This window comes from Vombatus ursinus, unplaced genomic scaffold, assembly GCF_900497805.2.
Source record: "Vombatus ursinus unplaced genomic scaffold, bare-nosed wombat genome assembly UNPS02014793.1, whole genome shotgun sequence".
NCBI classification, from domain to species: domain Eukaryota; kingdom Metazoa; phylum Chordata; class Mammalia; order Diprotodontia; family Vombatidae; genus Vombatus; species Vombatus ursinus.
The window spans coordinates 11,453,600-11,523,736 of NW_020954571.1; the positions used below are offsets into that span (position 1 = coordinate 11,453,600).

General features: G+C 46.3%; 3 protein-coding genes and 1 non-coding gene across 10 annotated transcripts in view; 1 reads left to right on the forward strand and 3 right to left on the reverse strand.

Moving 5' to 3' along the window:
* Positions 1 to 12,413: 12,413 nt before the first annotated feature.
* URM1 (ubiquitin related modifier 1) lies at positions 12,414 to 33,573 on the reverse strand. Its single transcript, XM_027869670.1, has 5 exons — positions 33,478 to 33,573; positions 25,209 to 25,279; positions 16,600 to 16,681; positions 14,603 to 14,651; positions 12,414 to 13,951 (listed from the first exon to the last, which is right to left on the reverse strand). Exons 1-5 carry the CDS (start codon positions 33,510 to 33,512, stop codon positions 13,883 to 13,885), a joined length of 306 nt encoding a protein of 101 aa, XP_027725471.1. The 5' UTR covers positions 33,513 to 33,573; the 3' UTR covers positions 12,414 to 13,882.
* A 4,389-nt stretch (positions 33,574 to 37,962) lies between these two features.
* SLC27A4 (solute carrier family 27 member 4) lies at positions 37,963 to 54,971 on the reverse strand. Of its 6 annotated transcripts, none has more exons than XM_027869581.1 (14): positions 54,891 to 54,971; positions 53,340 to 53,479; positions 52,314 to 52,480; positions 49,929 to 50,323; positions 49,070 to 49,228; positions 47,482 to 47,551; positions 47,293 to 47,384; positions 46,949 to 47,058; positions 45,674 to 45,883; positions 45,257 to 45,383; positions 43,326 to 43,463; positions 42,000 to 42,164; positions 39,659 to 39,805; positions 37,963 to 39,156 (listed from the first exon to the last, which is right to left on the reverse strand). In XM_027869581.1, the coding sequence occupies exons 3-14, from the start codon at positions 52,472 to 52,474 to the stop codon at positions 38,999 to 39,001; spliced, it is 1,932 nt and encodes a 643-aa protein (XP_027725382.1). In that variant the 5' UTR covers positions 52,475 to 52,480; positions 53,340 to 53,479; positions 54,891 to 54,971; the 3' UTR covers positions 37,963 to 38,998. The 6 variants fall into 6 exon arrangements, with proteins under 6 accessions (XP_027725382.1, XP_027725385.1, XP_027725383.1 ...); XM_027869584.1 differs by lacking the exon at positions 54,891 to 54,971 and adding an exon at positions 54,641 to 54,685; XM_027869582.1 differs by lacking the exon at positions 54,891 to 54,971 and adding an exon at positions 53,700 to 54,317.
* A 524-nt stretch (positions 54,972 to 55,495) lies between these two features.
* TRNAR-UCU lies at positions 55,496 to 55,588 on the forward strand. Its single transcript has 2 exons — positions 55,496 to 55,532; positions 55,553 to 55,588. It is a non-coding gene; the product is annotated as a tRNA-Arg (tRNA).
* Positions 55,589 to 65,721: 10,133 nt separating this feature from the next.
* COQ4 (coenzyme Q4) overlaps positions 65,722 to 70,137 on the reverse strand; it is a 10,060-nt gene continuing 5,644 nt past the window's right edge. For both annotated transcript variants that reach the window (XM_027869401.1, XM_027869402.1), the window contains exons 3-6: positions 69,454 to 69,556; positions 67,491 to 67,620; positions 66,636 to 66,729; positions 65,722 to 66,434 (exon numbers count right to left, since the gene is read on the reverse strand). In XM_027869401.1, coding sequence (XP_027725202.1) covers positions 66,248 to 66,434; positions 66,636 to 66,729; positions 67,491 to 67,620; positions 69,454 to 69,556 — 514 coding nt within the window. In that variant the 3' untranslated portion in view covers positions 65,722 to 66,247. The remainder of the gene's footprint in view (positions 66,435 to 66,635; positions 66,730 to 67,490; positions 67,621 to 69,453; positions 69,557 to 70,137) is intronic.

Genomic DNA, 70,137 nt, shown 5'->3' on the forward strand with positions numbered 1-70,137 from the left:
CCTCCAGGACGAATGCCCCATGGTTGCTGGGCGAATGGCAGGTCAGGGCCTGGGAAAACTCCAATGGAAGTAGATAAGACTAAGAAGGCCTGAAGGCCTCCAAGAAATAGGGTACTGCCCAAGGTGGTGTCCCCCAAGGAAAGGAGGAGACAGGGAAGTCTAAGCTCTGGGTCCTGTTCACCATCACCACATAGCTAGAGCACCCTGCTTGTTTTGGAGCTATACTCAGAACTACCCCTAGAACTGTGGCACCCCCCTTTCTTCCCGTCAGGCTCCTTTGGGGGGGATGGGTAAGGACCAGGCCTGTGATCCCAGCATTGGGTGGGATCACAGGGTCTAGGAACGACCCCACAGGATGCAGTGATCCATGTTCTTTCCCCAGTTAGCTGCCCTCCCCCTCCCCCTACCATGGGTCAGTCTCCCAGTCCCAACCTAGACAGCTGGAACTGGGCAACACAAAGGGCCTGAGGGCAGGACAATAACCTTCTGTCCATTCCCAGATGCTGGCCTGCAGGCCTGGTCCAAGCTGGGGGCCAGAGCCCCGGAGGGGCCGTGCCAGGCCCCCCGAGGGCAGCAGACAATGTTGGCAGTGATGGAGGGGAGGCATTTCAAAGGGTTTTGTTCCCCGGCTGACCCCCGCCCCCCCCACCTCAGCCAGGGGTGAGGCCCTAGCCCCACCTCCAGCCACCCAGAGCCTCTGAGGAGCGGCCGGGAACCGGGAACTGGCCACATTCTTGACCCCAGGGGAAAAGTTTAGAAACTCAGTGCCTAGCGGAACAATAACAGTGTCATGGAACAGATTTAGGAGTAACTCTTACCATCACAAAGCAGGAGACAAAGGGGAAGGGGTTGGGGGTGGGGAGGGGGAGGGGGAAGGAGGGAAGGAGGCCTGGAGAGCTCTGGAGCTTCCAGGGGGCCCTGCTCACCACTCCATGCCAGCTCCCAGGACCCAGCTGCAATGCCCCAGACCACTGGTCGAGTAGGAGGAAGATGAAGGCAAAAACTAATTTGAGATCGGGGTGGGGGGACCTCTACAGTAGAAAGGATTCAGATATTCAGATTATATACAAGATCTGAGTCCTTATGCCTTACTGACATGAAAGGCAGATTAGACACCTGGGGAAGAAATCTGGGACAGGATCCCCCTACCCCGACTAACGCCTAGGGGGTCTCAGGGCTAGAGCCAGGGCTACTTCCTCCCAACTCTGAAAAGAGCAGGTTCTCTTAGATCCTGAAACAAATGCTTTATTGCCCTATGAGAAAAGGCATAATTATTCCCTTGCACTTTAAAAAACAAAAAACAAAGAACAAAGATTAATTCTTATTCATCTGAGAGTAGAGACAGAGGGATGGACAGGATGGCCTCTCCAAGTCCTTTCCATCCAGAGACTTCTCTGATCCTATGAATGAACTCAGTTACCCCAGCATTCTTCTACCCTAACACTATTGGATGGGGGCTGTTCCCTAATGCTGGCAGATGAGGTTGGGACCTGGATAGGAAGGCCCTGAGCACAGCAAGGATCTAGACCCAAGACTCTGATGCCCTAGAATAATTCACCCAAGGCTGAAGACTCAAACTCCCAAAGCTACCTACTCTAAGCCTTAGATATGGCTAAACTGGGTGTATTGTGTGGGGTGAGGATAGATGGCCTCAGTTTCCATGGAGGGATTGCGCTTTAACTACAGCAGGATGAATTAAAGTTGGAAGTTACTGGGAGGTACCCAGCTGTGATGTTTGGAAAATTTCCTTTTCTAGAGATTTGTAAGGAAAGAGAATAATTTAAAGCTTAGTTTAAGAGAAGAGGTATGAAATCTGGTACTATGCCCCAAGGTTACTAAACTGACCCAGTGATACATTACTAGACCTATACCCCCAGAGAGATCAAAGAAAGAAGAAAAGGATCCATATGTACAAAAACATTTATAATAACTCTGTGGTGGCAAAGAACTGGAAACTAAGGGGGTGTCCACCTACTGGGGGAAGGCTGAACAAATTATGGTATAAGGATAACATGGAATATTATAAGAAATGCTGTAAGAAATGGTGAAAGGGATGGTGTGAAAGAAACCTGGGAAGATTTGTATGAACTGATGCAGAGTGAAGGAGAGCCAGAACAATTTATCCAAAAACAGCATTATAAAGACAAAAAGACTTTGAAAGACTTAAAAATTCAGATCAACACAACAGCCAATCACAATTTCGTGATGAAACTCATGCTACCCATATCCTGACAGACTTGGGTGCCAATTAAGATATTTTTGGTACATGGCCAATGAAGGAATTTGTTTTGCTTAATTATGCATGTTTATTACAAGGATTTTCTGTTTCTTTTTTCTTTTTCTCAATAAGGAGAGAAGGGGATGGGAGGGAAAGATTTTTGTTCATTGAAAAAAATTGATTTTTAAACATTTAAAAAGAAAATTATCAACATAATAAGGCCATATTAATAGCAAGAACAACAAAAATAACATGATTACATCAACATGTACAGAAAAGGCTTTTGACAAAATACAACACCCATTTCTGTTTGAAAAAACAAAACGGTAGAAAACATAGGAATAAATAGACTTATCCTTGGGGGAAAAAAAGACACAGGTAAAAGATAACTTCTCAGGGTCCCTTCTAGCCAGGTGTATTTGATTCCATAGATGCATGATCCAAGGAGTAGCAAGGACTGAGAATGTCTGTGTGTGTGTGTGTGTGTATGTGTGTGTGTGTGTGTGTGTCTGTCTGTCTGTCTATGTGTCTTTCTCTGTTTCTCTCTCTTGTCCTTTTATCCCCAAACCCACCCTTCAATCTGAATTCCTGATACCTCTCAAAAGGGCAGCTAGGAGCTGGGAGAAAGCTCCTACCAATATTTTAAATCCCATGTCCCGGGATAAGCATTATGAAATTATTAACAGCAGTTAGGTGGCATAGTGAATAGTGTTGGACCAGAGAGACCCGAGTTCAAATCTTCCCTCAGATTCTGGCTGTGTAACCCTGTAAAATAGAGATAGTAATAGCTCCTACCTTCCAGGGTTGTTGTGAGGATAAAATGAGGTAATATTTGTAAGCTCTTTGTAAACTTTAAAATGCTGTATGTTTATTATTAATTAATATTATTAATTCCTTCCTGGAGGGAAAGTGAGATTCTTATGGGGAACAAAGACCTAGGGGCTACCTGGAGGGGGAACAGCACTAAACTAGAAGTGAAAAGACCTTCTGGATTTAGAATCTGCTCAGACACTAACTCACTGTGTGGCCTTGGGCAAGTTGCTTCATCTCTTTAGGCCTCAGTTTCCTTATTTGTAACATGTGGGGGTTGGATCACATGATCTTTAAGATCCTTTCTACAGAATTGGGTCATAGATCTGGGGCTGGAACAGATTTCAGAGACCATCTGGTCTTACCCCCTCATTTTAAAGATGGGGAAACTGAGACCAAGAGAGGTTTAATAAGTGACAATGGCTAGACCTCTGGCTCCATTCCACTTGTGCTCCTCCTCATTCCCTGTCTTCCCTCCGGCCCCACTACCTCCATGGTTGTGACCTTGATTAAAGCTTCTTCCTACCTGCTGATATAGGCCATGCAGACAGAGAGGTAAAGAGAATCAAAGACCCAGCCTTATTGCAAGAAGGAGTGATGAATGACAAACGGTATAGAACTTAGAGAGATGGAAAAATGGGGAGACTGAGAAGCAGGAGAGGGAAAGAGCAATCTTTCCCAAATCGAGGGACTCCAACACCTCCAATATCTGGAGTAATAATTCCTTTAGCGGCAATGAAGATCATTGTCAAGTCCAGAGCCACCTTCCCAGAGTCAATCGTGCCTCTATTTGTCCTCCCTAACTTCCCTTGGGGAAAAAGGATCTAGGAGTCCATCTACCTGCCCCTGGGATCCAGAAGTCACCCACACAAACATATTTCCTTTCTGCCACTGAACCCTGACCACTGAGTACTCCAACCCTGCCCTCCCACCTCCCCTGTGAGAATAGCCACTCACCCCAGGACAGAGATGCTCTGGGGGCTGGCTCCAGGGCCCCTTCAGCTGGGGTTTGGTAGGGGAGTGAGGGGATCTTCATTGCCACAGACTGATTTCCCTGCCTGATTCCTGTCAGCCTGGGCTGCCACCTGGCCTCAGACGATATTTGTTCTTCCTGAGGTTTTTTCCTGGCAGCTGCTGGACAGGAAAGAGGCTGGAAGGGGGGAGGAGACGGGGCAGACCTAGGGGGAGGTGGTTTCTGGAGAGGAAGCCCTGGCTCCAGCCCTCCCCCCCCAAGAGGGGATGAGATTGGAGGGGCATCCACCTGGCCACCCTCCACTCCAGCTGTCTCTCAAGAGAGGGAAAGGAGGGAGAAGGGAAAGAAGGGAGAGAAGGAGGAAAGGAGGGAGAAGGGAAAGAAGGGAGAGAAGGAGAAAAGGAGGGAGGGAACACCAGAAATGAGTCCAGTCTTCTTCCCAAGACCAAGGTGTTTGCCTTTCCTTGCTACACACTGACTCCATTCAAAGCCTTTGGATCCCTGGTTAGGATGAGTGCCAAGGCACCAGGGAGAGGGATCACTGCTCCTTTCTTTCTCTTTTGTGTCTTACCATTCCCCTCCAACAATTTGAGGTGTTAGACCTTCTTATAGAAGGGAGAGGGAAGGAAGAGAGAGAGAGAGGAGGAGAGACAGAGACAGAGAGAGGGGGGAGGAAGGGAGGGAGAAAGAAGAAAGGAGAAACAGAGAGAGAAAGGAAGGAAAGAGGCTGAGGGTAGAAGGAAAGAGGTTGGGGGGAGAGGTAGAGACAAAGTAGTTTTAGTATAAAGAGAAGAGAAAGAGCAAAAGAGGAATATGGCTGCAGAGAGAATGAATCAGTAGAAGAAGGTAACAGAGATAGGGAAACTGAAAAACAGAGAACTAGACAAATGTGGGGAGGCTGAGAACCAAAGAAATCCAAGTTGAGGATTGAGACGACAAATAGATCAAGGCCAAGAATCTAAGTTGAAAGTGTTAAGAGGGCCAGGGAGATGGAAAACTGGAGTCTGAAAGAGAAGCCTTAGCAGCTGCAGTGAGCCAGAGAGCACCCCAGTACCTGACCCCTGAAACCCAGCCTTAGGGGCTGACCTGTCCCTCATACCCAGACAGCAAGGCTGGGGACCTGTACCAGCCGGCGAGGGGAGGAGGTCAGGGGCAGAGAAAAGGGCAGTGGGAGTGGGTTAGGTGAAAAGTTCCCCGAAGCCAGAGAGGCACTGGTTGGGGCCAGGGGTTCCCATCTCTGGGGGTCCTGCCCTCTACTCGGCCTGGCTGTCAGGTTGGTGTATAAAGGGGGTAGAAAGGTCAGCTACGGCCTTTCAGGCCTGTGGGAAAAACCCGGCCAATCTCCCTAATCCATATTTATTGGTTTGAGACATGAGGGGGATGCCCCCCCCTTCAGTCTGGTCCAGGTTAGCCCTAAGACAGGCCCCATGTCACCCAAATCCTCTTGTTTGCTTCTGGATTGGCTACTTGGGGTCCTCCCCCTTCCCTCCTCCCCACTCCCTCTCCCCCCCATATCCCCCCCCCCCCCCAATTGGGGTTGCCAGGCAACCGTGGAAGGGTAGCCGAGATATTTTCTTTATTACAAGCGGTAGCAAGAAAGCAGCTTGGCCCCGGGGAACTGGGATGGGGATGGGGGGAAGGGCGAGGGGGGCAAGTATCCCCTTCTGGGGGGGGAGACCCAGTGGCTTCATCAGCTCTGGTTCCTGCAGACGGAGGAGTAGGGGAGTGGGTAGAGACTGAGTAAGAAAGAGAGATGTGGAGGAAGAGAGGGGAGAGATAGAGACTGACTAGGCCAAAGAATATTAAGTATAATATCTGGGTGGTTGTATATTCACTAGTCAGGAGACTGGCCAGGGAGCCTACCATTTCAAAATCAATTCAGATGGCAAGACATCTAGACACTTCATCATATCACTAGGAAGTTTCTAAGCCCAAAATACTGAAATGGACTCACAGACTGGACCTTAGGGATTATTTGACCCATTGCATTCACTTTACTGTTGAGGACACTGAGAGCTAGATAGGGAAAGTGACTTGTCCAGGTTTACCCACTAGTTAATGGAAGACCCAAGGACCAGAGCAAAAGTGTGTCCTGACTTGTACTCTTAACCCAGGGCTCCTTCCATCATGCCAGGTTCCTTGGTCAATAGGGTCAATAGGTTAATGCCAGGTTCATCTGAATATTGATATCCAAAGGAGGAAAAAAGAATACAGTGACATTTGTATTATCTAAGAAATGTAAAGAATTTTATGAGCAGGATTAAGTCCAAAGTTCCTTTGGCTTCCTTCCAAAATGCCAGAGCCTGCTTCCCTGCCTTAGTAAGCACAGTTAAATGATACGTTTAGATCGTGGTCTTCAGAGTAAGAAATTCTAGGTCATCTTCCTAATATCAGTTTACATTGTGAAAAATTGGAGGCCATATTTGTTTGGTATCATAGGGAATGGCTTATGCATATGATTTCAAGGGCCATAGGAATACTCTCCTAGACCCCAAATTACCCCTCCTAGGTCCCTTATTCCTCAGATTCTTCACCTCTCTGGTTTAAATCTTCTATCCCTTAAAAAATGCAAATTCCCTTTGGAAAGGATAACTCAAGTGGGAAGGGAACATGCATTTATTAAGTGCTTACTGTATACTCTACAAATATTATCTTATTTGATCCTCACAAAACCCTGTGATGTAGGTGACATTATGATCCCCATTTTAACTGCTTATCAGTCATTTATTCTCCAGCTTAGAGGAATTTGAGACTTTTTAGAGATCATCTTTTGGAAGGGAGAGAACAGAAAAGGCTCAGGATGGATGTGTGGGTGGGGTGTGAGTTTCAGAAGAGAGAAAAGGACACCAAAAGGGGGGGAGGACATCAGAAATGAACTTCAAAAACTTTTCTGTCTTTAAATATAGACACTGGGTTGCAAAGCATGGACCCCAGGGCGTCTCCTAAGTGTTGCTGTTTTGAGAAAATTGCAGGCTTCAGCTCATTTTCCTATCATTTACCTTTTCTACCCCTCCCCACCCCCAGCTCCTCTTCAAGGGGAGGGGAGGAAAAGAATCCCAGCACTGACTTAGTGTCAGGAGTCAGTCAGTATTTCTAATCCTGAATGTACCTGCTACCAGGTCATAAGTGTAATATTTTATAGCATTTATTAAGTGCCTATTGTGTGCCAGGCACTGTGCTACATGCTTTTTAAATATGGTCTCATTTCATGGGGAAACTGAGGCTAGTAGAGGTTAAGTGACTTGCTCAGGGTCACACAGCTAGTAACCAGTCTGATTTGAATTCAGGTCTTTCTGACTCCCAGTCTGTTACTCTAGCCGTGGTGCCATTTAGCCACCCTAATTTTCCTTATCTGCAAAACTAGGCAGACAACTCTTTAAGCTCTATGCTTAAGTTCTAGCATCCTATGCTCTAAGGTCACTTCCAGCTTTGGCATTCTCCATTTTCATGAACATTCTGGGTAGTTGAGATTTGCTTAGGAGAGGTTTTATTGTGATCAGTATAAGGCCAGAACCAATAATTTCACTTTATCTCTGGGATAGAAACTACGATCCAGAGATGTTGTGCCTTCTTCATTCATATAGCACCAGTCTTGGATCTGCCTTGAGGAAGATTCAGAAATTTAGACTCTTCCAATTAGGGTTCTAAGAGTCAGATTCTAGATTCTTAATAGGACTTGAGGAAATTATCTCCTCAAATTATCCCCTCAAGGCAATGAAGCAGAGGAAACTGCCTAGAGAGGAAGGAGAGGGGGTCGGGAAGGGAAATCAGAAATCAGAAGGGATAGGCGGTTTGTAAGCTCCGGGCAGGCAGGGATCCTAGCTCTCCAGTTAGAACAGGTACTCTCCAAACAGGAGGATAGTTCCTACAGATTCTATTGCCTCAGGCTCCATCTTTTTCCACTCCCACCCCGCACCCTTTTTGGGGAAGGGAATGCTGAAAGCTGGGCTCAGAAGTTTTACTGACTACAGATTCGAAACCTTGGTGGTATAATCTCTGTGGTTCCCTTTCCCCATACCCAGCTCATATCCAACAGTCCCTGCCCAGGCCCCCTCAAATATTCCAGGAGCCCACCTAGATCTCCCTCAGATCGGTTCTAGCAGGACACAGGCAGACCCCTGAAGACAGGTAGCAGTAGAAGAGAAAGGGCTAAGGCCCTTTCTCTGCCTGGGCCCCACATGATCTCTGGCAGGAGCCTCTAACTGAGGAACTTCAGTCTCCAGTACCCAGAGACTGACTCTGGGGTTGCTAGTAGTCTGGTTGTAGGGGGTAGGGGGAGGTACAGCTCTACATTCCCCCCAAAAAAACCTTTTATCTTTTCTTCTCAGCTAGGGTAACACTAGCATTATCTAGGCCCTACATAAAACCGAGGGAATTTCCCTTTTAAAGAGATTTTCCCCCTACCAGATCTCTCTTCAACAACCCGAGGTAGCATCTCAAAAGGCTTGTCGTGGGGACAACGGGACCCCAAACTAGGGCTGGAAAATTGGGAAGGGCGCTTAAGATCTACATAGGTTTAGACTAAGGCTGGGGAATCTGGGCTCTCAGACTGCTGGGGGTGGTGGTAGGGCAGAAGAGACAAGAACTTTATGAGAGGACTCACGAGGCTGGGGATGGACAAAAGTTCCTAGTTGCATCCTTTGGCTCCTAGGATGGCTAAGGGGGACATTAGGGAGATTGGTCTGTGAAATAATGGGGTGGTCCCTGGGCCCCTCGGTGGCACCCTTGGGAAGGGGGCAGGGCAGTTCTGGGAATGGTAGGTGCCAAAGGGAGGGAGTCATGAGGCTGGGGGTGGGGTGGGATGATGGGGTCCAAGGCAGGGTGCTCAAGGGACTGGGGTGCGGGCTGTTGCGGGGGGAGACCCGCGGGGAGGGGCGCGCTATGTCTTTAAGAGCTGCCTGACTGCAGGTTGCAGCTGTCGTGGTGGGGCTCTGGAGACAGCGGAGATTCATTACTCCACCGACACAATGACCATTGATCTCCCCGTGGTGTTATTCAAATCCAGTACCAATTGCAGCCCATCCCCATTCTTCGGCGGCCGCCGCAGCAAGGCCCGTATTGTTGGAGGGGACGACTAAAAGCCCGCCCCGAGGCCCCCGAGCCGCCAGAGGCGCCTGCTCCGGCTCAGCCCTGCGCCTCGCCCTGCGCGTCCGGGGGGACGACGGGCGCCCCCCCCTTCCCCGCCTGGCCCGCCCCGCCCGGCCCAACCCCGGCCACCCACCTCCCCCCCCCCCCACCCCCGCTCCCAGCCTGGATCTCTGGGGGAAGGAGTGACTCCGGCTGCAGGTGGCCCGGGGGGCCCCCAGCTCCGCACGCCCGGTTCTCTCGCATTCCTCCACTCCTGGTCTCTCCAGGGGCAGGGAAAGAGGGAGAGGTACCCCTATCCCCAGCGCGGCCGGAGGGAGATAGTACCCGGGAAGCGGAAAGCTCAGGAGTCGGTGCGTGCCGGGGCCGCGGGGCCGGAGGAGGGGGGAGCCTCGGGCCGGGAAACCTAGTAGTCGGGCAACACACCCCCCTCGGGCAGACTAGGAGGTCTTGGCTGGCTGTCGGGGGGGCCCCGATGCTGGGGAAGGGGCAGCCAGAGATGCGCCTTCGATTCTTTCTGTTTGATGCTTTCCATCGACTTGGACGCGGGCGCCCGGCCCGAGAGCCCAGGGTCCGGGTCGGCCCGGTCTGGGGCGCCGGCGTCTCTGGCCGAGGGCAGCCGGAGTCCCCGCTCCAGCCCCGCCCAGCCCCGCGTCCTGGGGGCGCTCGGAGAACCAAAGCCAAGGTTTCCCGGCAAATTGGACCTTCTATCTGGATCCGGATTGGAGGTCGGCCGCAATCGATTTGGATCTGTCCGGGAGGACTAGGGGAATCACCGCGATGGATCGAGATCCGTCCCAGGGGTAGGGGGCGGTGGGCGGCTGGATCTGCTGGCCACCTATGGAGGTCTGAGAAGGAGAGCGGCCGTGGGGAGGTCGGTCAGGCGCGGAGCTCCAAGACCCAGGTGTCCGAGGTGGCGCTTTCCAGGAGCTGGGCGGCGACTGGAGGTGGGGAGGGTGAGGGGGGTTCGGGGAGGACGGGGAGCAGGGGTTCCGCCGCTGATTGTCCAAACGCAATTCTTGTGCAAGTCTGCAGCCAACCGAGAATTGTGGCTGGACATCTGTGGCTGAGCTCCCGGCGCAACCGGGGAGATCAAGAGATTGGGGGGGGGCGGGTATCCAGCAGTGAGTAGCGGGGATCAGGGCGGGACGAGTCCCCTTCTGAGGGCAGAGTCCCTGCCCCGGGTTCCCGGCACTCGCTCGCTCGGGCTCGGGAATGATATGCGCCAGACGGATCCCTCATCCCCTCGAGGAGGGGGAATCGCTGGAATTCCCCGCTTCGATGGGGCGCGCGAAAGACAATCATTAATCCTCACCACCCTCATCAGCACCATCATTCTTGCCACCACCCGCGCTCTCACGGTCACAACCACTGTGATCACTATCGCGATCATCGTTATAGTTGCTTTTGTTATGATCTTCCACCCCCAAAATCCCGGGTCCGGAGAGGAAGGCACGGCTTGGCTGGGAGCAGGGTCGGGATGCCGAGGATGGGTCCAGGGGCTAGTCTGAGGCCAGGGGAGGAGGGAGAAGAGAGGGGACGACGGAACCAGAGAAGCGGGCTCGCAAACTCGTTTAGAATTTGGTGCGCATTAGAAAGCGAACATAAAACCCAAACGAAATTGGAGTCTTCCTTGGTTCCTTCCGAAACAGATTCGAAAAGCTTCGGTTACCACTCCCGGGGCTGGAAGCCAAGCCCGGCCGGGCTCTGGAGCCGGAGCCGGGGCCGGAGCCGGCGGAGCGAGCATAGTAAATTGCCTGCACTTTCGAGGCAGATCTTGGAAAAGAAATTTTATCAATTAAAAAACAAACAAATAAGCTGGAGAGACTTACATTCATTATTCATATATTTGAAGAAAATAAGTGCGTTTCTCCCCTCCCCCAGAGTTTCGGTTTTCACCTTTGGGGCCGAGCTTGGGATCCTTGTAGGTGGGGAACCAGATCGAATGGGCCTGTAGTTGGTCGGGGCACTGGGGATGAGACTCAGCAAGACTGTCTTCAGCCCCGGGAGTTTTGCGGGGGTGACCCGGAGCGCTGGGAAACTCATCTTTCTAAGCGCCTGCTTCTCGCCTAGACTCGTGGGCGTTTGTTTGGAGCCGGGAAGGGGTTCTTTCGTTAGGAGAGACCGGGGGACCCAGGTGCCTCCCGCCTCCGCTGCCAAGTCTACTCCGGAAGAGATGAGAAACATCAGGTCCTTCCCTCCCTGGGAACAAACAGGCGGCAGAGGCGGGGGAATCCCGCGTGGGGCGACCGGCCAAGGGAAGCTCCCTGCCGCAGCCGCGTGGGTGGCTGGGGGAGGCGGAGGGAATCGGGGTTGCCCAGCTAGAGCAAGGCGACGGCGGGTCTTATTACTTAGAAGGGGGTGGGTTGCCCAGAGTGGGACTAAATTGAAAGAGAATCTAATTAACTCAAATGCATCAATAACACGCAGTTCCATATACGCAGGCAGAAGCATATAGTTTCGCCTACCCCAAAAGAGAAATACACATGAATAGGTTCACACAGTTTTCTCATACAGACCCAGAAGGGCACTTGCTTACATAAATATAGGCTCCCACCAATAGATCCCTAAGTTTTGTGGGAACTATTGGAAGTCCAAACTACACACCACATAATCAGAAACCAGTACACAAGTGCATCTTAACACATTACCAATTTTAATTGATCCTAAGGAGAGCACAACCCAGCCCAAGGGTTTTTACAATGAACACCTCATCTTTCACTCTTGACACCCCAAGGCCAAAAAGATCTAAGACCTTAGATGGACCCATGTGAGGGAGATGAGCTTGGCATTAGTCTCATTTAGAGGATGACTGGAGGTGGGTAATGGGTGGGAGGTATTTTTATTCTCTCCCCTCTTTCAGCTTTTCTGGAAAAACTAAGTATCTTGGGAAAACATTATTTTCTCTGTCCGTGGCAAACCCCACCCCCCACCATCCCTTACTCCTCATCTCTAGTTTTGGGACGGAGGGGATCACATTCTTCTTCTGGATGTACAAAGGATCTCTGGGGCCTAGCTATGCTGATAGTTCTACACCCTCAGACAAGGGAGCAACACATCCCTCCTTCTTCCCACATTTATGAAGAGAAAAGGTAAACACCCAAGATTGGGAACAGGGGTACCTAGCATGTACTGAGAATTCCCAATCTCTTCTGATGGATGAAGAGGGGGCTTCTCTGAAGATTGAGTGCAATGGGAATATACTGGGAAGTATGGAATCCTGAAAACTCAATCTGACAGGCTTAGTGATAAGACTAGAAATGAATCCTGTGGTGGATGGTGTAATACTCAACATTATATATACAAGGGAGAAGCAGATGCGCAGGATTCCAGCTCCCAGCTTTATTGTGAACTTGACTCTGCTGGGAGGTCCAGCACAAGCTGGATTCAACCTTTCCTGGTCTCCCCAAATTACCCCAACATCATTGTTGGGGAATCCCCATCCCCAGATCTTGTCCAGACAATTTTGGTTGGGCCCTTAAACCTGCTCCAGGGAAGTAAGAGGATGATTCTCAGAATCCTTGCCACATTTGCATCAAGCCAGGAGCTGTGCCATGAGGTCACTGGGATACCAACAACTGACCCAGCCCAGCCGTATCTAGGATGAGGCTCCAGGCAATAAAGAAAAAAACGACAGGCATGAAGGCCTTTATTTGCCCAATGCCGGCTGTTACAGGCACCGCCATGTTGACTTCCAGATGGGTCTGCATGCTGTGGGGAGAGAAGCTGGAAGGTCCCAAATATGTCACAAAGCAGTTTCTTGTGCCCTGGTTTTCTGGTAACCCTTAAGTTCACAATGGTAAAATCCTAGGCATCAGAGAAGAAACTGAGGCACAACGAAGAGACTCACAGCTCTCCCCAGTGAGGCTCAGAGCCCAGGTGTCTTCAGATGGTATATGACGGACGACAGTTTTTTGTCTCTGGGGGAGGGGGCCTGGGAGTCCATCTGGTGGCCTGTATACTGTGGGGAAGGCCTAGGTCAAGGGCTAGGGGAGTCAGAGGAGCACGGCTGGAGCAGCTGGGGGCATCCAGGCAGAAGGAGGAGGAAGAGGCAGCACTGAATAAAGGCCCCCAGCTGAGGCTCAGTAATGATGCTGGAAGAAGCAGGTGGAGCCCTTGGTTTCCTAGATGAGGAAACTGAGGCAAAAAATCTCAGTCACAGAATTCTAGAGTTTAAAAGAGTCCTTAAATTGTCAAAAGACAATTTCACAGACGAGGAGACTGAAACCCAGGGTGATGAACGACTTGCCCAAGGTGACACAGTTTAGAATATTGGAACAGCTCCTTAAGAGGCAGGACGATAGGGATTCAGAGCTCACAAAGGTGCCTGCAGAATAGTGGGGGCGGAAGGACCACTACCTCCCTTCAAGGCACAGATTATGGATGGGGGCAATCTGTGGCAGGTTTCTAGGCAAAGCTGCCCTCCCCCTCCCTGTTTTGGGGAAGGAGGTGGTAGTAGCTTCTTCCACTATTGCAAAAGCTGTAAGCAGCACATTTTTAGTACCTGGCCTCATTTCCCTTCCCGGAGGGAAAGCTGCTAAGGCTAGAGAGGGAGTGGGGAAGATGCTGCAAAGGGAAGAGGCAGGAGAGCAGAACTGTCTGGTTCTTTTGCTCCTGGTCCTTCCCCATGAAGACAAAGTCAGGAGCGACTTGATGTCCCACATGCTCCGGCTGTGGGGGAAGGGGGAGGGGGAGGAGGAGGATTTCTGTCTCTTTTGTTCCCCCATTTTGGATGTTTTCTGCCCTGAAGGTCCCTGGGAACTGGAGGAACTGAAGGACAGAGAAGGACAGATGCTCTAACCACCATGTAGTGTGGAGATGAAGAGGATGTTGTCCTGATCCTGTAACTGGTAGTCCAATTCACCCTGAGAGAGAGAAAAGAGAAAGAGAGGAGAGAGAAAAAAGGAAGGAGACAGAGAGAGAGACAGAGAGAGAAAGGGAGGGGAGAGAGAAAGAGAGACTGAAAAAGGGAGGGGAGAGAGAAAGAGAAAGGGAGAGGAGGAGAGAAAGAGAGACAGAAAGGGTGGAGGGAGAGGGAAAGTGAGAAAAGAAGGGGTGAGGAGAGAGACAGAAAGGAAGGAGAGAGGGAAAGAGAAAGAGACAGAGAGGGAGGAGAGAAACAGACAGAAAGGGAGGGGAAGAGAGAAAAAAGAAAGGGAGGCAGAGAAAAAGAAAGAAAGGGAGAGAAAGAAGGGGAGGGGAGAGAGGGAGAGAGAGAAAGAGAGAGAAAGAATGAATATATCAGTTTTGATACTCAGTCTGGGCATGCACAGGGCTATGAACTGTGAGAGGTAACATGGGTTTCCTCAGCTGGTTCTAACACATTCTCTCTCAGTTTGGGCTAAGCTTTGTGTAGTTTTCACCTATCTCAGTCCAGGTTCTTGTATATAGCCTCCTTCCACTCAAGGGCAAGAAAAGGACAAAGGAAGGGGGATGCTTGTAGCTCTGACACTGAGAAGCAAGAGGAAATTGGGGTAGGGCCTATTGAGAGAAAAGCTGCCCGCTCCTATACTGACCTGCAGCTCCCAGTCAGCATCATTGATTAGTACCAGAATCCCTGGTCGCCTGTGGGAAAGAGAATTACAGAATTTGAAAGCTAGAAGGGACTTTAAAGATCACTAAATGCAATCCTTTCATTTTATATAAAGGAAATTGAGACCTAAAGAAGTAGACAACTTTTCAAATGAGATCTTATTTATACAGTACTTAGCACATTAGAAGGTGCTTGTCATTAGTTGTTCCTCACCCCTCCCTCCACTCCCCCATCCCTTTCCTTGCTCTAGGTCATGTAGCAGCAAGTCTGTGTTTAGAACTCAGCTCTACTGATGCTCATTCCACCACACCATGTTGGTTGATGAGCACCAAGGACTAGGAGATGGACATGAGAAGCTTCTGGAGAGAAGAAAAAATGTGAAAATCCTAGAACCCTTACTGAGGCACTAGTTGGAAGTGGGGTTCTCAGGGGCCTCTCTAACATCAGCTCAGGAGTTTGTATCTTAAAAGACCTTCCAGGAGTCTACAATCTTCCAGGGCAACAACCTGGACCCAACAGGAAATTCTTTGTGACATGTCTACTGCCCCAGCTTGGTTCATCTTGTTACCTCCCTGTAGGAGGAGATGAGAGCCACTGGTCCCACCCCTCCTTATAATCATCCAGTGCAGAAGTGAAGATGTCAATGGCCAAGTCCCCAGAAGTTTGGGTCAGATAGGATTTCAATTGTCTGAAACCTGTCTGGAACCAGTCTGGAAGGTGTAAATGAGCTTGGACTGAGATAGGTGAAAACTGCACAAAGCTTAGCCCAATCCCAGTAATTCCCTTAAAAGATAAGTTAGCCCCAGAATTAACTCCTGTTTCTGTGGCCAGGTTAGTTCAGTGAAACTCTGGGTCCTATTTCAGGTTTCTATCTCAGTCTGGCTCTTGGCTGAAGAGCACTGGGGATATGTAAGAGACATACTCTTATGGCTTTGGGATTTCCAGGCCCACTTCCCAGGGTGACCTGTGCCACAGGGATGCTGTAGATAGGCATGCTTCATCCTTCGCCATGACCCCAGGCAGAATGCAATGATTGTCCCTTTTTCCACCAGGTTGGCCTCATTTTAAAAATAAAGTGATTTCCCAGAGGATCAATTCTGGCTGTTTCTCAGAGAGGATGGACCTGGCCCTGTGATGGGTACAGAGAAGGCAGATGCTGAGGCAATGGACAGAGGGAGTATGGATCTGATTGCTTCAATCTCACTTCCCACTGATAGCACAACTGGGGAAGGTTACAACCACAGGGCAGAGCCCTGTGTTAGCTAGTGGTTGAGGGAAAAAACCTGGCTTATGACATGAGAAGAGCATCAACTCTCTAGATACTCAGTTTAGCAGAGGGGTGGCTATACTCACACTCAGGTCCAGCAATGTACTACTCATACACATAGCAAAATAATTCAGCTAGAACCCCTACCCCCTCCTTTTATAGACAGAGAAACTGAGGCCAGGAGAGAGAAACAGCCTACCCACACAGAGCTGAACTCATCACTTGAGTTGTACCCACCAATCCCTCTTCTAACTGGGAATAAAAATTGAAGATCTCAAATTGAGTCCACAAGAGAGATCCTTTGGAGGAACAAAGAGACACACAGCAAGTGTGGGTTTCTTCTGGAACCCTGAATGGGTTCTATCACCCAAGATTTCTATCCCTCCTTTTGGTCTCACTTCCTCGATTTATGGGGAGAAACAAGCTCCTCAGGAAAAGGGTGAAGATTAGAACTCTGGCTTATCCTCAACCAGGGAAGGATGGTGGCACTGAAGCTCATATACTCAAATGTCTTGTTCCCTAAACCACTGAGGCGTCAATCAACCAACCAAACAATCTACAAGCATTTATTAGGTACCTACGATGTATCAGGCACTGTGCTAGGTTCAGGGAGCACAAAGACAGAATAGAACCATCTTCTTCTGTGTGATACATCCCTTGCAGGGCATCCCTCCCCTCAACCCTACACTGGCAGAGGGGAAAGGAATCCTTACACGCTATCTCCCTGGATGAATAACTCTGGTCTCTCCTTCAGTAGGTTCTTCTTTATCCAGAGGAGAAGGTTTCGGATATCCCCTAAAAAAAAAAAAAAAAAAAAAAAAAAAGTGGTGAGACCTATCAGCTATGTTCCCGCGGAGCCCAGCCTAGCTGCTCAGTTAAGTGACCAGAAGTTCTTTGATCCAAAGGGGAGTACCAATAAAGTCTGCAGAGACCTCATTCCACTAAGCCACGGAAGCTGCTCAATAGTTATGCTAAAATGGGGAGGAAGGGAATATAAATTTATTAAGCACCCCTCCTATGTGCTGGGCACTTAGCCTAAGCTTTATGAGCTTAAACTTTATCTCATCTGATTCTCACAACAACCCTGTGAGGTGGGTGTTATCATCATCTCCATTTTGCAGGTGAGGAAACTGAAGAAGACTGAGTTAGGACACTTTAGAAAGGGCCAATTAATTATGAAAAGGGGACTTAGGGTTGAATAAGAGAATAAATTTAACCTGAAGCTAAAATAAACGAGAGAAAATGTCTTGACTGAAAGAGTGGGAAGACTCTAGAACAGGTCACCAAAATAAGCCCCCGGAAAAGGGCTTGCTCTGGGTTCTCATGGCTAGAAGGCAAGTCTCAGCCAATCGTTGGTATAACCAGGCTTTAAATGGGCCTGTCGGTATGGGTAATCTCTTGTTCTCAGCATCCTTCCCACCCAGAATATCTCTCTTCCACCTTTATCTCTCCTTCTCAGCCCCAGACTGGGAGGATCCATCTTTGCTCCTGGCTGGCATACATTTCTCTTTGTGAGGGAAGAAAAACAATTGTAGGAGAGATAGTATCAGTTAATTTCCTCTGGAGGAGGGAGGCAGAGGGGAGAGAAGAATCCATCAGTAGGCCGAGGGACACTGACAAATAGCTCTCTGGTTCCCTCCCTCTGGCCTTGCACACTTCAAACTGCCATGCCCCAGATGGGTCACTCTTGGTGTGCAGAGAGGAAAAAGACTGGTAAGAAAGCTGGGGGGAGGTGAGTGGCACTGAGTAGAAATAAGTCTCTGTGACTTCAGGATCTCAGTCTCTGTGTTCCTTCTTCTCCACGGGCTCTGAATCACAGTGTAATGGAAAGAACACTGGGCCTGAAGCAAGAAGGCCTGGGTTCCCATCTCAGCTCCAATATTTATTAGATGGGTGATCTTGGGCAAATTCACTTCTTCATTTGTAAAATGAGAATAATAGTACTTGTATAACTTACCTCACAGTGCTATTATGAGAAAAATGCTATATAAGCCATAAACAACTATACGGATTGTCACTATCCTTCCCTCTTTAGACAAGTCACACTTAGGTATGCAGTAAAATATCCCCAAAGTCTTGCTACCTTGGGTCTTCAAGTCTACACTGGGTTACCTGGGAGGCAACAAAGCCACTTAGTGGGAATGTCATTGATGGGTGTGCTGCCCGCAAGATGCCATGACATGGACCCTGGGGAAACACATTATCTTTGTCCTTTAAATGCGGTATAGTTTTGTCAGTTAAGCTGTGGTGTGGGGGTATTCATCTTAGCCTGGGACTCAGTTTCCCTACCTCTGATCATGAGCTCTGAAGCCTGGGAGTAAAAATAATGCCTGGAAGAGATTAAAAAGTTAAAAAATATCTGGACAGTACAGCTGGACACAGAAATCAAGCATATCTTTCCTGAAAGTAGTTTCTCTGAATGGCTGAGAGAAAGAATTGTTATATCCAAACACTCAGTTCTGAACCATCCAGCCCATTCCTCTGTGTGCAGACTTTGATGTGTCCTCTGAGCACCAGACCACTGATAGGGCATTCACGGCATGGGGTTACTGTTTTAAAAACAGAAACTCTTACAAACTTTGCATGAGAGCAGAAGAGAAACAAGAGAAAGAGAGAGATATAGGGCTGAAGGAGGAGGGGGAGAGACAGAGGTGAGAGATGGAAGCGCATGCCCATTGTGCATCGGGCCTAATGATCTGTGATGATTTTTGTAGCCTGGTGGGGCTCCTCCCTAGGGCCTTTCTGAGCTGGGAAAGGACGGGCTTGGGCTTCCCCTTGGCTCCGACTCCCCTTGGCCTCCATCTTGGCACTGTCTGGTGTGCAGTCAGCCCATATATCTTCCTACTGCTCGATAAAACTGCCCAGGCCTGACAGATCCATCAGTGAGGCCTTGGTGAAGGGAGAGGATGTGCGTCTGTGTACAGAGAGGAATTACCACTACAGGGCAAGTGCCTGGAATGAGAAATGTGGAGACTAGGCTAATCTATGTAAACCTCTGCACCCTGGTGAATTGTAAAGCCTTGTGGGAATTCACACTTCCCCTCCCCTGAACTCCCACTCCCATATCCCTTCTGGCCCCCACAGAGATGAGATTCAGCCATGTTCTGGCTCTCTATGTTCCCCACTTCCTCCAGAGACTGAGTTTTCCTTGGATCTGAGCTGTGTCCTCCCCGCCAAGAAGGGGACATTGTCATTTGTCTGGGCTAGGACCATGGATAAGGATTCAGGGCTCTGTGGTCACCATGGGGTCATCCAAATGACAGCACCACTGGCTGCCCTGCCTACAAAGTCTGGGAAATGTGGGGGATGGGAACTCTTCCTTTGACCCACTCCTGGCTCGTTCATCATGGTGCCCAAAGCCTAGCTCTCATTTGCTGAGGTCACTAACTTCAGCCTAGCCTACCCCTAACCCCACCCACATTCTTGCCAGCCTGTTACCATGGTTTGGACCCTGCCTCACCACCCTTATTGTTTGGGGGTGGGTTTGATGGCTGATGGCTCCCTTCTCAAAACTACTAACAAGAAACACCTAAAACTTCTATTTCTGGATGGAATCTCCCCCTTTTCTCACCTCTCCTCCCCCTCCTACCCTATCCCCAGGGATAGGAAAATTCCAGGGTGCCCAGAAAAGGAATACAATGGCTCGTATCTCATCTCTGCCTTGCTTTGGGACAGGCAATATACAAACAGACTTCCTAGCCAGATGGTGGGTTTCCAAAGGCAGCCAGGGAGGCAGAAAGGTTAAGCAGTCAGGTGCTAATAAACAGAGGATAGACTTGGGAACTAATCTCTGAGAGGTGAAAATCTTACACTCATTCTTCCAGTTTGCCATCGTTCTCTATTCACATTTTCACGGTCGTTGTACCACCTAAGTTCCAGTTCTATAAATGACCTCCCTGCCTGTACCCTTCACCGGGCTCTTAACACATTCATCTTGTATTCCAGTCATCTGTGTCCATATCTCAGCTCTCCTATTAGACTGTGAGTATGGGTGGAGTCCTGGTTGTCTCTGTATCCCCCAAAGAGCCTAGCACAGTGCTTTCCTTGCATAGAGAAAATAGTAAATGTTTCACATGTGAATGAATGAATGACTGCCTAGCTGTTGGCTGAGGAGAGCTGAGAATGGGGTGACTCACATGGGATAATGGAGCATGTGGCTGGGGGCCTAGAAGATAGCAGGCACCATTTGCAATTTTTTAGTGGCTCAATTAATCAGTGAGCATTTATTAAGCACCTAATGCAGGCACTACACTAGGCTCTGGGGATATGAAGACCAAGCAAACCTAGTACCTGCCCTCAAGGAGTGGCTGGGCATCTGTGAAGGTGGTCAGATGACTCTTGGAAAATAACACTTGATCTTGTCTTGCATCATCATCAGAATCAAATGAGTTCAGTGCAGAAGTGAATCCCAGAAACTCCTGACCTCCATTTACTTTTCCTTTCCATTTTGGCCTGTTACTTACACTGCCCCCCTACACGCACCAACAGGCCACGGTTAGCAAGGTAATGGCAGCACGGGAACTAGCAGCGGCCTCCTCTTTTAGTCCAGGGAGTTGTCAAGCGCCTTCTACCGGAAGGAGGCTGAGGCAGGGAAGTGAGGCAGTCACTGGGACCGAGAGCACCTCCCAAGCCTCCTAACTCCAAGGAATGACAAGCCTAAAATGAAATTTCTGGATCTGGATTTCAGCCCCTTACGCAGTCTCATTCAGACTGGGCTGCGACCGCCCAGGACCTTGGGAACCCTTGGGCAGTGTCTGTAGAACACTCGGCCAACTTTAAAGCACAACCCGATTGCTGGTTATCATCATTTTCATTATTATTAGATTCCTCCCAGCCTTTTCACAAGAAGCAGCTGTGGGGGAGTCAAGTGGCCCTTTGCTCACCATCACCACATAGGGAGCCTGATACTTTGGGAGCACAGTCATCTCTCCTAGGAAACTTCAGGGATGTGGCTTCCTTTCTACTGCTAATGGGTAGGCCTGCTCCCATCTTTCCTTAGCTTAGACCCCAAGACAGCACGCCTTCCTATGGACCAACCTAGAGAACCATGGAGTCCGCGGGCAAAGGCCCCTTTCACTGCCCAACAAGTCCACCAGCCATCAAGGAAAAGCTCTTCTATCCAGCAGGCCCAGAGCCTTACTTGAAAGGGGAGAAGAAAGGCCCAAAGGGTGGGAGTGGATGAGGGGAATGGGGTGAGGGGAGGGGGAGCTCGGTGTAGGGCCCATTTACAAATGAATGGGGGTAAGAATGGAGCAGTTTGTGGGATAAAGGGCCTGCAGAAGGAGGTTTACAGATGTGCAGAGAGGACTGCTCCTCATTGTTTAATTAAGCAGAAAGTGGCTCTTTTCAAAAGCAATTTTGCACAGGAGCTGGGGGGGCTCAGCAAACAGGCCCCAAGAGCGAGGGTGAGCAGGAGAAAGGAACAGCTGGTGCTGGGAGCCACTGTGAAGCGCATGCTAAGCAGTTTAAAGAGCTGGGGAGCTCCCTCCCTCCTGGTCTGGCCACCCTTTAAACTGCGGAGTCATGACAGGCACAAAAGGAGAAAAGAGAGAGAGAGGAGGAAACGAGGTGGGGTTGGGGGGAGAGTTTGGGACAGGAGGGAAGGTAATCTTACTCCATGTCTGTGTAGGAATGTGTACATGGCTGGGAAAAAATGGAAATTCTGGGCTTTGTCCTCGAGACTAGAAAAACTAACTGCAAGGTGAAATGACCAGGTTTCAGCCCCCCTCCTCCTGGTTCCGAAGGGCCTAGTGGGCAATCCACACTGTACCTGTCTCCTCACTCAGAAACCCCCCAGGCCACTTTCATGAGAAGGTGCCCATTACCTTCTCCAGCAGAGCCTCCCACTTTTGGTGACCATTCTGTCTTCTCCAGTCTGTCCTTCATGGACATCGATATGAAAACAGCATCACATCGACATGAATACAGTACCACCGATGCCCAGCCCCCCAGGTGGGAACCTTCTATTCTGAAGCAGGGAAAACCTGAATTCATAGTTAGGATGTGAGGGCAGACAGGGATCCAGAAATGATCTCTCGGGGATGTGGCAGAAAGTCAACTGCCGCCCTGCCAGAAGACCTGACTCTGCCACTGTCTGTTGGGACTCCTGGGCAAGGCTCTAACCCTCCCTGGAGCCTCAGACTCTTTCTTCATCTGTAACATAAGGACATTAGACTAAATGGTCCCCCCTTGAGTTCTAATCCTATATAATTATGACCTCTCATATTATAGATGAAGAAGGGAAGAGAGTAAAGCTTAGGCTAGAATGCAGGCAGGACGGCTTCATTTCACATCAATTTACCGGCAAGCTCCCTTACACTTTCTTTTGTTTTTGTTTTGCTTTTGTTTGCTTTTTTTTTTTTTGGTTAGACAATGGGGTTAAGTGACTTGCCCCGGGTCACACAGTTAGTACGTGTCTGAGGCTGCATTTGAACTCAGGTCCTCCTGACTCCAGGGCTCGTGCTCTATCCACTGTGCCACCTAGCTGCCCCTATACTTTCTTTCCTCCTGGGGGGGTTCTCTTTGGAAATATACTTGTTTTGGAGGCTTTTCCCTGACCCTGCTCCCTCAGGTTGTTGTGAGGCTATGTGACCCTCTACTTCTCCAACCTGAATTAGTCTACTAGAGCCATAAGAGACCTTGAAGATTTCTAGTCCAGCCCCTTTCATTTTACAACTGGAGAAACTGATAGCCAGAGAAGTAACTGGTCCAAGGTCACACAGCTGTTTGGAGACAGGGAAGTGTGGCTGACAGAGAGCTGGCCTTGGAGCCAGGAAGACTGGTCAAGTCCTGTATCGGACATACACTGGCTGTGTGACCTCAGTGCTCCAGGGCAGAGGTGTCAAACAGGAGGCCATAAGACTCTGGAGTGGGGCCCAAATCCAATTAAATGCAACTGTGAAACATGTAACAAAACAAATAAAAATACAATAAAACACTGATAGAGCAGGTTTCTGATACCAATAAAATCACAGGTCCAGGCCCTATCCCTATTTATACAGTTGATTAGTCATAGAAAAAGAATCAGATCTTGACTCCCAAATTCAATACTCACTCCAATCTTGTGGCTGCTGTTTTCTCTGCTGGGACTACTGGGATCTGCTTAGCCAAGCAGCAGCAGCTGGGCCAGGCTGGCTGCCAGGGAACAGATCTGGGTACCAGCTCAGTGGCACGGTGAGGCTGTCCCAGTGGTACAAGCCCCTTGCCTAACCACTAGGCACAGTGGTGTCAGCTCAATGCTTGGCAGTTGCTGCCTACTGTTAGAGCCAGAATACCACTTTTAACCTAGATTGGGTCCCAGTTCTTCTTCCATGACAAATTAATGCTACTTAGGCTATACATCCTGCCCAAATTTAAAGCATGCTGGGCAGCAGAAGGTACACCACTGGGCACAGCCTGGCAACTGTACCTTGTATCCAAGCTAGTCTTCTACTTCCTACCTCTCCCAGCCCCCCCCCCCCTTACTAGGAAGAATATAACAGAAAATTTAAAAGACCAGGGTAGGGGGGGGGGTTGATATACCCAGGTTCTATACCTGGGTATATCAAGCTGGGTTCTATACCCAGCTCTACCGTTGACTCATTATGTCATCGTAAACAATTCATTTGCCCTCTTTCTGCCTAGCTAGGGAATCATGTTTCCAGGGAATTTTGTAGCACTGAAACTATGACACCCTTTGAATTCTTCAGAAAGGAAGTTAAATGCATGGAGTTCCAGATCATAGCTAGCAAGATTTTTAAGTCTCCTGATGAGACCTCAGAGGTTTTACTTCAAAGTCCATCATTCAGAAGACTGCCAGGACTGCTTGGATGGTAATCAAACCCATGATCTGGTAACTTTCAATATCACCCGACCCTCCAACGGCACCATGCTACACACCTTCGGCAGTTTACCCAATCTCATAGTAACATTCTAGTTCTTCCCATGAACATCCTGTCCCCAGTTCAGTGGGGCAGATTTTTGCTCGTCTGAGAATGTCAGAGTCTCTGGTTGAGGCAGACAGAACCATCTCTGTCCTAGCCCCCCAGTGGGAGCCAGCAGACCTGGACAATGATCCATTTGATTGCGAATGGGTCTCAGCACAGTATCCTCCCCACAGTGCCAGAAGGAAGCTGCCAAATCCAGGATCTCCTGAGAATCTAGGAATTCAGTCTCCACCCTATGCTATGTACCTTTTTCCCCTTGGACAGAGCATGGTTCTGGATAGAAAATGAAGCATTATTTAGAAGGGAACTGTCACTTAAAGAATCAGTAGGATCACAAATCCGGGCTTGGAGAGTTCAAATGAGTCCAATCTCCTGCCTTTAACCTGCAACAAGCCAGGACCAATGATTATTTACCTGACTCTCTACCATCATCCTCCATCGCCCCATCCAGTCTTTGAAACTCTAAATGTCAGTATATAATTTTCCCTAGATCTAACCTAAATCTTTCCTCTTGTAATTTCAGTCCAATTAATCTTTGATGTCTTTGGTGACTATCAGGACTGCAGGTTATCATCTTCATAGAAACGACTAGTCTATCCAATGCCAGCCTTTTCTCTTTCAGACCAAATCTTCCCATTTCTTTTATCTTTTGTTCTCTATCCTTTTAACCATTCAAGTTGCCTTTGCCTGGATCCTCTCCAGTTTTCTATCTTCATCTTAAAAGGTGGCAATACTAGACTAGATTTGGGATGTTGGAAACATGCGTACCTGAGGAACAAGGTAGATGATGGAAAGAAATAAAATGATGGCTTGACAGTTAAAGCAAACTTTTACCAATATCAGGGAAGGTAGGTAATTAAGGGATCATAAACACTGTCAGATAATTATCATCTGATGATTTTCTATGCCCAGTTTTCTAGGAGGATGTTCAAGTCTCTCATTATTCCTCTGCTTATCTGGTTTTGGGAAGAAAACTTGGTAGGCCCATGAGGCCCTTGATTATAGATAATGGTCTCTGGTTGGGTCTATCCAGACGTAAGACATTGAAGACATATGTGAAGAAAAGGCCAGAGAATACAAGAGCACAAACTTGAGCAGAGCACCAAATGGTATCTTTGTGGACACTGAGGACCATTGTGCACACAGAGGATGCCTAACCACTGACAGCAGAACTGGTGAGGAAGAAAGGATGGGGAGGAAGAGAAGGAGTCCTCTGTTGATTACATGTGGTGAGCTTTTCTTCCCTTCAGCTTAAACTTCACCTGTGAGGATAGCCAGGAACTTCTGTGTACTATAATGGCTGCTCAGCAATTCCTGGACACCCCACTGCTCCCACGGTTGGCCATACCTGTGCTCCCCTAGTATAAAAGGAGTGAGAAGAAAAGACTGATACTCACAGGGCTCCTCTTGACTAGGTAAGGTGACCTGGTGCTTCTTTACACCATCAAATAAGAGCTCTGCCCCACCTCTGCAAGGGAAATGATAAAGAGAGAACCCAGTAAATTATAGGGAGCAAGAAGGGGCTATATCCTAAAACACTCAACAGGTAGAAGTAAAAGTGGGTTGATATACAAGAATTCAGCTAAACCAGCTAAGAAACCAGCCATATAATAATCTGGCATATGAATATTTCTTTACATACTAAAGTGCTGCTTTAAAATTACCTATCCTTTTTTCCTACCTGATCCTTTACTTCTCCATCTTACACCATCTCATTTCCTGCACTCTGTCTACGTGAGGCTCAACGTCATTGTCCGACATTTTAATCACAATGCATTCTATATGGGAAACTAAGTTCAAGGAAGTAAGGGATTTTGCTTCACTTCATACCTGTATCCCCATTGTGTGACATTGTACTTTGCACACATTAGGCTCGAATAAATCTTTGGTGAATTGAACTGATACAAATGGTGAGAACGGGACATCAGCCCTCAATCAAGAGCACAGGGAAAGTTGGACACTCCAAGTCCAGTGTTCCATCTATGATGGTTGTTAGGCTGAGCAAGAATTTTGACAAACACCAAGTTTTATAACCTCCACCTTGCTCCTCACTCTGTAAATTGGGAAGAGGCAATGGAAGGAAATGAATGTTTTCCAACATTTACCTTAAACTAAACTTTAGTATGGTTCCACTGAAAAGTACATTGGACTGGAAATCTGTTGTTTCTAGGCCCCATTCTGGTGACATTCAGTTGTGTGACCTTGGGCAAATCACTCTGTCTTGTCTCAAATGCAAAAATAGGGAGTTGGACTAAAGAATGTCTAAGATCTTTTCCAATTCTAACATTCTGTGAATCTATCCAATCTAGAATCTATCCAAGGTAGCATCATGGGACCTGTTCTCGATTATCCAAGAATCAATAAGCCCCAGCCTTAAAGCAGGAGGGCCTGGATTAATGGATATCTACAACTCAACATCCACCCAGTGTTCTGCACCCTTCTTTTCAGTCAACCCTACATTTTTGGAAAACAGATTCCAAAAGGTTTGGAGGAAGGATAGGTAGGATCTCATAGACTAAAATTCTACATAGGAAGTCAGTGTAAGAGTGATGGAAAACTCTCAAGAATGAAATTTGGAAGACACAAAAGGAAACAATTTTTCAAAAAAATGTTTTTATTTTCTTCTCAATTGCATGTAAAAACAATTGTTAACATGTTTTTTAGAATTCTGAGTTCCAAATCCCCTCCCTACCTTCCCCCCTCCTTGAGAAGGCAAGCACTTTGATATGGATTATATACGTGCAGTCATACAAAACATTTCCATGTTAGGAAACAATTTCAATAAGGAGAAAAAAGGTGAGTCTGAAGAGAATGATATCTCAGGGTAAGCCATCAACCAACTTAAGTTTTACAAAGGTACGTACAGAAGATAAAAGCAAGAGTAGACAACGACAACGGAATATAAGAGCGTGGAAAGGTCCTGTAAATATAGTGCAAAGCTACAGACAACAAAAACAGTGCATTTCTTTTAGTTATATGAGAGGAAAGAGGAGGATTAAAAAAGGGATAGAACTACTTAGGGTGGACAAGACTATGATATCTGGAAAAAGAAAGAAGACAGAACTTTTAACTTAGTATATGGCTTCTGTCTTCTTTGCATCTTTGCACTGGAAATGAGAGAACAAAAGTGACTAACAGACTGATGCCTAAAGAGAGTAAGAACCCCTAGTCACCCTTAAGGAATTCAAGTCACCTGGCCCAGAAGGGCTATATATAGTCTGAAGCACTGAAAAAACTGATTGCTAAGTCATCATTGGTAATAGCTGAAAGATGGTAGAGAAAGGGAGAGCTACTGCAAAACTGAAGAAAGGAAAATAATGTTCTGACTTTCAAGAAATGAAAGGTAAAGGTGTCTGCAAACTACAAGCCAGTTATCTTGACCTCAATTCTCAGGAAAATTCTAGAAGGAATCATTTAAGAGATGTTTAATCAACACTGAGGAAAAGGAAGTAGTAATTATAAAGAGCCCAAATAGTACCATGAAGAACGAGTCATGCCAGCCTAACCTTACTTCCTTTTTTGACAGGGCTACTAGCTTAGTTAGTTAGATCAGAGAATGCTGTAGACATAGTTTACATAGATTTTAGGAAGGTATTTGATAAAGATCTCATACTAATGTTAACTCAGCAGGAGGTCTCTAGGGTAGTGCCCCAGGGATCTGTGCTTGACTCTGCTTTTTAACATTTTTATCCATGACTTGGATACAAGCATAGATGGAATGTTAATCAGATTTTCAGATGACACAAAACAGGAAGGGAAAGCTAACACACTGGATGAGAATCCGGATCCAAAAAGAACTTTATAGGATAAAGCAATGGAATCTCATAAGCTGAAATTCAATGGGGATTTTTGTTTAATTGTTTTCAGTTGTGTCTGACTCTTTATGACCCCATTTAGGGCTTTCTTAGCAAAGATACTGGAGTGGTTTGCCATTTCCTTCTCCAGCTCATTTTACAGGTGAGGAAAACTGAGGCAAATGGGGTTAAGTGACTTGCCCAGGGTCATACCGCTAGTAAGTGTCTGAGGCTGGATTTGAACTCGAAGATGAGTCTTCCTGACTCCAGGTCCACCGTGACACCTCGATGCCCACAATGGTGGTAAAGGTAGTCTTGTTATTGCTTGTCCTGAAGAGGTCCAATGACATTATGGGGTGATGTCTTGACTTACCCAGGAACTGGATTTAAGTGATGCAAACTTATACTTGACATTGATATGCACTAGAAAAAAAGCAACTTCACAAGTTGGGGGGAGGAGGGGAGGAAGAGGACAGACAACAGTTTATCCGAAAAAGATCTGAGAGCTTTAGTAGATTTTAAGTTCAACATGAACTTACCAGGTATAGAAACAAACAAACAAAAAAAAGTAAGGCCATCTTGGATTGCATTAGGAGTGAAATCTCATTCAGGATTAGGAAGGTAACAGTCTCTTTGTACTCTGCCCTGGTCAGACCACATCTGAGCACAGTGTTCACTCAGTTTCTGGCACCGCAGTTAAGAAACAACATTGAGAAACTGGGAAATGTTGAGAGGAAGGCAAGCAGAACAATGAAGCATCCTGACTCTGTCATTTGATGGGGATGTCTAAGAGGGTAAAGAGAAGCCTCAGGGGGGACATGATAGCTCTGTTCAAACATCTAAAGACCTGTCAAGTCTAAGAAGGATTAGACTTATTCTGGTTGGTTGCAAAGGGCAGAACCAGAAGCAATGCTCAGAAGTTGCAAACAAGCAAATTGAAGCTTGATGTCCTAACAATTGAAGCTGTCCAAAAGTGTAATGGGCTGCCTGGCAAGGAGTGGGCTCCCCTTCACTGGAGGCCCTTAAGCACAAGAGGAATGACTACTTGTCAGGTATGTTGCAGCAAGACTAGATGACCACTGAAATCCTTTCCAACCCTAAAATTCTGATTCTGCAACAAGTGACATTGTTAACAAGGCACAAAACCAGGTGACTTAAGTTTGATTTCTTCCTTTCTCTGCTAATTCCTTGGTGGACTGCCAGTGGGTATCCAAAAGACTGGCAATGAGAGGGAAGGCTTCCAGAGACCAAGATCCTGCATACTTAGTCCTTGAAAGCTGTTAGAAAAAAATCAAAACATAAAATGTGCTTCAATTTTCACTGAATCACTACATTTTAATTTTTTTCAATTTATTTCCCTACAGACTTTCTTTAAACTTTCCTTATATCAATGATACTCCCAACCCCCAGCCCCCCACCCCCACAACTGACCAGCACAACTTCCCAGATAAAAGGAAAAGAGAGGCTGAACAAACTATTTTCTTTTAGGTTCATGGCTTGAATTTTCTAAAGTTCAAGGCTCTTGATAATTCATGTAACTGCTTTAACAGGGGGTGTCAGGGGATACCATACTCTGGCTCACCAAGCATATAGGGTAACCTGTTTAAACATGGCCCCATTAAAAGGACTATGTATTTCTATGGAAGCAGTACCCTAGAGTTCCCTGTGATAACTTCTCCCAACCAGGGCAAGACCAAGAGGCCCCACTTCTTAGCAGCTACCACATGGCAAGAACATTTCCATGAGAAAATAGATGTCTGGGCATATCTGGCTTCAGGTAAACATGTCAGTTCCCCCTGGCTAGGTCTGTTGATCCACACTTAAGTTTGAAACATATGCTTCAGCAAAAGCTGTCCAAGAGTGCCAACCCCAGCATCCCCAGGGGAAAAAGTCAGTATCTGGACTGTATCTGACACCTGAGCCTATCAAAGTAGGTATGATCTTTTATTTTTACATGTAATAGATAATACTTTAATTTATAAAGCCCTTTCATAACCACATATGTGCATGTATGTGTTTATATGTACATGTGAATGATTTCCTTTCATCCTACTTGTGAAATAGAGGTAGAACAGGTATTAAAACCCTCATTTTACATGAGAGGAATCTGAGGCCAAGAGAGGGGAAAGGAGGCATTCAAGGTCACAAAACTAATGAGTTCTTAGTGGTCTGGGCTGGAAAACAGCTTTCTTGACTGCAAGTCTGGGACTCTCACCACTACACTATGCTATTGCTCTACAACTCTCAACTAGCCTGCCTGAAATTCTATTTCAAGGATTTCTAAACGGAAGAAGTAGCCCTTTAAAATCTACAAACACTGCCCTCCCAACTGGGGACAGGAAGACACTGCTGAGCTTTAAGCAGGGATGGGGAGCTCATGCAGCTGACAAAGTCACACACAACCACCCTTGAGGGACTGGGATGGACAGAAACCTCTGGAAGGCCAAGGCAGGCATTGTGATGGGGGAAACATGGGGTGTCTGTAATCACAACAAGGTCACACTTTGTTGCTGCAGAAGTGTGAAGGAGGAGATAAGGCTCATCTGTGACCCACTTGCTGGGACCATTTCAGCTGTGGGCCATGCACAGAGCTTCCATTTATATGCCTCCAAGAGCTCAGCTCTCTTCTCTTCTGGGGTGGGGGTCGGGACATGCAGCAGCTGGGGAGAGTGGGGGTTGGGGGAAACAAGGAGACTTGCAGGGGTTCCATATTTGGGGGGAGGTCAGAGAAATGTAGAAAGGAAAAGAACTGGGGTTGATGGCTCCCAAGCAAACAACAGGCAGTGACCAAACCTGGCAGTGCCAGCCACAGGCATTGGGTTTCTGGTGGGGTTTGTTTGTCTTTTAAAATGAATGACTGGAGAATGAATCTGGATCAATGGGTAACTTTCCAGCAGCTGTGTTTACTGGTCCACAAATAAGGGATGGAGGGGTTCTGGCTTTTCCAACGATACAGCTCTTCAGGTGATGAAAAGTACATTCTCATCCCCACCCCTTAGGCCAACTGGAGGAGGTTAAGGTGAAGGGCCTTTGGTGAGTGGAAGGAGGTAAAGGGAAGCCTAAGTCGGAACACATCTTTGGCTTAAATCTCACAGAGGGATTGGTCTGTTCAGCAGAATTTCCTCCCAAGTGATCCAATCTTATATTGCCTTGTTTTCCACCCACAATTCTCAGTGAGATTTAATAGGATGTTTGTCCTAATGGTAGATGCAGGGCTTCAGAGAACCAGCTTTCCTTCTCCAGATCAAACTGGGAGGCAAGTTTCCAGAATGACCTTCTCTCCCCTTACCAAGACTTCTGTTTGATAAAACTTCCCTGGAATCATGAAGGGAAGAGGGATTGGGTGAGAAAACTGAGACTAATTTCTGCAGCTCTCACTGCCCTTGGGATCCCACTTCTCACTCTAAGTCCAGTTTTCAACAATATCTAGCCTATTGTGATACAAAACAATCTAGTCTACTCTAGAGACTTCATATACTACGTTACCTGACATCTTTTGCTGAACACATAAAATATCTAGTATAGTGATGGCAGTGCTTTTCTCAATAGAAGGTGGGAATAAATAAAAAACTGTGCAATGTTATGTTTGTTTTTGTTTATGGAAATATCCACATTTGTTGATGCATGTCAAATTAATAATGAAGTAAATAACTTTTTTTAAAAAGCTTGTGAAACACAAAGGTGTGGGAAGACAGCTCTATCTAGCTCTCACACCACAAGAGCTAGAATGACTAAAAGTGTTACATTTGCAAAAGTCAGTGGAAAAAGACAAGTCTACTTCTTTGGTTTAAACCAGATCAGAGAGGGAGAGTGAATGGGCAAGTGCAGTAATACTTCTTGTAATATTTGCTCAGATACAGGAAAACCAGAAAGGTGATCCTTAAACTAAAATGAGGCATCATCATATATCAGAGAGACCTTCTGAGAAGCAACTTGATCATAGATACAAAAGACAAAGGAAAAGAACAAGTCAACAGTGGTGGCCCAGAAAGCTAATGCAAGAGGACATGGTGTTCAGACTAGGGAGATGATTGTCCCACTGTACCCTGCCTTGGTTGGACCACACTCAGGGTACTGTGTTCAAATCTAATGCTACATTTTAAGAAGGACATTTATGTGCTGAAATATCCAGAGTGGGGCAATCAGGATCATGAAGGGGTTTGTCATATAGAGAATGGCTGAAGGAATTGGGGTGCTTTAACTCGAAGAAGAATAAAAACTTTAGGGGTCTTCAAGTAGTTAAAAGGCTATCAGATAGTTGAGGGATTAGACTTACTCTTCTTGGCCCCAGAAGAGAGAACTAAGAATAATGAGTAAAAGATGCAACTTTAGGCTTGAGGTAATGCAAAACTTGGGAACCACTTTAGAAGATATGTTATAAAAAAGATTTTTGTTCAGGTACATTTTGGACTGACTGGTCTCAGATCTCTGCCAACTTTGAGACTTTGATTATGTGAGTTTTAGAGGCAAAGATTATCAAGAGATTGAGGACAAAGATAGTATAGCATATTTATTTTCCATATTTCAGTTTCCAAAAACCATAGTTTTCTTAGAAGTCAATGTCTTTGGTAGTATGAGAAACTGAAGCACAAGTTCAAGAGAGTCCAAATCAATTGACAGAGAAGTTTTTTCTGGGATGCAGAAAAGCCTAATGGGCCTTATCAAGTATTATTCTAAACTAATGATGGGGAAGATTTGGGGAATCCACAGGCCTTAAGAAAGTTAAATGGCCCAAAATGGTGGCGCCCCCCCCCCAAGGGATTTGTCAATGACTAAGTGACAAGGCCAATGACTCACAAAAGGATGGTGACATATATGACTTTGTCCAACAGAATTATAGAGCAAGATTCAATAAAAAACATCTCCAACTAAAATTTCCTTAAATTTCTAAATGGTACTCGTAGTACTATTACCCAGACCCACCCAGAGGTCTATTGCTAATATAGAAAGTTCTGTGTATACACAACCAAGGGGGGAGTGCCTGTTTGGTTAGACTGGAACAAGTCCCAGATCTTCCCTTCTGTTTATCATCAAGCTTTGGGTTCTGTCCCTTCCCCTCTCAGGGAGAAAAAGAAAATCAGACTTAAAAGGATCCTTGGCTCTGATACTAATAAACTCTGAGTCTCTGGCCAAATCATTGTCCCTCCCTTGGCGTCAATTTCTCCACGTGTAAAACAATGAGTTCTGTTCCAAGTTCTAAGGATCTCTGACATTAAAAAATCAATCAACCAACAAGCATCTATTTATTAAGTGCTTACTAGTGGGTCAATATGCATTTATTAAACTCCAATTATGTGCCAGGCACTGTGCTAAGTCTAGGGGTACAAAGATTAGTCAAAATGAAACAATCCCTGCCCTCAAGGAACTTATATCCCTTTTAGACTAAAAGAGAACCAAACTTGCATCCCATCGGGGGAACCAATCCTCCCCGCAGAATGAAGCCTGATTTCCAGCGATGCCTACACATCCATTCAATGGTCGGACTGGGTGATGTCAGTGGGGTGAGTTCTGGATCCTGGGAGCTCAGGGACCAGACTCCGTGCTCCAGGTTTCCAGGCCCGGGAAAGGAGGACAGGAGCAGACATTATTAAAAGGCCCGAAAGTCTAAACAGTGGCTCAAAGATAACAGGAGGCAGGCACGTACGCATCGGCGTACGCGCGGGTTTACTGGGGAAAATACGGTCACGTTCTCATAGCAACCCTGCCCTACCCGGGCAGCGCAGCAGAGCAGGTCGGGAGGAGGCGATGCGACAAAAGTCCGTTCTGTTGTGAGATTCTGAGGGAAGGAGAAGGAGCTGCTAGCCCGACACACTTCCCTTTTGCACAGGGCCACCGGATCCTCCCCTCCCCTGGGCTCGAGACCCCGACTCACCCGAACTCCACCTGCACTGACACGGGGGCCGCCATCTTGGGGAAGACACAGGTAGCGGAAGTATACGCCCACCTGACGTCTCCTCCTTCCGCCCTACCCGGACAGGGAACTAGGCATCGTCCCTGCGAAGCTTCCTTCTTCTCAGCTATTGGTCAGGACCCTCCACGGAGACCCGCCTACTAGGGAGGTAGGGAAGGGGGAGAGCTCCGAAGACTGAAGATCTCAGAATCCTGGAAAACGCGAGCCGGAAGTAACCGTAAAACTTGTTCAGCCCTTTTTTTACAGATGGGGAAAACTGAGCCCCAGAGAGGGAACTGAACTAACGAAGGTCGCAAAACTACTGAGTGGCAAAGATCACAGGCTTTAGAGCCGAAAGTTACTTCTGACTTAAGAGAATGCGAACCTCCACACTCCAAGGCAGAAGCGTCAATTTCTGACTCAGGCCAGGGTTCTCCTTCCTCATGTTGACGCCATCAAATCCTTGGAAATACCTCATTGTAATGGGAGTTCCCTCGTCATTTACTGGACTGGGCGCTCCCCATGAGCTGAGCTTGTGTTCTGCCCCGGACTCTTTTGATTTAGAACACCTTGAATATGCCCATACACACTGTTTCTTTTGTATAGCTTTTATCCCCTTTCCCTTAGTGTTAGTTTCTCCCCTCCTTTTCTTTCCAGGGCTCTGCTTCCTGCTAGCCCGGTCGTCCCTCAATGTCCCCCAGTCAGGATTGCCGCTTAGCATTCTCAGCCCTTCAAGCCAAATTGTCTCCACCCCCCCACCCCCGCACCCCAAACCTCAAGGGGACAAAACGTTTTCCCCTTAGCCTAACCCAAAGCCCTCCCATGTCTGTAGTGATCAGCCAGAAAATACAGTGTGCAGAGCACGCTGCGGGGAAGACAAATCAGAGATTCCAAAAACTAGAACCTGCCAACTTCTCATTTTCTTGGACAGCACAACAATCCTTGCAGGCTTAAAATCTTGTGGTCCTTCGTCTGTTTCCTTACCTTCAAAATGATTGCAAAGGCTCCTTGCCACTCTTAGCATTCTATGTATCAAATGAGATGTTTATGAAGCACTTATAGCACAATGCCTGGTGCATATTAGGTGCTTATTGTTTGTTCCCTCCCCCTTCCCTATATTCTAAGGTTACTTCTAACTAATAATTATTCTATGTTCATTGTTCTAAGGCCTCTTCCAGTTGGGTTCTTCAGTGATCCTATGATCGTACTCTTTTTTCTAATCTATCTCCCTCAGTGTCTAGTGTTCTGTATTCATTCATAGATGCTTAATAAACATCTTGACTAAATTGGATCCAATCAATAAGCAAGTCCTGTCAAATTTTCCTTCATAATCTCTTTCACAAGCACTACCCTAGTACAGTTTCTCATCACCTCTTCCTCACAATGTTTTAATAACTTTCTTACTGGTCTCTTTACTTCCTTTACTCCCTTCAATCCACCCTTCACAGGCAGTCAGATAAATTGTTAAACCTGGCTTTTGTCATGCGTCTTCCTTGCTCAGCAACTCCCTAGGGCAAACAGGATAAAGTAAAAATTCCTCAGTCTGGCATTCAAAGCCCAACTGCATCTAACCCTGCAATGTACAGCTTCCACCTTATTTCAGTCTTATCATGCCCCCTCCATGGGACCTGGAGCATCCTTTTCTTTGCAAAATCCAGGCTGATGAGAGTGCGTTCTTGGTTTGGATCCTGTATGTGTGATTTTAAAGATTATAATTCTTTATTTTATTTTATTTTTTGCAAGGGGGGGAGTGTAAAGTGGGGGTGGTGCAGAGGAGGAGGGACCCCAGAGATTCCCGCAGGAACCGCCTTCAGTTCTTTCTGAAGTATCGAGGAAGACAATAGGAGGGTCGGGAGGGGGCTAGAGGGCTCTGGTGGGGACCACAGTCCGCTGGCCTTTGTCTGAATCCCCCTGGGCTCAGTCCTGAACCCTGTGTGGCTCAGAGAAAAGACGATGGGGGGGGGGGGAGGGGGGGGGGGGAGGGTCAGGGGGAGCTGGAGTCTTTTGCAGGCTTCCTATCCCATTCTTGTGCTAATTGGATGTCAAGCTGAGATCAGTGAGAGGGAAATCAGTCCCAGCGCTCGGGTTAAACTGCAGCCAAAGAACGCTCGGATGGAGAGCGGAATATCATTAGTGCCCGGAGGAGCTTGGCTGGGATGGGGGGTGGGGGGAGGGGGCGGGGAGCCGAGGGGGATGAACGTGGGGCCCCATTGAAAGCAGCTCCCTCCCCTCCGGCTGCCTTCAATAGACCCCTCCGAGGTATTTAACCTTCCCAAGAGTTGAAAGCGATACAGCAAGCGGTGGCTCTGAAGGCCACTTGCCCGGCAGCCTGGGACATCCCGGGGCAGGACCGCAAAGAGCCACTTTTTTTTTTTTTTTTTTTTTTTAAAGAGGAGCGGCCGCGGTTTGATCCCCAGGAAAAATCTACCTCGGGGGCACCGGCCCTACCTGCCTTTCGTAGGGAGAGGGATGGAGGAGGGATCTCAGACCTACCTAGTTCCTGATCCCTTTGAGCATGATTTCTTAAGAAAAGTTACTAGGGTGACTTGTTTCTGGTTTGTCCCCTCCATCCCTAGATGTACCACCTCTACCCTTAACTCTAAAATTAATCTCTGATTAAGGGCCCAGAAGGGTCAATAAATCAGACAATCTAAAAAAGTAGTTTTAAAGTAGCCAGAAGCTACTTTAGAGTTCATCTAGTCTCATTTTACAGTTAGGGAAACTCAGGTTCAAAGAGAAGGGACCTGCCCAGGGTCACTCAACGAGTTGGTGGCAAAGCTGGGACAAAGGCCAAGGCCTCCTGGCAGTCCTGCTTCCATTACACCATACTGCCTTTTGTGGGTATGCCCTTTTTTTGCCACCCCATCAAATTGACTCAGTCTCTTCAGAGAAGAGAGGAGCCTGATGAGATAGGTGTGTGCATGGGTACTTTAGGTGGAGACGGGGCTGGTGTATCCCCAAGAAAACAAATCTTTTTTCTTCTTTACTCACCACAAGGGAAAGAAGGGAGCAACGTGCGTTTTCCATTTTAGAGTGGGGAAAATCAAGTCCTTCCCAGCAGTGACTGTAGTTCTTCAAGAAACAGACCTGGTTGCAGGGCTTCCTCCATCTGGAGGAGGCCAATGAGCTCTCTCATTCCATTTTTAAAGAAGTTAACCCAGCCAGTTTCATAGAACCCTGAAGGTGGGAGGGTCTAGGAACCATATTACCCCAGAATAGAGGTGACTTCATATTTAAAAACAGAGGCCCAGTTCTCTTTCCCCCTCCTCCAATCTTTTCTACTGCTAGTATATCTCCCCTGGTCCATTCTGCACCAACAGAATAAGCAACCCTACCCCCAGAACAGGGGCAGCTAGGTGACACAGTGGATAGAGCACCCAGCTTGAAGTCAGGAAGTTGTTATTCAGTCCATTTTCAGCTGTGTCCGACTTTTTGTGTCCCCGTTTGGGGTTTTCTTGGCAGATACTGGAGTGGTTTGCCATTTCCGTCTCCAGCTCATTTAACAGGTGAAGAAACTGAGGCCAACAGTGTTAAGTGACTTGTCCAGCATCACACAGCTAGGAAGATAAATCTTCCTGACTGAAAGCCCAGCACTCTATCCACTGTGACACCTAGTTGTCCCCAGGGTCAGGAAGAACCAAGTTCAAATCCAGCCTTAGATACTAGCTGTGTGACCATGGGCTAGTCACTTTAACCCTGTTGGCCTCAATTTCCTCATCTGTCAAATGAGCTGGAGAAGGAAATCACAAACTACTCCAGTATCTTTGCCATGAAAATGGGTCATGAAGATTCAGACACACTGAAAAGACAATAAAATCCCTGGGACAGCAGGGTTCAGGCTAGAAGGGATTAATCAGGGCCAGCGTGCCCTCTACTGGCCACTTGGGTTAAGTACAAAAAATCCAGACACCTCTGACAACCCCAACCTAGAACCCCTGGCCCTTTAGTCCACTCTCTCATTTTACAAATGGGGAAACTGAATCCCAGGCTGAAGTATAGTGCCAGGTCAAATGCAGTGCTGAGATTGGAATTCTTGTCACCTGATTTCCAATTTAGGGCTCTTTCCACTACATCAGTCAAGAGAGGCCAAGATCTATAAGGCTCAGGCCACAGGGCCTCCGGTACCCAGTATGGGGTTGGCATGCAGGGAAGTGGCCCGGTTCCAATCTTACTAGAGGGGGCTGGAACAGAGAGACACCCACACTACCTAGCAGGATGTGCCAAATACTAAGTGAGGGGTACTAACACTACTAGCAGCATTCCCAGGAGAGAGAATGTACTGTGGAGAGGATCTGTGCGGGTAGAGGTTCAGGAAAGTCTTCCTGGAGATGGTGAAGGAGGGGGTGGAGCTGAGTCTTAAAGAATGAAGAGCTAGAGAGGTCTGTAGCATGACATGAGCAAAGGTGTGAGCAAGGGAAGCCCAAGGCTGATTCAGGAGATGGTCACTCTCTCAAACATTCACATAAATTAAGTGGGAAGAGGAAGTCAAGTCTGAATTTATTTGCCATAGACACCCCATCCCCATGCTCTCCCACAGAAAGAGGTATGAGCCAGGCCAAGGGGTGTGAGGGAGAAATGGAGACAGAAACACAAACTAATCCTGAGGGGAGGGAGAGGCTGCAGGAGCAGGAGATGGGAAAGGCAGCTCCTGCAACGGAGCCAGCCTCTCCCTCTCTCTGCAATGATCCTGAGAAGCTTTGGAATTATCTACAAGGCCAAAGAAGACCCCACTGAAAAAGCCTTGGCCAAGGAAAGGTAAACAACTGGTGGGTGTGCGGAGGAAGGGGATGGCTGTTCGGCACAACCTAGCTCAGGGCCTGGGCAGGGCTCTGGTGGCTCTTGGAGCTAGCAACTCTTTACTATGGAGAGTGACCCCTTGTAGCTACTACCCTCCTTTGTCTATACCAAAGAAGTCACATAGTAGCTTAGATAGCAGCCATAACTCAAAGAGAAATAGAACCTTTATCCTAAATCCTCTTGGCCAAAAAAAAAAAGGGGGTGAGTAGTTCCTCTGTCCTCTGGTTGTCTTCCTGAATCCAAGGTCCTCACCTCTTGGCAAGGTACAGGGAGTGTGAGACAGCAAGAACCTCAATTAGTGAACTCCCCTCTCAACCTTCTCCCCCTGTGTGCATGCCCCTCCCCCCGCCCCAAGACATCACCCTGAGTGTGCTCAGTCAGTCTCTGCTCTCTGGGGTATGGAGACAAAATGAAGGATTGAACTCATCCTACCCTAAGCCTTCCAGCTCCCCAGACACAAGGCTTTCATGGAAAACCTCTAATGTGGGGGGTAGAGGAAGATGGCAGTAAAGTCACTTGGCAATTTCTGAGCAGAGGTGTCCACTGGCTTCCCTCCCTCCACCCCAGTCAGCATTCTGGAGGAGGGGGAATGGCCCTTACCACTGCCTACTTTGGTCTGACACCATTCCCTGTTCCCCAAGAACCCTCCAGGGGCTCAGCCCCTGACTCAGTCCAGCCCTTGGAGTGGGAGCAGGGATGGAGACAATCACAGCTTCTCTTCCCCAGCCTGGATACGGATATAAGCCTTGGAGTCCAGGGGAAGATAGCGACAGAGCCGGGTGTCCAGGTAGAAAAGGGGGTTCTTCACCAAAGCTGGGTTGAAGCCCTCTTTCCGTAATTCTGTCTTCTGGAATTTGTAGGTCCCTGGAAGGGGTGAGGAAGGGTTGTTAGATAATAAGAGAAAGGGGGACCTGGTTGCTGGGGACAGGAGAGGCCAGAACAGCCTCAGTATTAAAAAAACTGATGGAGTAAGATTAGAGAAATATTTGCCAAGGAAGAAGAAGAAAGAGGTAAGGATCACAGGATCACAGATTTGAAACTAAAAGGGACCTCAGAGGTCATCTCCTCCTCATCTTACAGATAAGGAAACTGAGGCCTTAATTTAAATGACCTGCTCAAGGCCACATGGGTAGTAAGTAGCAGAACTGGGATTTGATCTCAGCTCCTCTAACATTATAATTGAATGATTCAGTATTTGAATGCTGTGAGATCTAGAAGAAAGAGGAGATGGTAAGCGAGGCAGTTGAGGTTGGTGAGGTCTGAGGTAGAAAAGACCCAGGAAAGGTGGGGCTTATAAATGACTTATGGAGAAATCCAGGCTAGAATCCCCGGAAAGAAGAAGGAAGAGGGGGGCCCTCAGCTGTACCTGTTTTATGGAGCTCAGGCAGGAAGCGCAGGAAGATGGGGCGGGCATAGAGTGGGAGTTCCTTCTCCAGTGCTTTGGCAAATTCTGTCAGGTCACAGCTACCTTTGGGGTCCGCTATTGAAGCCATCCCTGCCCGGCCCTCAATACCTGCAGTGCAGAGATGTGTCAGAGGGATGCAGGGCACCTGGGAGGCTTGCCCACAGAGCCCATGTCATTCACCTAAATGTCCAACTGATAAACATCCTGTAAATGACCAATTCAGATGTGATATATATATGCAAAACACTTTGCTAGTCTTAAAGGGCTATATAAATGTTAGCTGTTATGAGGACGCTACTGAATGAGTTGCTTGTTGCAGAGGCCTGACACCTAGTGGCCACTCTGGGTGATACAGGTGGCTGAGCAGGCCCCTCAACTTAACAAACACAATCAACAGAAACTTAAGGGCTGGAACTGACTTCAGGGACCATCTAGGTCAACTAGCGTCATGTGAACTGGCACATGCTATTATTATTATTTTTAATCAAATATTTTGAGTCTCATTCTTAAAAAGTCCGTATTTTAAATAAATTATAATTCATCTGACTTAAGTTCAAATCTAGCCTCAGGCACTTACTTAGCTGAGTGACTTGGGACAAGTCATCTAACCTCTCAGACTCAGCTTAGTCATTTATAAAATGGGGACAATGTGAGTACCTACTGTGGTAGGGAAGGTCATTATGAGGTCAGATGAGATAACACACGTAAAAGGCTTTGCAAAATAAAGCCTGCCTGAATGCTGTTATTATTACCTAGGCGGATAGAGTGCCAGTCCTGGAGTCTGGAAGACCTATCCTTCTACTTTCAAATCTAGTCTCAGACAGTTACTAGCTGTGAGACACTGGGCAAATCACTTAACTTTGTTTGCCTCAGTTTCCTGATCTGTAAGATGAGCTGAAGAAGGGAATGGCAAACTGCTCCAGTATCTTAGCCAAGAAAACCCCGAATGCGTTTGTAAAAAGACGGACACAACTGAACAACAATTATCACCTAGAGCCAAAATATATCCCTGTACCTTTCACCCCTTTATCTTAGTTCTGCCATTCACGGCTAAATAATCTAACTGAGTTATTAACATTTGTTAAGTGTCTGCTGTATGCAGATCCCTGCTAAGCACTGAAAGAAATATAAAGTTTGGGGGCAGCTAGGTGGCGCAGTGGATAGAGCACCCCTGAAGTCAGGAGGACCTGAGTTCAAATCTGGCTTCAGACCAAACACTTGACACTTACTAGCTGTATGACCCTGGGCAAGTCACTTAATCCCAAATTGCCTAAAAACTAAAAAAGAAAAAGAAAAAAAGAAATATAAAGTTTAATAGCCACTGATCTAATGAGAACACTTGGGCTGAAAAAGTGGCATCAAAACATATCCTGGGTATACCTAGAAAAAAGATCCAAGCTGGCCATCCAAGATAAGGGAGCCTAGGCAGGTGCTACCTTCCACAGGAAGCCTTCCGTGATCCCTGTATATACTGACCTGATTACATAGGCTGATAGAGGATCATTGATTTAGAGCTGGGAGAGAGCTTAGAGGCCACTGAGTCCAAATGTTTAGCATTACTGACGAAGAAACTGAGGTCCAGAGGTGTGAGGGACTTAGGTAAGGCCACATACGTAGCAAGTACAGAGCTGGGATTAAATCCCAGGTCCTTAGACCTCTGGAGTCCTTAGACTCCAAATCCAGGTACTCATTTTGTACCACTAGGCCTCTAAGTATTGTATGTCCTCAGAAGAATGTAAATTCCTTGAGGACAGGTATGATTTTTTCATTTTGTCTTTGCCACTTGAGGGGCCTGGGGAGGTAGAAGGGGGTGGATAGAGACAGCCCTGCAGCCAAAAGACCTGGGTTCAAGTCCCACTTCTGAGACCTAGTGGCTGTGAGACCCTGAGGAATTCACTTGACTGCTCAGTGTTCTAGGCAACTTTTTAAGAGGCGGTGCTGACCTGCACTGGTAGAGGGAGTTTTCTCACCTGAGAGTTCCCTATGTGAGAGAGAGCACAGGTTTAGAGTCTAGCCCTAGCCCTATTCCCAACACCTAGCACAGTGCTATACTATATATATATATATACACACACACACACAGTATATGCTTACCCAGTATACAGTAGATGCTTAATTAATGCTTGTTGGATTTGATTCCCACAAAATATGAAAAAATTCAGAGGAAGGAGAATCCATGGAAAGATAAAAGTAAGAATTGCTCAGGATGACAAGGTGTGCACATCATTGAGATTTTGGCCCCATTGAAGTACTGTGGTATGTATGTAGTGCTCTGCCCAAAAAACCATGGCTCCCCACTTACCTGGCACCTCCACACCATACACAGCCACATCAACCATGCCTAAGAGTCGGCTCAGGGTCCCCTCCACTTCTGTAGTGGATACATTCTCTCCTTTCCACCGGAATGTGTCACCTGTTCGGTCCCGGAAATACAGGTAGCCCAATTCATCCATCACCAGCACATCACCTGATGGAAGGAGGAACAGGGCTCAGGGGAGGCCTGGAAGATGGGACTTCGGATTTCCTGCTAGAACCTACCCTGCAATACTAAGAAGCCAGAGGATGGACAGGTGAGGGGGCTATGCTCATGAAAGTCGTGAATTATGGGATTTAGAACTAGAAGAGTCTTCAGAGACCACCCAAGTCCTCATTTTCAGATAGGGAAGCTGAGGATACTGTTTAGGTCAGGGACTATAATTATTATTAATTAATGGTAATAGTAATAAATAGCAATAATATTAATCTCAAAAGGCAGCCATGGTATGTATGGTGGACATACAGCTGGCCTCCGAGTCAGGAAGACCTGGGTTCAAGTCAAGTCTGACCTCTGATGCATATTGCCTGTTTACCCAGGACAAGTCACTTAACCCCTCAGTGGCTTGGGGCAACTCACTAACAAGGCTATACACTTCAGAATAGTTGCAGATTTGCACTGGGAGAGGGAGTTTCCTTACTGGGAGTTCCCCACACCAATAAGATTATAGGTTTGGGGAAAAAAAAACCCAAATGACATTTATGCAGCCAGCACCTTAAGGTCTACAGAGTGCTTTGCTAACAATAGCCTTATGAGATAGGCAGTAACTTTTCATAGGGAGTATTAATATCCTCATTTTATAGATCTTCATTTGAGGGGGGTAATGGACCGAGGCTTTTCCTGTGTCCAGTACCCCAGGAGGCAGAGAATTAGGAATCAGGAAGACCTGGTTCTAAGAACTACCTCTGACTAATGTTAGCTTTGTGATCCCAGGAATTTCCCTTACCTTCTCAGTGCCTGAGGCAAACCTCTAACTGTAAATTACAGAGAGCTGCTGATTTCTCTAACACTTCACCCATGAAGAAGCACAGGTTCGGATTACCCAATTCCTCCTCACCCCCAAAACACACACACAATTATAGCCAGTTCTAAAACCCAGGTCCTCAATACGACTTTGGAAGGGAGGAAATTCATAAAAGGAAGGAAGGAAGGGATGGTCCTGGGAATATGGAGGAAGGGTCTCAAGGGGAAGGCAAGCATGGCGTCAATCCTTTCACTTTCTCTCCCATCCCCAATGATTCAAAAAGAAACTAAAGGAGAAGAAGGGGAGAAGGACAGTAGCATGGCCCAGGGATAATGGAAAGGGGTCCCGACCACTGAGGTAGGCCATGTCTCCCTTCTTGAAGACATCATAGGCAATCTTCTTATCATTGGCGCCAGGATTGATGTATCCATCAAAGCGTCGAAGCGGGTCATGCTGCACGATTCGGCCAACGAGCTGGCCCGGCTCCCCTGGAAATCAAAGCTTAGCTGGGATGCTTTCTCCCACCTGGTGACCTTTCCCCATCTTCTGTTTCTGCTCAAAAACTTTATCTGTCCCCACAAGGCCACCCAGACAACATCCAAACCCCTGCTTAATCCAGCATCTGAGGCTCTTTCCCACTGACTCATCCATCAGCCTGCCTCCTCAGCTTCGTCACCTACTGATCTCTTCTCTATGAGCCCTCAGCTCTAGCCAGGCCACGTCCTCGGCATTCCTCAAGTTTGGCTTCCTCACCCCACCTAGAAGACCTCCTGGTCTGATTGTTCATGACCCCTTTTGGGATTTTCTTGGCAAAGATACTAGAGTGGTTGCATTTCCTTCTCTAGCTCATTTTACAGATGAGGAAACTGAAGCAAATAGGGTTAAGTGTTAAGTGACTTGCCCAGGGTCACACAGCAAGTAAGTGTCTGAGGCCACATTTGAACTCAGGAAGATGAGTCTTCCTGACTCCAGGCCCGGCACGCTATCCACTGTGCCACCTAGCTGTTCATCTCTATCTATACTATATAATTATATTGATATCTATCTCGAGCTGTACTATATCTATTTAGATAGAAACATAGAGAGTGGTGGATGGATGGGTAGGAAGATAAGGAGATAGATATGGATGAATGGTTAGATAGAGATGAATGGTTGGTAGGGGCAGCTAAGTGATGCAGTAGATAGAGCACCGGCCCTGGAGTCAGTAGGATCTGAGTTCAAATATGGCCTCAGACACATGATACTCATTAGCTGTATGACCCTGGGCAAGTCACTTAACCCCGATTGCCTCGGAAAAAAATAAAAGAGAGAGATGAATAGTTGGATGGCTGGGTAGACTGAGAGAGAGGTATAGATGTATGGTGGAATAGACAGGGGGATCGATAAATATGAATACAGAGGGATCAACAGATATGGATGGAGAGAGAAAGATGGATGGACAGTTGGATAGAGATCAATGGATAGATAGATATGGCTGGAGAGAGAAAAAGAAAGAAAGAGAAAGAGAGAGGGTAGTGTGGTATAATAGATACAGAGCTAGCCTTGCAAGTCAGGAAGATATGGGTCCACAATCTGCCTGTTCACATCCTAGCTGGTCAGGGATAAATCACGTAACCTCTTAGTGACTTAAGAAATTTTCTAAGAGTATAAGTTACAGAGTAGTTGTCAAGCTGCATTGGAAGGAGTCATTTCCACACCAGGATTTCCCTATACCAATGAAATCACGTCTGGACAAAATTTGTGTGTGTGTGTGTGTGTGTGTGTGTAGGAATCTTCCATCTCCCCCTTCCTCTGTAAGTGCAGGGGCTATCCCTTTTATATCCCATAGAGCATAAGTGTTAAACTCAAGGCAAACCAAGTTAAAATGTAATTGGGAAATGTTTAACGAAACAAATAAAAACATAATAAAGCATGGATAATATTAATCTGTGGTTTTCCATGCACCTGCAGGAATCTTATTCTATTTGACCTTGACGCCACTGGCCTAGAGAATTTACAGTTTGTGGTAGTGTTCAGTCTAACATCATTTAGACCTGGAAGGCACCTCAATAACCATCCAATCCAACCCCGAAGGCAGGCACCTGAGGCCCTGGGAGAAGGCAGGAATCCAGGACTGGCTAACTCGAGATCTAGCACGGCACGCTTGCTGAGGTCCCACTGGAATGGTTTCCTGCCCCAGGCCCTCACTAGCCAATCCCTCTGTCTACAGGGTAATTTCCTTCAGGTTTCCCACCCCCACTCCCACCTCCACTCCCACTACCATCCATCTTTCAGGACAGACCTGGACCACAGGGAAGGCAGATGCCATTGTTATCCCTGATCAACTCCATGGTGTCCTCGTTCACCTGCACGAGCCGGATGGGATAGACAAAAGATATGATGCGGCTGTTGAAGCCACAGGCCCCCACCTGTGAAGGCCAGGAAATAAGAACCCTGATTTAGAGATGCCAACCATTCCCCCGTGACTCCTTCCCTCATCTTATCCCCCAGGTGGGTCCCAGGATTCTCTGGTGGACTTCTCTATTCTGAGAAGTGTAGATGCTTCTCCTTGGGACTGATACTCTATTTTGCGCCACCCCATTTGATGGGCCCCCAACTATGTGATGACCACTCCCCTCCAGGCCCTTTGCCCAATCTTCCATCTTTCCCAGTATCTGACCAAGTGTGTACCCAAATCCTCTCCCTAAGAGTCTCTGACCTGGCTATCAAAGTTGCCCACGCTGCAGTTGCATTCAGTGGCCCCATAGAACTCGGCCACCTGAGGGATGTGGAAACGATTGATGAATTCGGTCCAGATAGACTGCCGAAGCCCATTGCCTAGGGCCATGCGCACTGAGTGCTGGGTCTCCACTTCTCTTGGAGGTTGGTTCAGAAGGTAGCGACAGAGCTCTCCAATATACTGGACAATCTGGGGGCAGGGATAGGGAGGAGGTGAGACAGGTTGAAGCATCAGTCCTGGGACCATTCCCCTTGCTCCCTGAGGCCCTTCTTCCCCTCTACCCTATGGCCACTGACTCAAAGAATGTCAGAACTGGAAGAGTCCACCTAATTCAAATTCCTGTTTTTACACAATAGGAAACCGAGACCCAGGGAGGGGAAGCCACCCTTGTCAGACCACACAAATAAGCTGGTGGCAGAGTTGGGACTAGATTCCAATGCTCCTAATACTATATTTCTTTCTTTTCAGTTACATATAGCTTTTTTTTTAATGCATATAAAATTTAACAATAATATTAAAATTTTCTTTTGTGACTTTTTTTGAACTTTTCTTCTCTTATTTTAAAAATGTTTTATTAATGTTCTTTTCTTCTTTTTTTTTTTAAGCATCTCTATCACTGCCCACTAACTCACCTCTCCACCCAGTCATGCTCCAGATAAATCCTCCCTTGTACACAAACAAGGATGGCTCGACAAAACTAATAAACAGCCAGAGTTCCTTCCAAACCATCATGCTACCTCCCCACACCATGATTACTGAATCCTCTTCCCAGAGGTGCTCCAGAGACTTCATCCTCTTTTTTCAAAGTCTTGTCTTCCCCACTGGACTGTTAGTTTCTTCAAGGGTCAATTCTCTAACTCCCAGACACTTCCTAGTATGGGTGCCAGCATAGGAAAGCTCCTTAATAAATATATGGAGGTGGAATGATTTCCTCATCTGAAAAATGAGTAGGCTAAGTCCTACCTACTCTACCCTCACAGAACATTATAGGGATCAAATGGGGCAATTAGATGAAAAGTACTTTGAAAAGAGCTGTCACCAGAGGAACACAAAGGGCCTTTCCGGACTAGTGGTTATTTTTGGGTCCAGCTCCTAACACCCACGGCTGACAGTTCCTCTCTCTCTGTCTCTCTCTATCTCTTTCTCTCGGTTCTCTGTCTCTCTCCACCCCACCCTTTCTCTCCCTACCCCCCCAAGTCTTCTATTCCCACCCTCCACCCTTTCCCCACCAAGGTCTCCTGCTGCTGTGCTCACCGTACAGTTATACTTGATGCAGTCATCCCAGAATCGAGAGGCAGAGAATTTCTTTCGGATCACCACAGTCATCCCGTGTAGCAGACACTGTCCAACCCCCACAATGTTACCTGGTAGGTGCAGGGGGAGCCCAGGGTGAATGGGGGGGTGGGGGGGGAGTAAAAGAAAGCTACCCAAAGGCTCCAGAAAAGTCCCCTTCTCTCCCAGGCTCAGAAGACAGAGGACCAGCCCCAGGCAAGGGAGATTCCATCCATCCACCCCTACTCCCACTCCTTTCATGAGAGCCAAAAGATGAGAGAGCAAAAGGACCTGCCCTAAGTGGGTCCCTAGGAGTCTAAGGTTACCTGCTGAGTGGTAAAGGGGGAGGCAGTCATATACAATGTCGCTAGAACGCATTCGGAAGCCATAGTAGACCAGGGCAGCCATCCGGTAATACCTGGGACAAGCCAGGGCCAGTAGAGGGAGAGATTGGACACCTGGCAGAACCTGGGTTCCCTTCCTGCCTTCCCTGGGCACCACCCTAACCTCCTCACCTGCTGTGCACCACGATGGCGGCTTTGGGCATTCCCGTGGTACCGGATGTGTAGATGTAGAAAAGCTTGTCTGGGGGAAGCAGAACACAAACGGTTGGCCCGAGTTAGGTGAACGTGAGAGAACTGGGCTGGGGAGGGGGAGCACAGCTGCTGTCCTAAGTGGATACAGGGGATGAGAGCCAAGCCAGGAAGGCAGAGGAGAGAAGTGAAATGGACTCTTCCTCTATACCTATTCGAATCCTACTGGCCCTTGAAGACCCAGAGTCCACCTAACTCCATGGAGTCTTCGTCCCTGACCACCAGAGCTCAAAGTAACCTCTTCTCTGAACTCCAGCTCCATTTAGTGCCTATGCCCCTCACTCGGCAATAATCATGTGTAGGCTTTTGCTGCCAGACATATATATGTCTTCTCTCTTCAGGTGATTGCCCAAAGGACAGGGGACATTTCTTAAACTTTTTTTCCTGAAGCTTTGTGTATACCTAGCACCTTCACAGGTACCATGAGGGGAATCATGGGAACCTACAGTCCCTGCCTTCAAGTAGTTTATAATGTGGTTGAGGAGACAAGACAGAGGCACGTGAAAAGTTACATTATTCAAGAGATTTTACAAGGCAGAATGGGGTAAGTGCCCAGTGAGGGGTTAAGCCAGTATGTACTGAATGATTTGAGAGAAAGGAGTGATCAGGGCAGGTTTCACAGAGGAGAGGGTCAGAGAGGTACATTAGAAAGAGCCTGGACCAATTCCAGAGGACTTATAATAAAACATGTTACCTATCTCCTGATAGAGAGGTGAAAGCTCAGAGTGCAGATCAGGGTCTATTCTTCTTTTCTTTTGGACATAACCAATGTGGTTGTGTCCAAATCCAATTATGGCCAAATTCCAATGTGGGAGTTTGTTTTGCTTAACTACACATATTTGTAATGGGTTTTTTTCTTGTTTTTTTTTTTTTTCAATGGGATTGAGGGGAGAGGAGCAAGGTGATGGGAAAAGAAATCAGATGAAAATAAAATAAAGTTGGAAGGGCAGAAAGAAAAGAGGGAAGGAAAGCAAGAAAGAAAGAAAGAGAAGGAAGAAGAAAGGAAGGAAGGATAGAAGAAGGAAGGAAGAGAAAAGAAGAAAGGTGAAAGGAAGAAGAAAAGAAGAAAGAAAGAGAAAGGAAGGAAAGGGAAAGAGAAGGAAAAAAAGAAAGGAAGGAGAAAAAGAAAAAAGAGGGGGAGGGAGAAAGGAAGGAAGAAGAAAGGAAGGAAAGAGAGAAAGGAAGGAAGAAGAAAGGAAAGAAAGAGAAAGAGGAAGGTAAAAGAAAGGAAGGAGAAAAAGAAAGAGAGGGGAAGGGAGAAAGGAAGGAAAGAGAAAGAGAGGAAAGAAGAAAAAGATAGAGGGGGAGGGAGAGAGGAAAGAATGAAGAAAGAGAAAGGAAGGAAGAAAAAGAAAAGAAAGAAGGAAAGAAAGAAAGAGAAAGCAAGCTTGGACTCAAGAATCAGCCAGGCACACAATAAGGACCTGTTCAATAAATTAACGAATGGTGAGCCAACAGAGAGGTAGCCCTGAGCCAAGCTTTCTCCCTTGTCCAATGGCAGGGATCATACCAGTGAAGCCTTTGTCTGGTTGATTGGGCAGGCTCTTGGGGGATTCCTCCAGAAGGGGTTCCAGGTGTTCAGCTCCTGCTGGCACAGAGCTGGGGTCCCAGTCTCCTGAGCAGAGGAGACTCAAGGAGGAGTCCAGAGTGCTGTGGATTTCACAGACAGCTAGGAGGAAAGAGGTGATAGGAAGCAGTTAGCATTTTGGGAAGCTCCCTTGCAGAAGGCCCAGGGATGGGCGGGGCCCACGTCACTCCCTCAAGAGCAAGCCTGCTACTCTCAGGGACCTATGATCTTTGACCTCTGCATGCTGGGCACAGTACCAGAAGGAATACTATGGGGCCAGGGCTTCTAGCACCTGGAGGTATGGGTGAGCTTCTCTAGGACATTTCTAGGGTGGGGTAGAAGTTTTTTGGTAGGGAAATGGTGGAGGTGAGGGGTAATAGAGGTATGGAAACCAGGGATCAGCAATGAACAGCTCCTTCCCACATCTGGAAAAACAGAAGCAATTCCTCTAGGTCAATGCTTGAATGCAACCTGGTATAAACTAATTTTGGCTTTCTCAGTTCTATTCCCACCCTCCTCATTCCCTCAGACTCTCTCCTTTCTACTCAAAGAGCATTCAATCAGGAAACCAAAGCCCTGAGTTCTAATTCACTTTCTACATAAAAAGAGATGTGTGACTTGGGCAAACAAACAACTGGTGATTTCTTGTCCTCAATTTTCTTTTCTATAAAATTAAGGATTTGCTTTACAGATCTTCAAGTCCCTTCTAACTCTGCCCTTCTGTGTTCTAACATCTCTCCTTCCTATACTCCCATCCTCCTATCTCTATTCTTGGGCCCCAGACATGGCTCCTAATACTCACCAGAAGACAGCTCGCTGCCAAAGATGAGGATGCGGGCCTGAGAGGTAGTCAGGCAGTGGCGAAGGGCATCCCGCCGCAGATTAGTGTTGATGAGGGCTGCCTCCACCCCCAGCTTGGCCATGCCCAGCCAGAGCCCCACGAACTCATTTCGGTTCTCCATGAAGAGAGCCACCACATCACCAGAAGCCAGGCCCCGTCCTTGCAACAGGTTGCCAACTGCACTGGAGTAGGTGTCCAGCTGGTGGAAAGTCCAGTGGGTATTCGTGCCTTCGAATATCAGGGCTGTCTTGTCTGGGTGGCGCTTCAGGATGGAAGCAAAGATTGTAGGTACTGTCTGGCGCTCCCAGAGGTATTTCCTCACCTTCCGCTTTACCTTCAACAGGACAATCCCCGCACTGCCAAGGGAAAGGAGGAGGTCCCTTCAGGAATGTGTCCTACACCCACATCAATTTCATGCCACTTGTTTTAAGTATATAATTCTATACTTTCATTTTCAAAACAGTTCTGCTTGTCATGATTACTAGTCGAACTTCCCTTGAGTGAATGCGAAATATTACAATGGCCCTTTAAGACATCATTATTACTATTATTAATTAATACTAACTCCACCTTCCATTAACCTCCCTTTCTTCCTCCCAATTAAAAACATAAAAAGGGGTGGGTGGAGTGAGTGGAGAGTTGTACACAATTAAAATTAATCTACACTGTGGCCCCGTCTAAAAATGTATGCTCCCTTTTCCATCTTGTGCCCATCCCTTCTGTCTGAAGAAGGGCAACACCTCTATAGTATTTTCCAGGACTTCTAGAGACTTCTGGAGACAAGTTGTTCAATTGTATTCAATAGTTTCAAAGTTGTTTCTCTTTACATTGTTGTCGTACCACTCAAAATTCTTCTGATTCTGCTTATTTCACTTTGCATCAGTTCATACTACCCAGGATTCTATGAAATCATCTCTCATCATTTCCTTTCTAGATTTCTCTGAACTCATGTGTTTGTATTCCAAACTTCCTACTTGGCTCTGGTCTTTCCATCAAAAATTCTTCAAAATCTTCTATTGCGTTAAATGTCCATTTTTTCCCACATAGGATTATGCCAGGATTTGCAGGGTGGCTTATTCTTGGTTGTAAGCCCATCTCTTTTGCCTTTCTAATACCCTCTGGGTATTAGCATCCTGGTCTCAGGACTCACTAGCCTGATCCCATGCCAAAGCAATCACATGCCTGCTTGAGGACAGTGCCAAACCTACATAAGGTAGGTGCTCTATTTAGGGGGCAAAGTTTCTTTCTAATGCTTTCATGCTCCTATATAGAAGAGAGGCCCTCTTGGAGTTGGGTTTCTTAGTATCTATTTCAAGGAGAACTCAGTCTGGCACCTCTTTCCATCTGGTATTATGTGCTTAGAAAATACGTCCCTTGAGGACAGGGACTGTCTCACTTTTGTACTTGTAGTCCCAGGACTTAGCAAAGTTCCAGGGAACAAAGTAGGTGCATAATAAGTGTTTGTTGATTGATGGTAGGTACATAATAAATGCTTATTGATTGATTGATTGATTTCTTTCTTTTCTTTTTTTTTTTTTTTTTTGAGGCAATCAGGGTTAAGTGATTTGCCGAGGGTCACATAGCTAGTAAGTGTCTGAGGGCAAATTTCAACGCAGGTCCTCTTGACTCGAGAGCCAGTGCTCTATCCACTGTGCCACCTAACTGCCCCACTTGATTGATTTCTTTCCCCAGCCTTCTCACAGCCATTTCCTGATTGGGCCAGCACAGACCTGATGTTACTCTGCCAATCTTACAGTAAACCACACATTCCTACAGTACTACTCTTGGCATGAACCAGTCCTGCTGTGCCACAATCCAGCCTGGCCTCCATGGCAGCCTTTACCCTTTTAGATTATGTCTGCCTAACACCAGCCCAAACTCTTAGCACTGGTGTCAAGCTGGTTCTAGTCTGTCCCTGCTACTACCAGCTGTCTCCAGCCTAGACAAAGCCTCCCACAGGCAGATATATAGCCATGATATCCTCCTGGAGGACGACTATAGAAAGGAAGGAAATGCTGTTTTCAAGGCTGGTTGTCGATCCCCCACCACCACCACCCAGGGCAACCCCAGCAATTACCCATCCCCTGATCCCCAGAGCAACCAGGACTGAGGGCTCAGAAATCTGAAGTCAAGGAGATTGCCTGGGCAGGGTATTTTGATCTTTGGGCTTCCAATACCAAAAGGGACATGGGAAAGCAGGGAGGAGTGGAGAACAACTTTTTTATATTGTGGGGAAAGGTAAGCTTATTGTCCTGGGAGGCAAGGGGGAAGTCTCTAGAGGAGACTGTTACCATAGGAACCCAGAGGTAGAACCATAGGTGTTGGGTCAAAAGAGCAGGTACTCACAAGATATCACGCCCAAGAGTCTTCCAAATGATCCTGATGAACCTCCAGCCCCCAAAGGCAAGGTAGAAACAGAGCACAGAGAGGCCCACCTGTGTCCATGGCAGCTGCAGCACCAGCCTGGAGAGCACAGCTACCCCCACCAGGGATACCTTGGACAGCATCCTGGCCTGTAGGGCATCAGAGCTGGTCACAGGCTGAAGGCTTGGGAGCCTGGCTTCTTCTCTCCCCCTCTTCCACCTCTTTGGTTGGGTACCCTGGTCTCCTCAGAGTAAGGCAGTTCTATCTTCCCCAAGAATCCTTCTCCCCAGGAGTGCAGGCCACTGGGCAGAATGTCCAGTGACTCAGACTACTGCTCTTCCCTCGCTTTCTCTCTCTTCCACTTTGAGTAAATGCCTTTTAGGTAAGCCCCAATATTTTCTGATGTAATTTAGGGGTGGGGGTTGAGGAACAAGAATCATTTCAGGCATGGGATGCAGGAAGGAAGAGGCAGGGCTAGGAGGGAAGTTTCTAGGGTTTAGCTCTATTTTGTGATGGGGTGGGGGAGCAAGATGGCAAAGAAAAAGGAACCAGGTTATGAATCAGGGGCTGGGGTTCTAGCACCCAACCTGCCATTAATGAGTTGCGTGACCTTGACAACCTTAATTAGAGTATTTGGGCCTCCATTCACTCTTCTGTGAAGTGGAGGGAGTAAGGTGGGACTAGATAATCTTTGAGGTCCCTGCTAGCAGTTTATTGGTGTGGGGAGAGGGGTTAGGGGAGGTAGCTCAAATGGGGAGCTTTTTCATGCCTTTTCATCCTTTTCAGACCAGAGGCTATCTCCTTGAATAAGAAAGGAAGGCCCAGATGGAACCAGGATTGCAATAAAGGAAAGTTCAGAAAGGAATCTGAGTCTCAGACTCCACCTTCTGCCCATCAAGAGCTCCTTCTTAAGCAACATCAGATAACTGGGTGCCTCCTAGTTCCACTGTCCCACACACAGTAAAGTCACAAGGGGATGTGCTCCTCCTTCCAGCTTCTGGCCCTTACCGGGACATGGGGAGGTCAAAAGCTCAGTCTCCGAGCCCTGTGGCTTGGGCAGCTTCCTGGAAAGGGGGGAGTCCAGGCAAGGAAGCAAGGTGGGTGGGATGTGAGGTGTCTCCAAAGGGCACAGTGCCCTAGATTGACCACTAGAGGGCAGAGAGAAGCAGTTAGGACTAGAGTCCTGTGGGGACACTGAGGAAGTGACATAAAGATCCAGGCCTGTCAGAGTGGTTTCTGATAGCAGATCTGAAGCCTGAAGGGGTGGACCAGACAGTGGGAAAAACCCACCCAATTCTATATTAGCTCAATAAGTCTTCATGGCCAGAATTACTCTGGAAAGAGACCTTTGGGACTGGGTGTTCCTACCATGTTGATCTCAGAGGCAGGATCATATTCTCTGGCTGGTCATCCACAGTTAGGACTCCTGGTTTCCAATCTTGCCCTGTCATAGACTTGCTGGGAAAGGTTATGGTGGCAAAAGGGGCACTGTTTCCCTGTGCCCCCTCCCCAAAAGAGTCATCTCTACCCTAGGAAATATTGATGGGCAGATATGCATGGCGAGGTGAGGTCCTCAAAACTAGGTACCAAACCATTCCAGGTCTTGGCAGGGCTGTAGACTGTGTTAATGGACAAAGATACTTAAGAGGTCCTTAAAGACTGTCCTCCAAATACTACCACCTGTCCCTAAAATGTTGCTTCTTCAGAAAAACTGCCCTCAGCCCAGTCGGGGTGGGGTGGGATGAAAGCTTCTTGGGTCTGATTATCTGTTCCCTTCCCCATCAGGAAGCAAGAACAGCCCTGGGGTAAGGGAATAGGGGTTCTGGGGAAGGGCTGGTCATCCCTGTCCCAGGTCCTGGCAGGGCCTGTGGTGGGGTGGGGCGAGCAGCCCTTACTCCCAGGTCTAGGGGCCTGGAAGGAGGAAGCTAGAAACCTGGGCTACGCAATTCAGCAGATCGAGGAGGCTGAAAAGCACTCAGACAGACAGACAGACAGACAGACAGACTGCGAAGTTAAAGGATCCCCCGGCTCTGCAAATGGCCCCGCCCTACACCCACCCTTCCTCCTTGGCTCAGGCCGATGGCCAACACCCATCCCGGGGCCCTGGTCGGCTCACCCCCAACCCCGGCATCCCTGGAGAACGGAGGAGGCCTAGGGGCCATCCGAGGGGCGACGGTCCCCCGGGCCGCAGGGCAGTCAGCGCGGCTCCATGAGAGGAGCTCAGGTTTGCTGCGCACAGGTGGAGCCGGACGCCACCCAACACCTCCGGTCCTCCCCTCCAGGTCACTCGCAGCGGGCACCAAACTCACCCCCGGTTTCGTCCCCGCCCAGCTGCGCCCCGGTGCCCCAGCGCGACCTCCCGCGCGTTCCAGAGGTGGCCCAGCCGCAGGCGGGGAGCTGGCGCGGATCTCGGGAGCGGGGAGCCAGGCTGAGCCCCGAGCTTGAGCTAGGCTTTGGGCTGCGGCTCGCGGACTTTGCCGGGCTCCTCCCGCTTGTCCTCCTCCTCTTTTTCCCCCCTCCTCCGCCCCCACCTGCACCGCCCACCTCCAGTATACAAACCGGCTCCGCCGGGCTTGGCCGCACCTCCTGCTCCTCCTCCTCCCCCCGCTCCCCGCGGCTGCAGCCGCCGCAGCAACGCGGATAGCCCTGCAAAGCAGACGGGGAAACTGACTCGCACCTCGCCATGCGCAAGGGCGCGAGCAGCCCTAGAGCTCGCGCGCTCCGGTCTAGATGCTGCGGTGCACGCTGGGAGTTGTAGTCCTCTCCCCACAGTCCTCTCCTCCCTTCCCCTTACTTCCCGGCGTTGGGCTCAGACGGGACGAATTCCTTTGAGCAACCCAGGACCCAATTCCCTGGGATCTCGGGGTGGCCACTTTGATGCTGCCCACCACCCGGGGCGGAGAGGAAGAAGCACCATGCTTCCTCTTCCCCTCCTCCCAAATTTGATCCGCATGGTTAGCTCTCCTGGGAGAGTCCAAAGTCGGGACTTAAGCCCGCGATATACGGGATAAAGTTTTGCAAACTTTGGAAGCGGGTGCTGGGGGCATTCCCAGCTGGGCTCAGCACCCCCAGACACTGACAAAAATAACAAGGAGCTTGAAGAGAGGGGAAGTGAAAAGGTTGGTCAGGATGTAGGGTGAAAAAGTGCGTACTCTCAACGGGCAGGCTCTGTGGCGCAATGGATAGCGCATTGGACTTCTAGCTCTGTGACTTGTGAGGTCATTCAAAGGTTGTGGGTTCGAGTCCCACCAGAGTCGCATTTTGAAAAGTACTTTCCGCTGCCGGGAACGTTTTAAAAGTCTTTGGAAGTTCTGTTGTAAATGTGGCAGAACCCTTGAAGAGCAAATTTTGAAAGACTAGGTCACCGGACACCCTGGAACTAATGGAAAAGCATCGGGCACTGCAGAAAACAGCCGACGGCCAACTTTGTCCTGAGATCTCCAGAGGGCGCACCTATTCGTGCAAAGTCTGTACTTTGAGATAGCAGCGTGATGTGGTGGAAATGATACCGTACTTGGCTCTGCAACTAAAAAGTCAACTCTGTGCCTCAGATTTCCTCTCTGTCAAAGAGAGAATTGAGCAAAGGTTACTTCCAAGCTCTAAACTTTATAGTCTCGAATCTCTTTACTGACTTGCATTCCTTCTTGGTTTCCTTCCTCCTGGAAAGCAGGAAACAATAATAGTAATTCACATGTACATAGTGCATTGAAAGCATTGCCCTCAAAACAGCCCATTTTACTGATTAGGAAATAATCTCTGAGAGGTTAAGGGAAGATCACCCTCACAATCAGTAAGCCTGATTTGAACCCAGGTGTCTGGCTCAAGTCCAGCACTCTATCCACTATATACTACTTCTCATCTCCTTTCCTATAGTTGAGGCAGCATGGTGCTATGGAAAGAAAATAACTAGCATTTATATGGCCCCTATAAGCACTTTACAAATATATTATCTCCTCTGTCCAGAAACGTCTAAATCCTCTGGACTTTCTCTGTAATAAACTTATCCTGATACTAAAATATATATATATATATATATATATATGTGTATATATATATATATATACACATATATATATAATCTCATTTGATCCTCCTAACTTTTCTAGGAGGCAGGTACTCTTATTATCTCCATTTTACAGTTGAGGAAACTGGCTCAGAGGTTAAGTGACTTGTCCAAGGTCACATAGCTAGTAAGTGGCTGGATATGGATTTCAGCTAAGGTCTTCCTGATTCCCAGACCCAGCACATTATCCACAGCGCCACCCAGCCTCCCCATAGTGTACTTAACTTTGGAATCAGAGCCTGTGAGTTTGATATTTACTATGAACCTTTGGGCAAGTCATTTAACTTCTCTTGGCATGAGTTTCCTCATGGAAATGAATCCTGACCCTGACATTCACTATCACTATGACTTTAGATGAGTCACTCTTTAGGCCCTTTAGGCCTTGGTTTCCTCCTCTGTAAAATAATGGAGCTGGTCCTTAGCTGGATCTAAGGTCCCCAATGAAGTTCTAAATCTATGGTCCTCCTAGGAGATGGAAACATTTAATAAATTTCATCTTATTTTTCCACTTGCTGCCTGATTAAAAAAAAAAAAGTAAAATAAGGCACAAAGACCTTGACTTAACCCAGGTTAGAACACTTAGGCAGCCTTGCTTCCAGGCATAGCACCAGCAAGTCTTATCTTTGGAAGAAACGTTGAAGATCAAGTCCAACCTTCCACCCAGAGCAGGGATTAACTTTACCACATCTCCACAGGTGTTTAGTTAGCCTTTGTGCAGACATTTCTAGTGACCCAAAGATAACAACAAAGCAACCCGTTCCATTGTGGGATAGTACTGATTTCATCTTGGCATGAGATCTGCCTCCCTAGTAACTTCTACACCCATTGGGGGCAGTTCTCTCCCCTGGACCTACATAGGATAAGCCCCGAACTCTCTTTTATTTGACTTTTCTTTATCTATTTGAAGATAACAATTTCCCCTACCCCTACCCCCTGCCTAGTCCACTCAAGCATAAACATCCTCCCGGCTTTAAAGCATTCTTCAGATGGTATGGTTTCTGGACCTTTCATGTATATCATTCTTATCTGAATATGCTCCAGGTTTCTAATCTCCTTCTCAAAATGTGGTCCCAAACACAGGACACAATACTCCGGAAGTGGTCTGATCAGGGGAGACTGAAGGGCACTGCCTTTGATCATATTCTAGGAATTTTGCTTAGGATCATACATTAACTTTGTTTGTTTGCTTACACAAGTCTTCCATTGGTTCCATCAGACCAGTGCTTGGATGACTTGGTTGTTTGAAGGGGGACATCTGGCTAACTATTCTCTGAGTCACAATGAGCTAGTGCAAGCAAAAAAAGATGTACAAAATGCTATGAGAGTTTGGAAGGAAAAATCACTTCTAGCTGGAGTGACCAGATGGGTCTTGAAGGATAGGCAGGGATTTGACAGGTGGAACTGGATAAGGAAGTCCATTCCAAGAACTGTCTGTATTAACAAAGACATAATGGTGAGAAACCAGAGGGCTGTTCAGGGAACAGTGAGTGGTCCAGTTTGACTGGAGTATGGGGCTGCCAGACTGATACAAACTAGTGAGATATTGGGCTAGAAAAGTAGGTTGGAGCCAAATCTTGGAGGACCTGGAATGCCAGGCTGAGAGATTTTTAGGAGGGAGACATTGAAAATTTCTAAACAAAGGGGTAATATGGCAAAACTATACTTTAGCAAGATTAATCTTCCAAAATGCTAGCACGTTCTTATCTTCAGCTCTTTTTTTGGGGGGGGGTGAGGCAATTGGGGTTAAGTGACTTGCCTAGAGTCACCTAGTTAGAGTGTCATGTGTCTGAGACCAGATTTGAACTCAGGTCTTCCTAACTCCAGAGCCTGTGCTCTATGCCCTGCACCACCAACCACAGACCAACTTCAGGAATGTCCACACACATCTAACAACAGAGAAAAATATACTATAGCAGTGAACCCCAACCTCCATTCTATTGTCCCTTATTAGCTTTGCTTTTTTTCTTTCTTTTTTTGTTAGGCAATGGGGTTAAGTGAGTTGCTCAGGGTCACCCAGCTAATAAGTGTCAAGTGTCTGAGATCAGATTTGAACTCAGGTCCTCCTGACACCAAGGCCTGAGCTCTATCCACTGCACCACCAAGCTCTTTTTAAATACACTCCTCAGCCACCAATGCTTATTAGAGTACTTCCTCAGGACAGACATTTTGCAGCTTCCAAGATGACACCTTATCTCATATAGGCTCTGTTTTACATTGATGTCTTTCTGTTTAGGAAACCCCCTAATCTTAGCAGCCTATTTTCAGCATATTTCTTATGTTGGGATATTTCTGCAGATGACTGATCTTATTCAGTTATTATTATTATTTTTTTTTGCTTCAGTTTCAGAAGGTCTTTCCTATCTTTCCCAAATTCTGGGAAGGCACCTTGTTTGGCCCCTCCAGATCACCTATGCACTGAATGCCAATATGCTGTCCAATCATATACTTTTTACAAGTTTACTTGTAGGGGTATTGGTGGCACAGTAGGTAGAGCACCAGCTTTGGAGTCAGGAGGATCTGAGTTCTAAACCTGACCTTAGACACTACTAGCTATGTAACCCTAGGCAAGTCATTTAACTCTCATTGCCTTAAAAAAAAAACTTACAAAAATGATAGCTCACATATGTATAGGACTTTGTTTATAAAATACTTTCCTCACAACTGTGAGATAGGTAGTGCATTATTATCCTCATTTTGCAAATGAGAAAACTAAGGCTCAGAAAAAAAAAAGAAGTGATTTGCAGTGACCTACCTAGGGTCACACAGGTACTCTATGTCAGAGCCAGGTCCAGTTTTTTGACTTCATCATGATGTCTCTAAAAAGTACTCTTCAGGGTTCTAGCATTTGTCACTCTGCCAATACATACTGATATAATAATAATCCATAATCCTCTCACTTAGGACTCTACAAAGGAAATAACATCAATGTTCAAATTGCTTAAAAGTGAACTAAAATCCTGTCAAAGATCTGAATTGGTTTAGGGCCTTTTACATGGTAGGGCCTTGCACAAGTTCAACAGACATTTATTGATTTAGACTTGCGTCATTCCTTGGTATGCTTGGAGCCCTGCTTGCCCTGGCCCTGGAAGTATGTATGTATACACACATAAACACACACAGAATTGTGCCCTGCCTGGGTGCTAAATGGCCTCTTGGTCAACTAAATATTGGTTGATTTCAGAAACCTGGTACTGAGTTACTAGCCTACCACAGACCAACTTCAGGAATGTCCATGCACATCTAACAACTGAGAAAAATATACTAAAGCAGTGAATCCCAACCTCCATTCTATTGTCCCTTATTTACTTTTTTTTCTTTTTTTTGCTAGGCAATGGGGTTAAGTGACTTGCTCAGGGTTACCCAGCTAATAAGTGTCAAGTGTCTGAGATCACATTTGAACTCAGGTCATCCTGACACCAAGGCCAGAGCTCTATTCACTGCACCACCAAACTGTCCCTCATTCTCCCTCATTTGCAAGCCAACCATTGGCAACCTGGGAATTAAACCATGTGACAAAGTTATGTCAGAGCATGCTTATCCAGCCCACATTCTATCACTAACAGAAACCCCGAAGGACTAGGGGATGGTATGATTATCTTCCTTGACATCAACCCACATTTGTCCTAACTTAAAAAAAAATATTTCCTGCCTGTACCAACTCATTTCCCTCCCCCCAGGTCAAATATTATTTTTTTTGTATTTTTTCAAGTAACAAGTTTTTTTAAAAAAAATAATCTCTCTCCTACTAAAACCCTACCAACTGAGCAATTTAAAAAAAATGAAAAATGAAAAACAAATACTTCAATACATATTTACATAGTTCATCAAAACAAATTCTCACATTTGCCATAGCCAAAAAGGATGTCTATTTCTGCTTTTTAAGTTTATCACTGTCAGGAACTGAGTGGCATGTTTGATCTTCATTCTTTTAGACTCATGGTTAATGATTGCATTGGTGAGAGTTCTAAAGTCTTTCAATAGTGTTATCATTGTATAAATTGTCCTCATTTCATTTTGCATCAGTTTATAAAGGTCTTCCTAGTTTTCTCTGAAATTGTCCATTTTATTATTTCTTATGGTGACAGCATCCTTCCAGTCATTCAGGCTTGAAATTTAGGTGTCTGTCCTTGATTCCTCTCCCAGTCTGTCATCAAGTCTTGTAGATTCTACCTTAATAACGCATCCCTCTCTGTCCTCTGATACTGCCACCACCCTTATACTTCATGCCTGGATCATTGCAATAGCCTTCTGTCTCTCCCTAATCCAGTCTATCATCTACTCACTTGCCAAAGTAGCAACATTATCCACCCCCACCACACTTCCCATTCCTCATTCAATAAACTCCAGAGGCTCTCTATCACCTCCAGGATCAAATATAAAATCCTCTGTTCAAAGCCCTTCACACCCTGCTCCTCTCCTACCTTTCCAGTCTTCTTACCTCTTACTCCATAATACATTCTGTACAATTCAGTAAGACTGGCCTCTTTTCACTGGCTGTCCCCCGTGCCCTCGATTTCTTTCCCTCCTCATCTGTGCCTCCTAGCTTCCTTCAAGTCCCAGCTAAAAGTCCCACCTTTTACGAGAAGCCTTACCTGATCCCTCTTAGTCCTAGTGCCTTCCCTCTGTTAATTATATCCAATTTATCTGAGAGATTTTATATGTCTATATATAAATATATAGAGTATAATTATGGCATATATTTATATATAATATGCAACATATAATTATGTATTATACTTATGACATACCATTATATATAAATTTATATATATCTATAAATATATATTTATAGACATATATACATATAATACATACACGTTTATATAATATAAATACATTAAATATAATGGAAATTACACACACACACTTGTTTATACATCACTGGTTGCTTGTTGTCTTCCTATTAGACAGTGAACACTATGAGAGCATGAATTTTTTTTCCTGCCTTTCTTTATATCCCCAGTGTTTAGAACAGTGCCTGGCACATAGTAGGTGCTTAAAAAATGGTTATTGACTTACAATAATATTCCATTGTACTCATATATGATAATTTGTTTAGTCATTCCCCAATAGAAAGACAGCTGCCCCCCCCCGCCTACTTAGTTTCCAAGTTTTGGCTACTAAGGAAGGAGCTGCTTTACATTTTTATTTTTGGTGAGGCAATCGGGGTTAAGTGATTCGCCCAGGGTCACACAGCTGGTAAGCGTCAAGTGTGTGAGGCCAGATTTGAACTCAGGTCCTCCTGACTCCAAGACAGGTGCTTCATCCACTATGCCATCTAGCTGCCTCTATGTTTTAAAAAATATACATATAGATCCTTTTCCTGTTTCTTTGATTTCTTTGGGGTATAGGCCAGGTAGTGATATAGATAGGTCAAAGGGCACGTAGAGTTTGGTAAATCTCTAGATATAGGTCCAAATTGATTTTCAGAATGACTGGACCGGCTCACAGTTCTTCCAACAATGCACTAATGTGCCTATTTTCTTACAAACCCTCCATTTGTCATTCTCTTTTGTCATCTTTACCAGTTTGATAGTTGAGGTAGGGCTTCAAAGTTGCTTTAATTTGCACTTTCCTAATTATTAGTGATTTAGACATTTTAAAATGATTGTTGATGCCTTTGATTCTTTCCTTTGAAATTGCCTGTTCATATCCTTTGACCATTTATCTCCTAGGGAATGGCTCTTATTTTTTATAAATTTGAATCAGTTCCTTATATAGCTTGAAAATGAGACCTTTATCAGAGAAACTTCTTGCAAAAATTTTTTTTCGCCAGTCACCTGTTGAGACAAATGAAAAGCCTGAGAGACAGAGAGTTTCTGGGTAATCAATAATCAATTTATTAATTATGGCTAACAGAATCAATAAATTGGGGTCAGCGGTTCTCTGTGAAACCAAAGAATCATTGACACTATCCAATGCTTAAATTCCCTTGGAAGAGAGGGTGTTCCTGCTTTGATTGGATAACAATGAGAGCATGAATATTATAATGTGTGGTGAGTTTATTCTAATGAGGGGCTGGGGGGACATGACTTGGATCACATCCCTATTGGGCAAAGACACTCATCTCAAGCCAGACCACTCCCCACTGGTTCAACCTAGACAAAAGGATTTATCTCCACCTACACCACTAAGGTCGAACACAATGGGCCAGAATTCACTTAGATTGAATTCTCTTTACCCTTTATTTTTAGAAAATATTTATTTTTTAAAATTTATTTATTTTTAGTTTTCAACATTCACTTCCAGAAGCTTTTTGAGTTTTAAATTTTCTCCCCCTCCTCCCTCCTCCCTCACTAAGATGACACGCAATCTTATAGAGGCTCTACATATACATTCCTATTAAACATATTTTCACGTTAGTCATGTTGTATAGAAGAATTAGAACCAATAGGAGGAACCACGAGAAAGAAAAAACAAAACAAAACAGAAGGAAAAAAAAGAGCAAATAGTATGCTTCAATCTGCATTCAGAACCCATAGTTCTTTCTCTGGTTGTGGACAGCATTTTCTATCATGAGTCTTTTGGAGATGTCTTAGATCCTTGCATTGCTGGGAAGAGCTAATGTATCAACGTTGGTCATCACACAACGTGGCTGTCACTGTGTACGACGCTCTCCTGGTTCTGTTCACTTCACTCAGCATCAGTTCATATAAATCTTTCCAGGTTTTTCTGAAGTCCACCTGTTTATCATTTCTTATAGCACAATAGTATTCCATTACATTCATATACCACAACTTCTTCAGCCATTCCCCAATTGATGGGCATCCTTTCAATTTCCAATTCTTTGCCACCACAGAAAGAGCTGCTATAAATATTTTTGCATATGTGGATCCTTTTCCCATTTTTATAATCTCTTTGGAATACAGCCCTAGAAGTGGTATTGCTGGGTTAAAGGGTATATGCACAGTTTTATGATCCTTTGGGCATAGTTCCAAATTGCTCTCCAAAATGGTTGTATTAGTTCACAACTCCACCAACAATGCAGTAATGTTCCAATTTTCCCACATCTTCTCCAGCATTTATCATTTTCCTGTTTTGGCATGTCAGCCAATTTGATAGGTGTGACGTGGTACCTCAGAGTTGTTTTGATTTACATTTCTCTAATCAATAATTGTTTAGACCATTTTTTTCATATGATTATAGGTAGCTTTAATTTCTTCATCTGAAAACTGCCTATTCATATCCTTTGACCATTTATCAATTGGGGAATGACTTGTATTCTTATAAATTCTTATAAAAATATAGTTCTCTATATATTTTAGAAATGAGGCCTTTATCAGAGACACTGGTTGTAAAACTTCCTTCCCAGTTTTCTGCTTCCCTCCTAATCTTGGTTGCATTGGCTTTGTGTAAAAACTTTTCAATTTAATGTAATCAAAATTACCCATTTTGCATTTCATAATGTTCTCTATCTTGTCTAGTCATAAATTCTTCCATTCCCCATAACTCTTTTACTCTTTAATTAGATATAAATTCTCCCAGTTGGGTGGGGTATCCAAGATTGACAAGAACGTCTCATTGTCAGGCCAGTCCTTCTCAAGAACTGAGCTTTGAATAAGGAAATAGAAAGGGGAAAAAACTCTGGATTCCCACCCACCCCCCATTAATAATTGGTTATTAATAATCATTTCTCTGTTTCCATTCTAATTTTTTCTACATTAGGTTTGTTTGTGCAAAATCTTTTAAATTTTATGTGCTATAATCAAAACTGTCCATTTTATCTTTGGTGACAAGTTTAGTTATGAATTCTTCCCCTATCCATTAATCTGAAAAGTAATTTCTTCCTTTTCCTCTAATTTGTTGTTGACCTTTTATATCTAGGTTGTGGATCAATTTTGGACCTTATCTTGGTGGATAGTGTGAGATGTTGGTCTAAACCTAATTTCTGCCAGACTGCTGTTCAGTTTTCCCAGAAATTTTTGTTAAACAATGAGTCCTTTCTCTAGTAACTGGGATCTTTGGGAAAAGGAGGGGAAGGGAAGGGAAGCAAAGAGAAGGGAAGAGAATAAGCATTTATATAGCACCTACTATGTGCTGAGCACTATACTAAGCATTTTTTTTACAAATTTTTTTTATTTGATCATCACAACAACACTGCAAGGTAGGTTTTTACAGCTGAGTAAACTGAGGCAAACAAAGGTTAAGTGTTTATCAAACACTATATTACTGTATTTGTTTACTTCAATATGTTGTGTAACTAATCTGTTTCACTGCTCAAGCTTTTTTTTTTAAATAAGTAGCACCACATCATTTTAATACTATTTTTTAATATTGTCTGAGATCTGGTACTGATAGATCCTTCCTTTCCACTTTTTTCATTATTATCCTTCAGATTCTTGGCTTTTTGTTCCTCTCTATGTATTTAGTTATAATTTTCCCAAATTATTTTGGAAGTTTGATCACTGAATATGCAAATTAATTTAGGTAGTACGGTCATTTCTGTTATATTGGCTGGACCTACTCATGAGCAATTAATGTTTCTCCAATTATTTGTCTGTTTTTATTTATTTTATAGTTAGATTCACATAGTCCCAGGGTGACCCCCCTGTACCAACTCTTAGGAATAATGAGTTGTCTAAATTTATGGCTCATATACTGTGTGTGAAGTAGGGCAGTACGTCAAGATGGAAAGAACCTTATTCTTAGAACCAGGAGAGTCTTGGGTTTGAATTCTGCCTCTGACATTAGTTATTAACCAGTAGCAAGTCACTTAATCTTTCTGAGCCTCGGTGTCTTCATGTGTAAAATGGGAATAATACCTATAATATCTATGAGGCTGTAGTGCTGCTTAAGTGAGATATAGTATGAAAAAGTATTTTGTAAATCTTAAAGACCTCTTTAAAGTGCTAATTAAGGAGCGGTTTTTATTTACTCTAAACTTCTAAAGAAGTGCAGAGAAGGCTTCAAGCAGGTGAGCTAGAGGCCAGTTAGGCAGGAACCAGACCATAAACCTTAGGGCACACAGTGAGGAGAGGCAGCTACAGCCTGGCTTTGTGTAGGTACCTATCCCCTAATCACACTATTCCAAAAGGGACCCAGGGCAAAGGATGCCCCCCATTCACAGTACCCCCCCCTGCCCCTCATCTCTCCCTCTTTTACTTCCTGGCTCTCCTGTGAGGAAAATGCTAGCTCAAAGCCCTTTAGACAAACCTGGAAACCTTCACCCAAATCCTCCAGCATGATTATTGTAGGAATGGAGGGGGAGAATAGAACCTAGAAAGCAGAGAGAAGAAAAACTTGATCTTTTTCCATAGGATCAAATATTGGAGTGAGTTCTCAGGACTGCCAGGAAGCCATCTGGCAGAAAAGAAGAGGAGAAACAAATACCTGGGTCCAAAAGAGGGCTTTATTCAGACTATGGAACCAACACCCCTCCTTATACCACTTCTGGATCCAGAAAGTTGACATCCCGGTATCCTGTGCAAACCACCCAAAAACATTCTTGAACTTTGAGGGAAGAAGAGAGAAAAGGGTGAAACAGTGGGAGAAGTAAGATGAAGTAGAAGGAATTCTTCCAGGGGAAAGCAGAGTAAATTAAATAAATTCATGGAGCCATGGATTCCTGATAAATCAACAGAATTCTCTGTGTTGTGCCCATTCAATTCCAATTACATGGCAGTGGCGGATTGCTTCTGGCCTACTGCAGAGATTTCTTCTGAACAATAAACAGATTCCTTTTATTCCCATATCTCTTTTGGGAGATAAGGGGATACACATGTCCCTTTAAGACCACTTTTTGAACTTTCTTCATTCCTTTATCTGGGGCTAGATGTCCCTGGGTACAGAGTGCAAAGGTCCTGGGCAGGGCAGCCTGTTACCCAGTGGCACAGGGTTGGCATGAACTGTTGGATCAGAGCTTTGGGGACTGAGTACGGCCTGTCCACACAATAGGGGGTGCAGTGATGCCTAGCTCCTCCCGAAGGGCTCCTATGGGCTGCTCCCACCGTTGTTCATAGTAGAGGCTGAGGACGCAACGGGAGTTTCGGCCATTCTGAATTGCCCAGGGAATTAGCTCTGATATCAACACCTTCAGCTTCCTGTGGGGACAGGGAAGAATCCATTACGTCAACTCCATCCCATACTTCCCCATATGACATCTGTCCAGCTGTAAAGAAATTGCTAAGGTCTGAATACAGGCACTGACAGGGCTCTGGCTTCTGCTCCTATCTCCTGCCTCTCTGCCCTCCAGCTCTTCTTCCTGCCTAGACACCCACACAAGAGGCCCCAAAGGAACTTACTTGGCACTGAGTCGGATGGGTCCGAAGGCAGCTCCTAAGACACACATAGGTAGGCCCGTCTGGATGGCTTCAAACCACTTAACCACAACTTCTCCTGGGCAAAAGGAGAAAAAATTGGTAGTGATAAGGACAGGCCCTTATGTGCAGTCCTGCCACACATTACTGTATAGTGGAAGCAGCAAAGTATCCTGAGAGCCAGGAGACAGCATGTACCAGGAAGGGCAAACCACCATCTCCTCCCCTCAGCTCCTTATGGAGAGAGCCCAGAAACCTGAACCTCTAGACTACTGGCTCTGTTTTCAGCTCAGCCTTATCACCTTATTAAGGGGAGCAACCACCATGGAGAAGTGGCCCACCTTCCTTTCCATCACCACTAACTGTTGACCCATTGCCACCAATGAGAATGTAGGCCCGAGAACCTGGGGAATGGCAGCACTTTCCTCTGCTCCTCCCCGATCCTGCCACTGGTTCTGCTTCTAGCCCAATTCCCAAAGTCATAATCCCCATTTAAATGTGAACTCCTTCAGGGCATGGCACTCTTTCTTTTTCTGTCTGTGTCTCTAGTGCTTAGTATGTAATAAACACTTAATAAATGCTCATTCATTCATTCATATGATGCTCAAGTTGGGCTGCACAGCTTAGAGGAGGGGGAATCAGGAACTGGTCAATCCCACCTGGGTCCTGTAATAGGACCCAGTTCTTGTGTCTAGTTTGGTCAGGGCAAGGTACTGGCTCCCTTCCCGATCTGATGCTTTCACAGTTCTTGTCCCTTTGGATTTATGATGTTCAGATAATCCACCCCACCCCAACCTCCCAGGCTTTGTGCCCACCAGAATAGAATGAGTACTCACGCACCAAGCATGTTGGTGGGCATTCCCAAAAGTGTGTGGAGTAGGTCATGAACTTCACGGTAACGCTGGATCACGTAAGCAAGTTCCTCATCATCCACAAAGCGTGTGGGTGCTCGTGTATCTGGGGATACCCTCTGAAAGCCATACACCCCCAGCACTCAGTCATATCAACTCCCCTAGACCCTTGCTACCAATTTCACATAGGTCAACTATTCCTCACTATTCCTTGGCCCCAAAGCCCTCTACGCTTAATAATTTAGATGAACATTTGAAGAACTGAGCAATGTCTGCTATGATTACCTCAAATGCTGTTGCTAGGGGTATACAGGCATTTGTAGGATTTTTTATATGGAAAGTGGAGGTGGGAGAATATGGGGGAGGGGGGGAGAATCACACCATGTAGCTCCTGCCTCCAATACTTGTCTCTAGATGAAATCATCTTATAATGAACATCAAGGACATCATTGAAGGGCAAACGAAAAGTCACAGAAGCACATTACAAATTGAAGGACGGTTGGGGTATGCAAGGAAGTAGGGTAGTCCCTCTGGTGATAGTAAAGCATGTAGGAGCTGATAAGGTGTCTATAAGCCACAGGTCTTTTTTCTTTTTAGCACAAGCACACTGAGCTTCCTCCTCTGCTACGAGGACTTTCTGGAGTTACTGTCTACCCATCAGCAGCACCAAGAGTGAGTCCTGAATGCTTGGAATCCTCCAGGTTCAGCCTAGAGATGCACTTCACTGAATGCATTTGACCCTCTACTTGCACACAGGACAAGTATTTTCATTTGCTTGATTATTTTGTGGATTATTTCCTCCACAAAGTTCTCCTCTGAGCACAGGATCCGGCAGCTTTACTGAGCTGGAAAGGCTCTGAGTACTTGCCTTTTGATGGCCTTTTGGCCGTGCACCTCCCTCATTCAGCTCAGATGGAGGTTCTGCAGGGGATGAATTTTTTTAGTCCTAGCCCTCACAAAGACCTCTACGAAGGTGTGAAAGAATTGTCAACTGAATCACCAAAGGGTTCACCCATATGTGCTGATGAAATCACAGCTCCCTTTAGTATTGATAGAAGTATTGCTCTCTTCACTGTTAGTTTGTCTCTATGTCTTCCCATAATCATGCAGTCTTTGATTACTAGAAGGTCTAGAGTCACTTGAATTTGCTTAGTGGAATGCCAGAAGGAGAAGCCTGATTAAATCTTTGTCGATGACCCTTAATGTCAGGCTCCATGAAGCAGGAATTGAACCTTGAGCTTAATTACTTTTGGGGCAATTTTGTTACTCCATCCTCTGTGGGTTAGCAGAGCCTGGGGGCACAGTTGTGTCATAACTAGTTGCTACAATGTGGCTAGGGACTGGGTCAGAAGCTATGCCCTCTCTAGGTCCTTGAACCTAGATAGCTATCTGGGATACTTTCTGGACAGGTCCCTCCATCAGAGGGATAGGCTGGAAAACCATAATGTCGGGGAATTGGAGAAATCTTCTGGTTTTCAAAAAATACAGGTGAAATCTGGATTAAAGTGAACACGAAGGGCAACTATGGGATGTAGGGTTAAGAAGGTTTCAGGAGATGAAGGTTATGTTAAGTCAGGGAGCTATCTGCAGCCTCAAGGATTATGAAGAGTGGGGGACTAGTATGCTCAGATTGACTATGCTTATATTCTCTTCTACTGGACGGACCGCCTCGAGTTACTGGGCAGCTACGGGTGCCTGGCGGTGGGGGAACAGAGGACACAGAAAGGAGCCAAAGGCCATGTTTGACCAGTCTTCTCTTAGCTTGGATAGTCTGCTCATCTGTTTGCCCACAATCAGATGACAAAACCTAGGCCTTCGAGGTCAAAAAGTCAGGGTGCTAATATAGTTACTCCCAAGATATTGGTGGCTTGTGGCTGTTGCCAAGGTTCTACTTCTATTTACTTGCATTATCCCCCAGGGCCCAACCATGTGTATAGGGAACAAACACTCACATTAACATCAAGAAAGCGGGCATACTCCCAACCAAAGGAGCCCTCCGGTAGGGTCTGGAGTTTGCTCAAGTCCAGAGTAGAGAGCTGGATCCGAGGCCGTTCCCTGTGGGGCAGAGGAGAAGATTCAGGAGCTAGAATGGGTGAATTAAGGAGTGGATAAGATTACCAGACATGAGTGACACATAAAAAGTTTATGTGAAACGGACAGCTAGATTAGGCCTTAAAAGAGGATGAATCAGATAGAATTGGAATGGTAGGAAAGCCACAATCCATAGACATTTATCGAGCTACACTGTGCAAGGCATTTTACTAAGAAATGTCAAGGGATGCAAAAGAAGTTTGGGATACTGTCCCTACCCTCAAGAAACTTTTGTGGAAAAAAGGGTGCAAACATGAAAAGATAATTAACAGTAGGATGCAGTAGTAGAAAGAGTTTTGGAGTCAGAAGAGTCAGATTTCACTTCCTATACTTATTAGGTATGTGACTAGAAGCTCCCTTTTCCTCATCTGTAAAACGAGAATCATAGCACTGGCAGCAACTACTTCACAGGATGGCTCTGAGGATTCAATAAGACCATATGTGCACACCTTGACTTGCTCTACAAAGGTCAGTCATCAGAATTATCCCAAGGTAGTATACTTTAAACACAAAATTAGTGGTACTAACAGTAAGTACTTAAGAAG

Bases quoted from the DNA above. Each gene is read 5' to 3' on its own strand.
- SLC27A4 (XM_027869580.1), bottom strand. The intron at 47,059-47,292 runs GTAACCTTAGAC...TGCACCTACCAG, and splicing joins CCCCCTTTACCACTCAGCAG to GTAACATTGTGGGGGTTGGA. The intron at 39,157-39,658 runs GTACAGCTGAGG...CACCCCTTCCAG, and splicing joins GCCTGAGCTCCATAAAACAG to GGACCTACAAATTCCAGAAG.
- URM1 (XM_027869670.1), bottom strand. From the start codon at position 33,512: ATGGCGGCCCCCGTGTCAGTGCAGGTGGAGTTCGG. The intron at 16,682-25,208 runs GTGAGTATCAGT...TTTTTTTTTTAG, and splicing joins ACCTAGTCAAGAGGAGCCCT to GGGATATCCGAAACCTTCTC. The intron at 14,652-16,599 runs GTAAGGATTCCT...TCTTTCCCACAG, and splicing joins TTCATCCAGGGAGATAGCGT to GCGACCAGGGATTCTGGTAC.